Genomic DNA, 71,003 nt, shown 5'->3' with positions numbered 1-71,003 from the left:
CAGACATAGAGCCGCTGAGTGGTGAGAAGTGATTCCTGCAATACCCAGACAGGATAACCCTGCTCTAAAGCCACCACCGTCACACGGCCAGGAGTCCTGGGTAAAGGCATAAGTAAAAACCTCCAAGCACGTCCACTTGCCCACTCATTAATGTGTTTCAGTGAACTGTGAATGTTAGGCCTGTCACAAAGAGGTCACATGTCTCCAAGGTGAATCAGCAAGCATGGGAGAGAACCAGCCCATGCCCTGGTTCATCCCAGCAACCTGCCTTTGCCCATATAGACAAAAATTAAAGTCAGCTGAGCAGAAACAAGAAAGCATGAACTATCTTACAGCCACTGCAGCAGCAGCAGATTTTAGCCAGCCCATGGGAGAGAAAGATCTGGGAATATTAATAGACTTACTGGAGGCAGTAATTTAGTGAGGACATGCCCTAGGAAATTAAATTATTTAAAAAGGGTCATAATCAAAGTGAGACCAGAAGATGGGAACAGCTTGGATTTCCAAAGATAGGACTTCCTCAGCCAGACACTGGAAGGAGGTACATCGTGGTGACAGGGTTATTCTAAAATAACTGAAAAACCAAAATTGTCTTAGTCTGTGGGAAACTTTTATTTTGGTATTGTTTTTCTAAGTTTTTCTTCCTTCTAAATATTTTGCTTAGGCTAATAGTAAACTACATATGTGCAGGATGTCTAAAAGTATTTTGAGAGAAACTAATCCTGGGATCTAATATTTGCCAGTTGTTAGAGCCCTAGGGAAAAAAAAAAATGCATACCTCTCAGATTTCACTAAAAGGAGAGGGGCAGTTTTAGAGGTCACAGATTGGCAGCCACTGGATCAAATAAACTCCACAGGCATGTTAGCTTCCTGTCAACACCTGAAAATCAGGAGGTTCTACAAATATAAAAATCTGATTTTCTAGCATCTCTTTTTTAAAAATCAGAAAATCAAGTAACACTGGGCAAGCAACAAACTGAAGGAGCTAAGTTGTCACTGCCCCCTTTAGGCAGGCCTGTGCTTTCATTTAAATCACCTGACCTGTCCCTGGAGGCCCGTGGGAAAGGGGGCCAAAACTTGGTAATGCTCAGCCCTGCCACAGGGTGGCAGCACCGATCCGCCAATGAGACCAGCCCATCAGCCAGAGCCTGAACCCTGAAGCTGACCCGAGCAGGTCCTTTCAGAACCAGAAAGCTCATCTTTTACTTCAGAAACAGACAATCCTGTCCCACACTCCTCAGATTTCGAGAAGCAATAGCAGCTCATTTCAACATGCCCACCAGGCCTCAGCAACAGTGAGGGGAAGCCACCGACTTGCTTTGCTTCCTCCTCCGGCACTAGCTTCCAAGTCCTCCCAGCTCCTTCCCTTTACAACCAGCATCTCTACCTGTTCCAGGAATCCTACCCTCACCCAACTAATACCATTCTCTCACCTAAAAAATTCCACCCCCTAACACAGACCAGAGGAGGAAGACCCTGAGATAAGAAACACTGCAGTGGCAGATTCACTCTTGATCAAATGCTCATTACTGTCCTTTGATCATTTAGCCTTCACAAGGCTATAGGTTCTTATGCCCCTTCCTGCACTCTGCTCTCACTCTCCTGTAGACTCACCAGCAACAGAAGAAGTTGCATTTAGTTTCGACTCCTATAGCCCTTTAGGAAAGACATTTGGTATTATGCATTGTGACACTTAAACCTGCTCATCCCATTTCATCAAAGATGTCATTCACTGTCATTATCATTTACTCCAAAATGCAGAAAAAAGCCTTCTATAAGTAGTCACTGCAGTATTTAAATTAGTGAACTGACATAAACAACCCAGATGTCCAGCAATAGGGAAACTGTTAAATGTAAACTATCTTCCCACTTGATGGGCAATGATGCAGCCATTAAAAACAAGTATGGGGAGTGGATGTGGCTCAAGCAGTTGAGTGCCCACCTCCCACATGCAAGATCCCGGGTTTGGTTCCGATGCCTCCTAATGAAAAAACAAATAGACAACGAGCAAAAACGAGCACACAAGAGCAAAAACAAAGGAGAAAGTCATGGTGGGGAGGAGTTGAAAAAAAAATCATGGACAAGCAGGTGTAGCTCAGTGATTGAAGGCCTCCTTCCCATGTATGAGGTCCCAGGTTCAATCTCTTGTGCCTCCTAAAAAACAAAAACGAACAAACAAAAAAAACTTTCAAAAAATGCTGGAAAAATTATGATTAAGAAGACCATGAGGTAAGATGGAAAAATGATAAGAAACACTATGTGAAAAATGTAAAATCAAGTACAGAAATGATAACTACCAAAACACTATCCAGAGAATTAGTGAATGATAAAATGTTAAATGTGATTGTATTAGAACCCTGAGAGTATAAATGATCTTTTTTTAATGCTTACCAAATTTTCTTTAATGCACATATATTACTTTTATAGGAAAAAGTGCATGTGTATGTGTGTATAGACATGAAATTGGAAAATCTGATAGAAATTGCCAAGCTACCCTCATCTACTACAATCAAGACTTTGAGAGGTCTTATGCAAAAAGGCTCCTGGGAACCTACACCTCCAGGATTCACCGTCTCCAGGATTCAGCAAACGAGTAAACAAAGCTGCGAAGGCCCCAGAGTCCTTAGTTTAACACCAATGTTATCATACTCTGAAATTTCTGCACTTCCATAACTCTTAAGGAGACCCCAAAGACCATCAGGAAGACAGGATTAGATCAATAAGTTCTCAGATGCCAATTTAATCAAGTTTTGCACTATACAGTGACGGGAGAGGAAGATGGTGATTGTTTTCAAGCAAATTCACCAGGCAGATAGCTGCTCCTCCCTGCCCCAAGGTAAACAGCCTGGGCTTCCAAGAACTGAAATAGGCTTTCCTTCCCCAAGGAAAGGGGTTCCTGAGCTCACAGGACAGGATTTCCAGAAGAATGAGCACAAAGGATAGGGCAAACTAGGGAAAGGAGCAAGATTTTTAAATTCTTCCCAACACAAACTGAATCTGTAGGTATGCCTCCTAAAGGCAACACCCAAATCCTGGCTGCTCCCATTGGAGACCAAACTGCCTCCCACGGAGGCTGACACTGTCCATTCCCTGACAGTCACTGATGGGACAATGGTGGTTCCCCACCTTCTCCCAGTCGCATGCCCATAAACGCAGAAGCCTAAGCAGTTGTGGCCACTATACAACAGCTGCAGCCTTTAGGCCAGAGCCTTCAAGGGCCTCATCCCTGGCCCCTCAGCAGCTGGTCTGCCCAGCCACAGTACGGCAGCCTGTATGTCCATGGTTGTGTGGTGTGAAAGGGGCCAGAAAAAGCAACAACAAAGCAAATCAGATATGGGTTCTGGGCAACATGGTGGCAGGACCAGTCACAGTCCATGGAAGAACCCATGGACACTGTCTTCCATCAATTTTTCTCTGGCCGATTTCTGTTCAGGACAGCTTTAGGGGCAAATTCCAGCTTGTCCTTGAGGCTCACAACCTGGGTGTGGTCCTTGCCTAGCAGCTCATCCAGTTTGCGGTCCTCTCGGCGCTCTGAGATGCTCTTCTCCTCCTCCACTGGCTGGGGATCCTTTCCCCGGATGAACCATTCCAGGTGGTAGCCCACAGCCCCAACCACGAAGGCCACAGGAAAAGTGACATAGGGAGCGTAGGTCCGCACCACAGTCCACAGCACAGGCCACATGGCATCTGAAGAGTACAAGGCAGCATTAGAGAGAAAACAGTACCGCCTTCCCCGCCAAATAGACAGCGTACGAGGTTTCTCCACTTACCAATTTACTGAGCGTCCACCCCACAAAGAGCAATTCAGGAGGGTACCTTGCTTTATGCAACAGTTGGGTCATTGAAACAATCTAGGAAATCTGGAAAGATCCAATTGTTGGGGAGGGGCAAGAGTCTTTATGTTCTACACTCTTTTTGATAACTGCGCCTCTGAGTATGGCAATGTTTCCCATGAGGAGACCTCTGAGCCTGACCTAACAGAGTTCTAAGCCTGTGGATGACCCTTGGCCCTCCCTCCACAGTTTGCCAACATTTCAAGAAGGGGGAAAAAAATCTCACATCCACCCTATGAAGTGAGTCACACAAGCAGAAGGGTAAGTTACTTGCCCAAAAGTCTAAACTAAGAGATCATTTTGTTTGTGCCCCTCTAGGTATTTCTCCAACCTGACTGTATCTGCTCTAAAATGCCCTATCAAAATCTCACCAAGCTTAAGATGACCCTCTTCCCCTCTCTCTGGTTCTAATTCTCTTTGGAGGAATCCCAGCATTTTGTGAACCCAGGATATAATGGATAATCATCAAATAAATAAACAAACCCACAGTGGCTCCAAGATTCCTCTCATGGTCCTTTGTCTTAGGTCTGGGCACTATGCTGGGCAACTTACACCCTCATCATCATCTCATCTTCACACCTCTATGAGGTGGGAATTATTAGCCCAGATTTTTGTTTAAAGACACATGGGTGTAGAGACATTATGTTAACTTGCCAAGACCACTAGAGCAAAGGAGCCAAATGATTTTGAACCCAGACCTCTCCACTTCAAAGTCTGAGCTCTTTCTAATGGAAAGTACACATGGCAGATATTAGAGGTTTGCAATAATTAACAAGCTGTACCTCAGTTTCCCCCGATATGCATTGGGAAAAAGGTACCCCCTGAACCTCCCCACCCCCATCAGAGGGCACCACACTTTCCCACAGGTTAAACAAAGGAACCCCATAGAGACAGGAGTAAAGGGAGATAGAGATCTTCACCATCTGCATATCAGAGGGAGATGGAGATCTTTACTACCTCTACCTGCATATCAGAGGCAAACGGAAATCTTCATATTTTCATATCGAAGGAAATAAAGAAACCCCTTAAAACCCTACAAATCAAAAGAAACCTTTGCTCCTGCAGCATTCCAAGAAACCATCAACTCCCTAATCAATATCAGAAAAATTTTCTCACCTCTAAAGCTTCCTATTGGTCCCTGCACCTCACTCAGACCCTCAACCCCCTCCCACTAAGTATCATTCCCCCGCCTAAGAATGTACTGTATAAATTCAAATTCCCCCTTTCCAGGAGGGCTGAAGTCTCTTCAGACCCCCACCATGCTGGTGGGGGGATTGACGTCTGTTCTTCAGACCCCCTCCATTGGGAGGGCTTCTCAATAAATAAATTCTTTGCTTATGGTCAGTCAGTCTCCGTGTCCCAGTAAGAGCCGTAGTTTCTCCAACAGCAGATATGTGTAAAGTTTCTGCCCAAATCCTACCCTAGAGCTTCCTGCAGTTTTCTCCCATCAGCTTGGCATTTCATTACCTAGAACTTCCCTTTTTGTAAACTCTCACATTGTACTCTGAGATTTGTGAAATTCTAAGATTTAGAAATTCGAAGAGGCACCCCTGAAGAATCCCCAACCTAATACACTTCTCCATTTTCCTTCCCACCTTTTAAGCACATTCTCTTTATAAGTAAAAATTTTCCACAGACAGCAACTCCCTGTTCAGATTTCCACTTTGTCTTCAAACATATCAAGCAAGGGTTCACAGAGATATTATCTCTCACACTCAGCCCAAGGTCTCCCTGTCCTCCTGCTCACATTCTAATCATTCCTAAAGAAGTCCATTCATCCATTTATTCAACACTCAGGACCACTTCCTGCACCAGGCACTAGGCTTCCCCCACTTTACTGCACTTCTCAAAAGTCCTTAAGCTGCAGCAGAAAAAGGACTATGCCTCTCCGTTCCACCTCTAGGCCCTATTCCCCCATCCCACCCTCAACCCTGCCTGGCATAAAGTGCTCAAAAAAAAAGTTTGCTGAGTGAATTAAGTAATGGCAGCTCAAGTAACTCATCAGTGTAAAACTACAGCAGTTTCCCCACCCACCCTCCCTAAAAAGATGGTAGGAACACAGCAGATGTCTTCGCTTACTACAGGAAGCTAGATACTTTTATCAAGTCGTTCCCAAAGTATCAAAAGGAAAGAAGTAAGAACGTCTCGCAAATATCGTGACGCTTATTTCCAGCTCGGCATGAAGAGAGCCTGCCAAAACGTCCGTTAAGGTCACCTGAGCTGCCGGGAAACCCGCCCTTGTGCCGTGCCCCGAGGACCCAAAGAGTCCCGAAGCCGGAATCCCGGACTGAAAAATGCTCTCACGGGCAGAGGAGGCCAGCGCAGGGTGGAGGAGTTAACCGTCCGTCAATCAAGCCCCGATCGTTGGACGCGAACGCAGGGGAGGTCAGAGGGCAAATGTCACCCTTCCCCCTCCCCAGTGCTATGATCCCCAGCCTTTATGCCCCCAGGCTCAAGGCCTCGACAGCCTGCGGCCTCACTCGGGTGCCTAAAGCACCCGGCTGAGGCTCTAGGCCTCAGGGGGCCAGCTGGGCGCTGAAACTCGGCATCTGAGCTCGGGGGAGAGAGGGAGCAGTCAGGCCTGGCCAGGGCCGGAGAGCACAGCACGCTCGCGGTCATCCCTCCCCTAGCTCAGAGGTCACAGCCTGGAGTCGTCACAGCCGCTTAGGGAGCCACCCGCCGGGACCGTGTACTCACCTGCACTCTAGCCCGCACTACTCGGTTGGGGGCCCACTCTCCGCGCGCTCGCCGGCTGTCGCCGCTCCCAGCGGCCCTCCGGGCCTCGCCCCGTGGCCCCGCCCACTGGCCGCAAGCATCTAGCAGCTCGGGAATTGGCTGAGCTCCAACCTAAGGCCTGGAAGAAGCTAGGCATCCTCAATCGAGCCCCGCTCTACAGAGATGGAAACAGCGCCCCTGCGTGGTCAGGAGGTTTCCCCGTGACGTCGCCACGTGCTTTTTGAAAGTTGATCTGTATGTTTATTCAATTGAGGGGTTTTTTTGTTGTTTTTGATTGTTTGGTTGTTGGTTTTTTTTTTTAATTGACATTTATTAGGCGTCTTCTAACAGGTTTGGGGGCGGGGCGGGGCGGAAAGCTCCCTGACCTCAGGAATCTCCCCTTAGCAGAGTATAGTTTGGAGTTTAAGATCTCTTCAGATCCGGGATAACCTTCTTTCTAGTTGTGTAATCTTGGGAACATTTTCAACCTGTCTCAGCCTCCAGTCCCTCGTCTGTATAATGGTAATAACACCATTTCACAGAGTTGTTGTGAGAAGTAGTTGAGATAATGTAAGTAACTTGCTGTTCCAGGTACATAATAGGGAAATAAATGGTACTGTTTGTCTAGAAGTATTGACTTGCCTGATCCCTCAGGTACAAGTATTCACTCTCTCCTCTGTGTCCCCACTGTGCCCTGCACAGACATCTATTTTATCACCTATGAGGGAAAAGTCCCCAAACCCAAGCTCCTTACCGCATCTCACCAGTCACTTAATGTGCTCACCTGTGGGTCTCAGCTGGCATTTTTTTTGTTAAATTAGTGAATATCTTTTTTTTTTTTTTAAGATTTATTGATTTATTTATTTGCCTGCCACCTGTTGTCTGCTCTCTGTGTCCATTTGCTGTGCGTTTTTCTGTGTCCGCTTGTCTTCTCTTTAGGCAGCCCTGGGAACTGATCCTCGGACCTTTCCAAGTGGAAGAGAGGCGCTCAATCTCGTGTGCCACCTCAGCATCCTGGTCTGCTGCGTCTCTTATTAGCTCTCCTCTGTGTCTCTTTTTGTTGCATCATCTTGCTGCCCCAGCTCACGACACAGGCCAGCTTGCCTTCACCAGGAGGCCTGGGAATTGAACCCTGGACCTTCCATATAGTAGACAGGAACCCAATGGCTTGAGCCATATCTGCTTCCCTGGCATATTTATTTACCTTTAGTAATGCAGTACTAAACCCCTTGTCTTCTACCACACAGACCAAACTGTTTCATACCTCTTTGCTTTTACCTATGATTTTTCATCTACCTGGACTGCCTTCCCCACCTGTCTTTATCAAAGTAGCTCTGCCCCGTTTTTCAAGCTTAAGGATCACCTCCATAAGAAGTCTTCTAGACTGCATTATCAAGTTAAATACCCTTCTTCTCTGTTCTCAAGGAGCCCAATGCTAAGTTCTGGCAGTGGAAAGGGAGAGAAAGAAACAGTATCAAGAAGCATTTAGTGGGAAGCAAATTTGGCTCAACAGATAGAGCGGATAGAGCGTCTGCCTACCACATGGGAGGTCCAGGGTTCAAATCCTGGGCCTCCTGACCCATGAGATGAGCCGGCCCACACACAGTGATAATGTGCGTAAGGAGTGCCTTGCCACGCAGGAGTATCCCCCACATAGGGGAGCCCCACATGCAAAGGAGTGTGCCCCGTAAGGAGAGCTGTCCAGTGTGAAAAACGTGCTGCCTGCCCTGTAATGGTGCCGCACACACGGAGAGCTGACACTGCAAGATGATGTAACAAAAAGAGACACAGATTCCCAGTGCCGCTGACAAGAATACAAGCAGACACAGAAGAACACACAGAGAATGGACACAGAAAGCACACAACTAGGGTGGGGGCGGGGAAGGGGAGAGAAATTAATTTTTTTTAAAAAGTAGTATATCTTCAAAAAAATACAATTTACAAAAATAATGGGGTGGAGAGTAGGGTATATGGGAACTTTTATGCTTTTTATGTTTTTTTATGTTTTTAATGTAATGTTCTTTGTGATGTATTAACTTTAATTTAAAACGTGTAAAAAAACAAAAAAAAAATAAAGCTTTTTTGGTTATTTTTTTTAAAAAGGAAGTATTTAGGAGACTATTATTAGAAGAACTTGTTCACTAATTGAGGGAAGAGAAAGGAAGAGAATTGCCTAGAACGACTAGCATTTATTCAGCCAAGCAACATGTGCTAGGCATTGGGATTGCGACATGACTGGGACCATCCCTGCCCTTGCAGAGTTCTCTGACTGATGGGGGTCCACAAAATGTCAATATAGTATGAGAGATGCCAGGACAAAGGCATGTGCAGGTAGCATAGAGGAGGAGCCCCAGCCAAGCCAGGGAGACCTGTTTTTAGTGATGCTAGCAGTTCCCTCAAGCAGAACTGAGTAGGGGTCAAGAGCACAGAACTACAAATCAGATAGTCATGGTCAAATCCTGGCTCTTCTGCCTACTAATTTTAGAAAAACTACCCTCTTAATTTAAAAAAAAACAAACAAAAAAAAAACACCCCACACCCAGGAATGTTGCTGTAGATTATTACCTAATGTGTATGATGTGCTTGGCACAGTACTTGGCACCTCCTAGGGCTCAGTGAATAGTATTGATATGTTTAGTATTCCCCAAATTTGTTCCTACTTCTATAATAGCCTATGTCCATTTATGATATTACCTACTCATTAAGCCAAAAACCTGAGTGACATCATCAAGGCTTCCCTATCTTTGCATTATTCTCCAGACCCAGCTCAGCATCACTTATGACACCTATATCTTCTAAATGCCTCTCAAATTCATCATCCTCTCTTACTGGACCCATGGCAGCAGCAACCTCAATGGTATCTTTTCTTCTCTCTGGCCCCCTCCAATCCATTCCCATTCTGTTAGCAGAGGGTTTTCATAAACTTAAAAAAAATCATGGAATCTCCAGTTTATGTCCCCCATGGGCCCCTTCTAACCAAATCTCCTCTGCACCCTCCATGCCCCTGCCCTGGCCTATCACCCTTCTCCAGCCCCTGCTCTTCCCACCTTTCCCTACGCATGTGCCTTTCCTGGCTGTAGCAGTTTGATATTATTTTATGAATCTAAACTCAGGCTCAGCAACTTACCAGCTTTAGTACCTGGGATAAGTTGTTTAACCTCCCAAAGCTTCATCTGTCTAGTGGGGGTGGTATTAATACTTGCTTCATAGGATTGCTCTGAGTATTCTCTGGTTCAAACCTCACCCATGTCCCAATTTTATAGATAACTGAATCTCAGACAGGTCAATTGGCCCAGTCAAGGCTTCACTTGGCAAGCGTATGAGAAATGGACAAATGGACATTTCTAGTGGAAACCTTTGGACTGTTGTCCAATCTAGGTGTTTCCAAACCTGGCTGTCCATCAGAATCAGCTGGAGCACGTGTTAAAAAATCGCTTGAAGGCTGGGTCTATTCACTATGTCTTAAATGGGAATCTGTATGGGATCAGCTCCAGGCTGATTGGTTTTGGGGCATTTGGATCTTTGCCACTGTAGCAGTCTGATATGGTTATGAATTCCAAAACTAGATATTGAATTATGTTTGTAACTTGGTCTGTACCTGGGTGTGATTAAGTTATGATTAGGGCTTTGATTGGGCCACGTCATTAGGGTGTTGAGTCCCCACCCCTTGGTGGGTGGGGACTTACAGATAAAAGGCATGACAAAGGACAGAGTTAAGGGTTTTTGATGTTGGGGTTTTGATGGAGTTTGATGCTAAAGCCTTAAGCTGGAGCCCTGGGAAGTAAGCTCACAGAGGAAAGAGAAGCCAGCCCCAGGAAGAGAGGAACGCTGAGCCCAGGAAAAAGCAAGCCCTGGAAAGAGAGAAACCCTGAACCCAGAGAGAAGCAAGACCCTGGAAGAGAGGAACCCAGGAAGCCTGAACCCTTGCAGACATAGGCAGTCATCTTGCTCCAACATGTGAAAATAGATTTTGGTAAGGGAAGTAACTTATGCTTTATGGCCTAGTATCTGTAAGCTCCTCCCCCAAATAAATATCCTTTATAAAACCAACCAATTTCTGGTATTTTGCATCAGCACCGATTGACTAATACAGCCACCTTCCATTGATCTCATATGAGTGTGTGTGTACAACCTCTTGCTTTTCAGAAAAGGTCTCCCAAACCAATGTTTAAAATAGCTATTCATACCACTTTCCTGTTCCTAACCCTTCCATGGCTCCCCACAGACCTCAGAACCCAACCACACACTTTTCACCATGACCTCAAATCCTTGCATGATCAAGCCCCTGCACTCCCAATGCCTCTTTCTCCTCCAGGCCTTTGTATAAGCCAGTCCCTGATTTTGGAACATTTTCCCAAGCCCCAGCCCACCTCCAGTGGCTAATTCCTAGTCATCTTTTTAGCAACCCTCTGCCCATCCCCCTATTTTAACTACTTGTTGTCTTGTCTGCTTTTCCCATAAGACCATACGCTCCTTAAGGATGATCTGCGTGAATTCATATAAATCACTCACCCCCTTGCTGACATGCACTAAGCATTCAATAAAGGTTAGCTACCACTACTAGGGTTTAGTTGCCATTCAGCTTCCCAGGAAAGTTCTGTTCTGTCTCCACCCCACTCCCCCCACCATAGGAAGCATCCAGAAATGTGACTGTACTAAATTGAACAGTATTTCTGCTGATATCAAGGAGACTGGAGCAGAGGGAATGACACTATGCCCTTAAGGGAAGGGAAACCAGTATTTGTTGAGCACCTAATAATAATAGTGGCAGCCACTGTGTTTATTGAGCACATATTCTTTCCAGGCATTGAGCTCCATGCCCCGGTCTCTGGCAGAGCAGGGAGAGCAGCCAGGACAGGACCAACCTGGAGGACGGGGAGGGGAGAGGGAAATGACTGAACCCCGGGGGTGTGTGGAGCGGTGTCCCCACGCTGCCCCCACCCATCCAGGAGCGCCCAGGTCTGAATCCTCCCTCCCCCAGCTGGTCAATCCCTGAAGGGGCTCAGACAGCCCTGGCTCTCCCCACACCACGAGCGTGGGCTCCTCCCCCGACCCCCCCCCCCCCCATCCCACCTCCCCAAGCACAGGGCGTGAGGTGGCCTCTGTTGGAGAGAGCAGCTGGCTTGAGTGCAGTTCTGCCGTTTTATTTTTCCTGGGATACTCAAGGGGATGTGGGAACAGCCACAGGTGTGGTGAGGGGAAGCCCCCGTCTCCCCTCCCCAGCATCTGGGAAAGGGGAGCGGCCCAGGTGCCCTGGTCCTGGGTTGGTCCAGCCACTGTGGTCCCTGGGCCCAGCGGGTTGAGGGCTGAGGGCGAAGCCCCTGGGGGATGGGGCTGGCTCCTAGGCAGGGTTCGGGATTCTTCATAAAAAGCCACGAAGCTTGATCCCCACGAAGCCCAGCCCCGCGGGGTGGGGGGGACGCAGAGCCCAGATGGGGGACCCGGCCCGGCCTGGCCCGTGGGGGGAAATAATGGCAGAGATGGTGCCCATGAGGAGGAGGTGGGGACAAAGCGTCGGACCAGGAGGGAGGGGGGTCCAGGTGGGAGGCGCAGGGCCGAGAGGCACGGCCCCCAGCCCAGCCCGGGCGCCTTCGCGTGGGGTCAGGAAGGTAAAAAACCCTCGAGAGTGTGACGGGCTGGTGGGGCCGGGGCGTGCGGAGCCGGCGGCGGGCGCGCTGGGCGGCCCGCGTTCACAGTGACCTCGACGCTGGGTGTACAGTACGGGTAGAAAACCGCGGGCCCGGGCCCTGGGCTGGGCGGGCCGGGCCGGTCACAGCCTGGTCTGGGCCTCGGGGATGTAGATCTCGATGCTGTCGGCGCTCTCGGTGGCCGAGCTGTGGCGGAAGGAGGCGGCGCGCTTGGCCGCCAGGAGCCGCTTGCGCGCTTCCTGCCGCTGCCGGTCCACGGAGTCCAGCGAGCGCTCCTTCACCGGCACGCCCCGTCCCCGCGAGGGCTTCTTTGGTATTGGCGGAGGGACCTTCTTCTCCTCCTGCAGCAAAAGAGGACCTTAGCTTATTTGGGCGTGAGAACTTGGGGGAGGTACCAACCTCAACGTAGGCCCCCCCCCCCCCCCGGTCCCAGTGGGGTTAAACTCTCGTGGTTCTGAAATGTGATAGCATCTAGAATCGGCCACACACGTCATGACCTTCAGTCCCAAGTGCACTTATTCTGACAAGGTCAAAAGCCTACATTCTCCCATCAAAAGTAAGGAAGGATTCGAGCGCCCCCTGGCGGCGTGGTCAACTTGCATCAGATTGTTGGATCCCATTACTTGCTAGGTTTTCACTCCGGGTCTGGGGAGGGCAGCCTAACCCCTGGCCAGGTAATGGGGCTTCACACACCAAGCCTCTGGGCCCCATCAGTCTTGTGCAGCCGCGGAGCTGAGGGCTAAGGGGACCCTCAAGGCCCTACCCCCATGTGTGTGGACCCAAGCAGTGGCAGTCTGCCCCTCTGGAAGTTCCAGCTTTGCTCCATCAAGTCACAGCTCTCCTCCTGCCTCCTTCCCCTCCCTCTAAACCTCTCTGGGAGAGGGCATTTTCCAGATCTGGCCTCTTGGCCTGAAGGGAACTCTCCCCTCTACCTTAGGCTCCAGGAGTTTCCAGCTGTTGGCCTTGAGTTGCTGTAGCTCCAGGAACTTGAGGGTCACATCCTCGATGGAGAGTTGCAGGAGGTCCCAGAAACCCGCCAGGTCCTGGAAGGTGGGCACGGGGAACGCAGTGGGGTCCTACAACAGAGAGAGACAGAGGGGAGGCAGCCAATCAGGGAGGTCTGAGCCCCAGCATGGATTCGAGAAAGCCCCACCCACCCTCACTGTCAGGAAGCTCAACCCAGGAGAGTGGTGTGGGGACTGGGAGATGGGACAAGAAAGAGCCCAGACCTCTCCTTGGACACAAACACCTGATCCCACGTTAAGCACACAGTACTCAGAGTCCCCCCTACAGGCACCTGAACCTGGTCTCACCTCCAGGCATACCCACACTCTGGGTTACCTGCCAGGTACACACACCTGGTAAGTTGTATTCCCATGGGCACTCACCATGCTTTGCTGACACAGCCGGAAGAATTGCTGAACTTTCTGTGACAGGAGAAGTTGTGTGCTGCCCACGGCACTACGGATCTTCTCCAGGACTGGAGAGCAGAAGGAGATTCAGGGAGGGGAATGATGCCCCTCCTTCCCCAGCCTCCAGGAAGTCCACCATGAATCTCAGCTCTCTTGAGCCGAGTCTATCCTCTGGCTCCTCCATCCCCTTTCCATCTGTCCTCAAATTCCCAACAACAGCACCTCCCCCACTTCTCCAAGAAAACTGTATCCTCGGACACTGATGTTCCTTCCTTCACACAACTGACATCCACTGAGTACTCATCTTCTATCCTTCCTCCTTCCCGTGTCAAAGAAGAGACGGAAACGAGCCCCAGCCTTAGCCAGGGCACTACCTCCATAGTCACCCGTTGGCCAAACTGGCTACCATCAGTGCATGGCCCATTAAGGATTACTGCATAATTTCACATACATGACATCACTGTATGCTATGCAACGTTGCCTCCCCCTCTGCCTTGAAGTCCTACAGCTGATCCCACCATCTGGACCCCTACCCCAGCCCAGATCTGAGCAGTCTTATTTGCACTCAAGGACTTGGTGATGTGGACTGAGGGCTGTCTCCCCAAAGACTCACCCCTCTTGCCTGGCTGGTTTCCCCAATCCTAGCCCTGGCCTCTCCCAACATGTCCTGCTACTAATGGTGACCCAATAAGCTCGGGTGCTAAAGAACCCAAGGGCGAGGAGGGCAAGCTCATGCTCAACCAATGGGATCTCCTCTTAGGCTCCTGCCCGCTCCCACCCTGGCTCTCAGTGGACACTGACCCAGCTATGGTCCCTCCCTGCACACAAGAGGCCGAGAGTCCCCTCACTCACTCTCCTCGGGCAGCTCGTAGTCTTCTGCCTCACGCTCCATCTGCTGGCACCAGCGCTCTAGCTTCTCCACCTCTGCCCGCAGCATCTTGATGAACCATTCGCCATCCCGGGGACACGGGGACGTGCGGCCTGAGTCAGGGAGGCTGCGTGAACCGCGCTCCATCCAGGAGTCACGGCGGCCAGACCCAGGGCCGGGGGTGGGGGTGGGAGCAGGGCCGGGTGAACCATCGGTGGCCGGCGGCTCGTACGGCAGTGGGTAGCCCTCGCGGTAGGCCCACTGGCCCTGCGTGTGGACCGTGCGGAAGACTGAGTAGGTGGGGGCCCGGGGCCCGGGCTGGGGCTCAGAGGCGTGCCTCTGGAAGGAGCGTCCGAACTGCAGGGCCTTGTCTTCTGTGGCCACAGTGGCCAGGCCTGCCAGGCCCTCCAGCTCCAGGTCTGCCTGCACACCGGCCGTTACACTGTTGGAGCGCTTGAACCTCGCCCGCCTGGTGAGAGAAGTAAGTGTCATCTCTGCCCATCCCAGACCAGAAAGGAAAGGAAAGAGAAAGGGAACCTACAAAGCAACAGGCATTAATCCACACACTATAAAAATATTAGACGTTGTTAACAGGTAGGTACATAATTGTGGTGGTTTGGAGCTGTATGTACCCCAGAAAAACATGTTCTAAACTTAACCCAGTCCTGTGAGTTGGAGCCCACTATATAAGTAGGACCTTATGATGAGGTGACTTCAGTTGGAGTGTGGCCCAACCCAATCAGAATAGATCTTAATCCTATTACTGGAGTCCTTTATAAGCAGAATGAAATTTAGACAGAGAGAAAGCCACTAAGGGAGCAGCCGAAGTTGAGTATCAATGGAACCTGGAAGAGGAGAGAGAGAACAGGGGATGTGAAAGCTAAGACCAAGGATTGCAGGCAGCCGGCCCCGGAATCCCAGTCTTCAGGGAGAAAGCATCGCCTTGATAATGCCTGGATTTGGACTCCTCTCTTAGCCTCAAAACCGTGAGGTAATCAATTCCCACTGTTTAACCCAACCCATTTCAGAGTACTTCCTTAGCAGCCTAGGAAACTAAAACAATAATATGCTTGCCCACTGCACCATCTCTAGACAGGAGTGATTTTCAAAATATTTAACAACCAGCACTACAGGGGCAGAACAGATGCTGAGCACGCACATCAGAACACACACAGATCACACGGTAGAACAGGACTGTGTTCTCCTGTACAAGCTGGACAGTGGGCCAGGCCAGAGTCCTAAGGGAGGGCTCCAGGGAGGTGACTATTTACCAGTGAATATAGGAGTATTTCAGTATTTTAACAAATGGTATGGCTGTGCTAATTTTTACCAGCTGTAGCAGTATGTCCTCAGTCCTGCTGAGAGTCAACTAAGGCCCAGAAAGGCCCATGGTCTCCCGGCCACAAAGCAGCAGCGCCAAGATTTGAACCCAGGCCTTCTGGGCTCCACAGCCCAAACATTTCCTACTGTACCAGCTGCTAGAAACATCACAGGATGCGTCATCACTGGAGCGGCTGGGGCGGCTGGGGCTGGGCAGACCCGTGGCTGGGTGGGCTTCACTTCTAGGGACCCCCGCAGCTCAGGCCAGAGCCTGGCCAGCCACAGCCTGCCAGTGCCAGTGGAGCTGAATTAAGATGTTGGCAGGAAAGGCGTAGGGCCTGGCAATTCCCGTCTTTGACTTAATATGCAAATCTTATGCAAAACAAAGTCAACTGGCCTTGTTCTTCTCCCCGCCAAGTTCAGATTGGGGGCATTTTTCTATGAAGTCAGTGGTCCCTGAGATTCATGAAGCTGGGACCAGACAATACTTCACAAAGTGGGAGTCAGGAGATGGGGTAGAGGGTGGCAAACAGAAGTTTGAGGTCTAGAAATTTAAGAACCACAAAAGAAAGGTCCACGTTTCCCGAGCGACCTCCACCCTCCTATGGACCAAAGTCAGAAGGAAAGGGACTTAGAGGGTCCACTTCACAGGAGACTCCCCACCCCCACAACTTGAGCTTTCCTTTTTCTGCCCAGGCCTTCTCTCCCTGCCTGCCTGCCTGCTTCCCTCCAGCTGGCGGGCTGCCTGCTGGGAGCCTGTTGCCATAGTAACCAGGCCCAGAAGGATGCTGCAGGACCCAGGAAAGAGAGATGCACTCATGTGCAGTCTCCAACGAGCCCTATGTCCCAACCCCCACCCAGAGGAGGAGAAAGGGAATGTATCTGCATTGCCTCTCACATGGTTTTCACCTTGGTGTCTGCCCTACCCTGCCCTGGTCAAGACCCACATCTGCCTTGACTATTGGCTCAGTCTCCTTTCCCAGACCTCTGTCTCTACCCAGTACAGCACAGAGGAAGAGCACCGGACTAAGAGTCAGACCTGAGTTCTGCTGCTGGCCTGGAAGTCTAATGCTGGCTTTGGGAAGTCATGTGCCCTCTATCTGGGCTATCTATTATAAACATAATTATATAATATATGTGTGTGTGTGTGTGTTATTATTGTTATGTAGAGAGATTATATAAAACTATTATAATGGTGGGAGGAGTGGGGTGAGGAGGGAGGGGGACATATGGGGACCTCATATTTTTTGCATGTAACATAAAAAAAATAAAGACAAAAATATATATATCAAAAAAAAAAAAAAGACTTGGATTCCTTGAAAAAAAAAAAAAAAACTATTATATATATAAAATAGGAAGGGGCCAGTAATTGCCAAGGTACCTCCTTTCTCTATTTTTACCTGACATTTTTAAAGATCCGAGGCCTGTCAATTCCTCATCAACCCCAAAACACCAAGACCAGAGAGGTCTACCTAGAGCTGAGTGCTGCCTAAGCCATGGTTCCTCACTGCCCATAGGTAAAGTTCAAACTTCCCGGCCTCCCCTCCAATCTCATCTCCCCTGCATTCTCCTTGTACCCCAAGTAGCCTACCCTTGGCCCTGACTCTAAGCCTCTGCATAAGCTATTCCACTGCCAGAAATGACCTTCCTCTTCCTCGCTCCCTGTCCACTCCCTGCTCAAGTCCCCTCTTCCTCTATGGACTTTCCTGCCTATTCCCAAGACCACTCCTCAGTGCTGCGCCTCCCTAAGCCTTCGTCTCACACTTGGAGGCAGCACCACCATTTGCTTAAATTATTCTTGGTGTCTGATGACAGTCTTGTGTGCCTTCCTGAACTGTCAGGATGTACCCCAGTTCCCTCTGACTATTTCTGTGCCTCTGAGCTCCAGTTAGCCTTTGGCTCCTTTGGCACAGTTGCAGATCACATCGGTAAGAGTGGGGCCTGCCCCAGTAAATTCACGATTGAAGAGCTGCCATCCCTGCTCCCTCTCCCTTGACCCCCGCTAAGCATGGGCCTGTCCTTTGGCACCGCTGGGTTTGCTGGCTTTCATCCTGCCCTTCGCAAGGTCTTGAAAGACTCACATTCTGACAATGGAAACAGGACACGCAGTCTGGAACAGAAGCACAAGTGCCCAGGGGGTGTGGGCTTCTCAAGTCACTGCCCCACTGAGCTCTCTCACTGCGCCTGCTTCAAGGAGGACCAAAGAACTTGAGGAGCTTATGGGATTACTGGAAGCACAGTCCTCACCCACACTCTCAAGCAGGGAGCAGAATTTGCACAGCGCAAATAGGAGTCAGTCATCCCTGTGCAAGTGGTATTTAAAACCAGCAGCATTGGGCAAGATTCCCCGAGAAAAGTGGAAAAAAGCAATGCTGGGGAGAAAAGCAACAGATCAAAGATCCAAAACCCCTGGGAATGTGGACATTACAAGGGCAGGCAGAGACGGTGTAGCCCTCAGAGGAGTCTCAGCCAGATAGCAAGAGGAAGAAAACCAGGAGACAGTGATGACTAAAGACAACTCCTTCAAGGAGTTTGGTTGAGAAGGGAAGAGAAGAAGGAATGTAGCATTTCAAGAGGGATGTTAGCTTAGGATTGTTCCTGCATGCCATATCCTGAGGAGAGAGAACCTGTGGTGTAGGCAGAATAAGCCTCCCCCCGCCAAAGTTATCTACTTCCTAATTCCTGGAACCTATGAATGTTACCTTACATGGAAAAAGGAACTTTGAAGATGTGATTAAGTTAAGGATCTTGAGATGGGGAGAGTATCCTGGATTTTCCAGGTGGGTTCAATGTAACCACAAGTCCTTCTAAGTGAAAAGAAAGGTAGGAGGGTCAGAGTCAGAGAAGGAGATGTGATGACAAAAGCAAGGCTGGAGTGATGCAACATGAGGACTCAACCCCCCACTGCTGACTGAAGACGGAAGGGGGCCATGAGCCAAGGAATGCGGGGAGCCTCTAGAGCCTGAAAAGCGAGGAAACCGATTCTCCCCTAGAGCTGAGAGCAGGTTAGTGCAGTCTGGATGCAGATGTCAGCTCTTAAATCACTAGACTCCACTGCCGTCCTAGGCCTGAGCAACAGGGGCAGCTTTAATCAGGAAGACAGTTGCCTCCAACCTCGGAGGCACATCTAGTGGAGGAGGCAAGGAAAAACAAGCAGAGTGGTTACAAACACATGTAGTCTGGAGTCGGTATGCCTGGGTCCAAAACCCAATTCCATAGCTTGTGCCTCAGTTTCCTCATCTCTTTGTGCTTCAGTGCCCTCATCTGGAAATGAGAATGAGAATACCTGCTCATAAGATTATTGTGAGACAATCTATATAAAGAACTTAGGTCAGCACCTGGCCTGCCATTATAAGTGTTAGCAGTTACAGACAGGTAGGAAGGTTTGGAGCTCTCAAAAAAAGAAAGGAAGTGAGACCAAGAAAAACGATCAGAATGTAGCACTCAGGACCCAGCTGGGGCATTGTAGCTATTATTATGATTGCTGCTGATCACTTCCATCTGTTCAGCACTCTGAACAAAACCTCTTTTATATTCCATATCGCACTGCATTGTAGTTATTTGCAGATCTGTTCCCTTACTAAACAGGGCAGTTCCTCACACAGAAACATTGGTTGGCTGGATGGAAGGAAGCATAGTAGAGAGGACTAGTTAACCCCCAACATCCATTTTCCCTTTCTTCCTTAGTAAAAGAACCCCACAAGTTTTAGCTAGGTGCACGGCCACATGGAATAAAGATTATTCTACCACTCTCCCTTGCAGATGGGTGTAGCCATGTGGCTAAGTGATAGCCAATAAGATATAAGCAGAAGTGATATGTGAAGCCTTCAGGAAGAGTCCTTAAAAGGAGGGGGCATGCCCTTCTTGGTCCCTTCCTCCTCTCTGCTGACTGGAATATAAGACAGGATGGCTGGACCTCAAGCAACTTGAGATGGATGCCAAGTTCTAAGGGTGGTGGAGCAACAAAATAGAAGGAGCCTCGGTCCTGTCACTGTGAACATCTACCGGACTGCTCCCTCTGGACTTCTTCCGAGTAAGAGAAAAATTTTTGTCATGTTAAATCACTGTTGTTTGGGGTTTTTTGGTAACTCATAGCCAAACCTCATCCTAACAACAACAGACGAATTTTCAGAGAAGTGAAGTTCAGGGTTTATGACCCTATTTAGCTCTAAATGTAGCAGTATTTGTTGTGGTCTTCACCAAAAGCCATAAGCACAGGATGCAAACTGGCTTCAGCTGTGAATTATCGCTAATTCAGAATAATACCAGTCACAATTTCTCTCAAGGCCCTTGAACAGGGCTGAGAAAACCTCCCTGCTTCAAGTTCTTCAGGGTGACAAGGATCACATTCCTGATGATTCTGGGAGTTGTTATTATGGTTATTTCAGGGAGATGTTCTACTGTGATTTCTAGGGGAGAACACTAAAACCTTGGGGAAGAAACTGGATTATCCCAAGAGGCACAAGGTCCAAGGAACACTCAACATCCAGATGTCGTCAAGAGGTTTTACCAGGAGGATGTGGCGGCAGGCGGCAGGGGTGGGAGGAGAAGTGGGCAGTGATGTTTCAGGGAGGCACAGGCACTGTACCAGTTTCTGCAGAAACCCCCTCTCTGAGAACACACCTAAGAGCTTGAACATACAACCAAGCAGAGGTCCACCCCGCCTGGGAGTTGTGACAGTGGTGCTGAGGACAGACTGGGGAGATTTAGGAGAAGGCATGAAGGGCAAGAACTGTCCTTGGCGTTGAGTACTCAGGAATGGAGGCAGTGTCCACACCCAGGGCTTGTGGTCAGCCAGCTCCTCAAGGCTTTTGCAGGACTGTTCTTGACCTTCGTGAGGATGGAAGCTTCCTTTCCAGGACTCGCTCTGTTCTTTGAGCACATGCCTTTCCAAAGGTCCCAAAACTGGAAATGACCAGGCTGCAGGATTGGGGATAGGGCTGAAGGCCAGGCCTTCCTATGCAGAGTTCTTTGGGTTGCACTGAAGGGGAACAAGTGGGTATGGGTAGGTTTGTCAAAGAAAATACAGGACTCCCTGTTAAATTTGAATTTCAGATAACCAGTTTCATGGCATATGTTTCAAATACTGCATGGGACATATACTTAAAAAGTATTTACTGTTTATCTGACAATCAAATTTAGCTGAGCATCCTGGTGTTTTGTTTTGCTTTGCTAAACCTGGCAATAGATCTCTTAGTGGGAGGGATCTAGTGGTGGAAGATACAGGTGAATCCCCATGATTAGAGAACTGGAGACAAAAATAACATGGTTTTTATGACCTGGAAGGGTAGCAGGAGCAGTCTTCTAGTTTTCAACAAGGGCATTTGATGTACTTTTAAAAATCATGGCCCAGAATATACTGGGTCTAAGAAGACAGATGAGGTAGGACACCTTGAGACAAGGCTGTAACTGTTTCTTAAACATGCTCCCTTCTACCACAGGGCCTTAGCACTGCTGTTCCTTCTGCCTGGAGCACTCATCTCTCTTTTTCACCTAGTTAATTTCTGTTCCTCTTTCAGATCTCTGCCCAAGTGTCTCTTCCTCAGGGAAGTCATGCCTGACCCGCTGAGTCAAAGCCCCCTATTACACATTCTTGTGGTGCACATGCATGCCTCTCCTCTATAGCACCTGTTACAGCTGTGATTCTACGTCATTTATGAGACTCTTAGATTAACATGGCAGTGAGCTTCACAAGGTCAGGGACTGTGTCTGGTTCTACTCACCATTGTATCCTCAATGCCTGGTATAGTACTGGACAAATAATAGGGATCCAATAAATACCTGTGGACAAATGAATCTTGGGTGGGGGTTGACTGGAGATGGAGCTGATGGGGCACCACCCCCACCCCTGTATATTCTAGGCCAAGTCACCACTGATGATAAACAACTGGAAGGACCCACAGGCAGCTCCCAGGCCTAAGGGGCAGGAAGTCCAAATCCTCACCTAACAGGTGGCAGGGAATACCTTGAAAGACAGGAAAGGAGAGACTTTTCCTTCCCAGCAGTTTTTTAATAGTTTTTTTTTTTCTTTTTGTATTAAATATACTGTCTACTTTATTTCTTTTTATTTTTTTAAATTTTTTAGGAGGCACTGGGGATTGAACCCAGGACCTCATACATGGGAAGCAGGTACTTAACCAACTGAGCTACATCCGCTCCCCACCAGCAATTTTTAAAACAAAAGAAGAGAGAAAGGCAGACAATGGGACCATCGAGACAAGAGTATAGGCAACAGAGTCCAGGAAAATGGGGCAACAATGCGTGGGGGACTAGTCCTGGACATTTGCCTAGAAAGGCTGCTGGCGATCGTGGCTCACTTTTATGTACCAGTTGGGGCATGGTGTGTGGTGAGTCAGACTTAAAGTGCCAGGGACATAAGGGATAGAAAGGATGGTACAGGTGCATACCTAAGGATGCCTTCAGCAGACAAGCAAGGGAGCCTGGCCAAAGAGATGTGCCAGGTTTCCCTTCTCCCCACCTGTCAGTCCCTCTGAATTCCCGGTGTGATAACTTGTCCCAGGCAATTTGGCTCTTTAGACATATATTGAATAGCATCTCCCCACCACCCCACCCCACCGAGACTTCACCAAGCACTTACGCAAGAGCAAGGAAGGTCATGTCCTCTGCCCATTCCTGCCCTCCCCTGACTTTCACTCCAAAATGCTTTTCACATCGGTCCCCTCCTCTCTGAATCTGTTACTATTAGCCTAGTCCAGACAACTGACCCATCTAATGGACTTAACCAAAAACCCTAAAAACACAGAAATGCTGCATAAAATCAAGGCAAAAGGTGTTTTTACTACAATGCCACGCTTGAAAGCAGGAAAGCGAAGTCTTCGGTACCAAACAAAAAAACGAAATGCAAAGCCCGAGTGGTGAGAAGGACCCCACACCAAATGAGCCACAGGAGTACAGCATCAGATTTATGCTAGACACTAGGTGGGAAGGCTGAAGAAGGATGAGGGGACAGACCCAAGCCTCTGCATTCCAGGAGCTGGGAAGCCACCCCTGCAGAAAGCCAGCAGCTGAGAAAGGCCATTTTGTTTATAAACTTGGACTTGAAAAACTCATACCACTGATTCAGGAATGTGGATGCTGAGGAATTAGAATATCCAGGCTGCTTTGTGTGGGGGTGCAGGGTTCAAATGAGTACTACCAGTGAAATGTAGAAACCTCAAGCTGACATATTAACTTTAAAATTGGCCCCAAGCTCTAGCAGTCCTTCGGCATGAAGGAAATTGAACCCAAGAAGGAGTGGGCAGTAAAAAGCAATAGTAAACACATAAATTGTTAAAACATGTTTGTAAATCTGAAATATGAAGCCATAAATGATACAGCAACACTGATTAAGCAGAGTTCTTTTTTAAAGCGGTTGAACCACAATACTAGTTAAATATAACACGGAAGATGGGAGAAGGGAGTTTAGAAGAAAATTAGAGTGTTCCAAGGTCCTTGTTTTGTTCCTGAGAAGAGCAGAAGTACTGATTAATTCTAGACATTATGAGAAAAATATGAAATTAAGTGTATTTGTTTAAAAATTCCTCCTGTTCTCCTTCCCACTGCTTATAATGGAGACATGAAGACAAGTTTGAAGTGAAGTTCTTAATATAAGCTAATACACAAAGGGTGGAGGGGCAGAAATTTGGAAGGAGTCTGGAGAACAAACTTTTATCTTGTTAAGACACTGTTGGGGGCTTGTTACTCACAGCCAAATCAATCCAAACTGATAATGGGATCAAGCTAGGTATAACCCAGGAATAAAAGAATGGTCAACATGGAAAACCTATTTGTATAATTCTCCACAGGTCAAAGGAGAAAATCTATGATCATCTAAGTAGATTCTGCAAAAGCATTCAATAAAATTTCACTTTCATTTCCTGTTTGGAAAAAAAAAAACCCTCTCAGCCAGTTGTGAACAGAAGGAAATTTCCTTAACCTGATAAATGGTGTCCATCAAAATCTGCTGCAAACATGAAACTTATGAGCAGGACTTGAGAAGCATATCCATTGAAGTCAGGGATGGGATAAACATGCTACTACTCAACAGTGAACTGGAAGTCCCATTAAATGCATTATTACGAGAAAAATTAAAAGGCTATAGATTAAAAAAGAATTATCATCATTTGCAGAAAATATAACTGACTATATAGAAAACCTACCATGAGCATCAGATAAACTCTAAGAATCAGTAAGAGGGAGTGGCAAGGTTGCTGAATACAAAATAAATATACAAAAGTTAATAGTAGCTCCTGATTACAAACAATAATAGGAAAATAAAGATCCCCTTCATAATATCCATTACTAATCCAAAGCACCATCACACTCTTCTGGACAATGAAAAATCCTCCTTATGTGCCTCCTCATTTCAACTCTTCTCTCACATTCATTCTCTACTCAACAGCTAGTGATCTATTGTAAGCATAAGTTAGATCATATCACACTCCTTCTACCACCTTTCAATGGCTACTGTTACTTACTAATGAATCCCAATTCTTTATCATTCCCATGATTTGGATGCCCTGGCCCCTGCCTCATCTCCTGTACACTCCCTCACCACTGGCCACACCAGCCACACAAACCTTCTTTCAGCTCCTGATGTATGTTCAAACTCTTTCCTGCCCCAGGGCCTTCACATATGCTATTAACTCTTCCGGCAACAGCCCGCCCACTCCTGCCCTCCCCAGTCATCACCTGAGTGTTCCCAGTTATCCTCCAAACCTCAGCTTAAATGTCACCTGTTTAATCTCTTAGTTCTTTTTTCTTCTTTCATATTCCCACATTATGTGTAATAAGATTCTATGGCATATTACAACATAACATGCAATTATATTTTACTTATGAATTATTTATTGATTGCCTCAATTTCCCTCTAGACCACAAGCTTTATGAGGGCAAGACTCATGTCAGTGATGAATCCCCAAGCATTTAACACAGTGCACAGGTGCTGACATTTTGTAGATGTCTGGTAAGCATTTGCTGAATAGACGCTTAATAAGTATTTGTCATCAATGAATGAATTACAGAGTTTGCTGATTCAGCAGGAGACTCAGCTAGACTGCCTGCTGTACTTCCCCCAGAATTTGGGCTTCTCAGGAAAAATAGGGGAACTCCCAGTGATCTGTCTGGATAAGGGACCAAGAATCCTTCTGAAGAAGCAAATGGGGACAGCTGGGTTTGATTTATGGTCTGCAAGATAGCACTAGAGTTGGGGGCAGGATTCTAAATGAAGAGCTCCATCCATCCATGGTTCCTACCCTGTCCCTCAAGAATTCAAGTCATGGACTTGTGGAGTGACTTTGTCATAAAGTGCCACTTTGCTGTGCTCTGTGTGGACCATCAGGAGTTTGAAGGGACAGCCACTTCAGGAGTGATAGGGCACAAGGGCAGTTTTTTGGCATCCCTGAGGGAAGCATTTACAGCATCAGGAGCAGATGGAGCCATGGGGAGCCAGAGGAGTGATAAACAATGGTGAATCCCACAGGAATCCCAAGACTTGATCAGGCACGCACACAAGACACCCCCAGGGGTTTCCAGAAATAACTGGGGAAACTTTAGGGGTAGTCTGGAGGTCTCACAATAACAACTGAGAACAGTTGCAAGGCACAGCTTCTGTGGCTTTACTTTTATTCCTCCAGTGGGTATGGCCTGGGAAACACAGATACTTTGAAACCCCTCCAGCCAGTCCCACGCAGGTCCACACCTTGGGCCACTGGCCTGGTGGCATTGCAGCTGGGAGAGCAGAGGGACCACTGTGGCACTGTCGCATGGTCATTAGAAAAACTATCTTCCAACAGGAACCCAACTCTTCCAAGTACTCCCTCTAGAGCTTGCAGCACTAATTTTTTAGTTGGAAATGAAGGAAGCAATGTTTCTGAAGCCACCTAATGCCAGAACAGTGGCTGTTGTAATTCTACTATCTCTGCTATGCCACAGACTTGGGCATATAATAGGTACCCTTTCTGGTTAAATGCTGTGTGAGCCAAGTGAGAAGGCATGTTCTAACTTCCAAGGGGCCCTGAGAGGCAATCTTGGTGTTTGTTTCTTTTTGAGCTCACATACTTGTACGCCCGGGATGTAACAAGGGGCCGGCAGAATCCCGTAAAGGACACTTGTTGGAGGCCTGCTCAGCACCTCCATGTTAGCAACACTCTGTACATCTTCCATCTGCCTCTGGGCACCTCGGGCGGGCATGGGTACAAGGAAGACGCTAGATTTGATGACCTTCCCTGTGACACCTCTGTGGATAACTTCTGTGGCTGCTCTGACTTCCAGGAAGAGTGAGCAGAGAGGGCGGCACACACCCACTCACCCCTTCTTCCCCAAAGAGGCCTGAGAGGCCCCAACGCTGACCTACCTCTTATCGTCTTCCACCTGGACGCCTATGGAGTGGAACTCTCTTCGACTTCGGTTCTCTGTGTCCGAGTCTGAGATGGTCTCCACCTGGTGGCAAGGTGGGGGTATCAGTGGCTGGAGGCGACCAAGGGAAGCTTCTGCCCTGTAAGCCCTTCCCAGGGAAAAGGGCCAGCGATGGCTGAGCCAAAGCCAGCTGGCATATCCTACAAGGACAATCTGCCCGGGTAAGATGAGACACCCAGCAGATCGGAGGCATCAGGGTGGCAGCCACTGGGCACAGCTCTGCACTCGCCAGTAGAAGCAACGGTGCCAGGAAGAGGGACAAGGGAATGGGCTGGGACTGGGTGGAGAGGCCTGGTCAGGACTAGACAAGGGGTCTACCTGCCTTTCAGAGCAAGCCAAGGAGAAACTGTACGTATCCAGAAGGTCCCCTGATCACCCTCAACCCATCCCCAACCGGTCAGGGACGGGGCCTTCGTTGGCGCCCCGCCCCCCGTACCTGCACCCCAATGGACGGCCGCCACTTTCGCTGCCGCGCCAGACTCCGCAGCTCCTCCCTGCCAGGGATGGTCTTGATGATGAGTGTGGGGGGCTTGGGGCTGGCCCGAGGCGGGACCGGCGCCAACTCCAGGGTGCGCGCGCCCATGGCGGGGCCGTCCAGCCCGTCGGCGGAGCTGCAGCGCCGGGCGGGGCCCTCCGCCGCGGTGAAGCTCTCGTGGGCGGAGTCGGTGCTGCTCTGGGCGGTGATGGAGATGCGGGGCGGGGCCTGGCTTCCCGGTGGGATGGGGGGCGGCGCCTTTCTGAAGTTGAAGGCTGTACCCAGGGGAACGCAGAGACGCAGCGGTTGAGAAACACGTTCCCGCAGCGGTCTGCGGCGGACCACCCCACACACCCACCAGGCTCCAAAGGACTCAGCAGCCTCACATACTCCACGTGCTGCCACGTACAGAGCCAAGGATCGTTCTCCCCACCATCAGGCCCAGAGAGGCAAGCGATCTGCCCAGTGTCACACAGCTCAGTTGGGCGGGGTTGGACCAGAACCAGAATCCAGGGTGCTCTCCATCCTAGGGCCACGGCCAGGGGTAGAAAGGGGGGTACTCACAGGAGCCGGGCCTCCCTGAGACAGAGGCAGGGGCAGCAAGGAGGGGCAGGCAGTCGTCGTCTTGAGAGCAGCCGGCCTGGATGGCCCGGAGGTAGCTGTGGCTCCTCATGCGGAAACAGCCGGGCAGGTCCAGGGCGTCCACGGCCTGGGACTCGAGCTCCCCAAACACGGACCCGCACACGGCCTCCAGCTGCTGGTTCAGCTCGTCGCTGAGCTGGGAGAAGGGGGCCGGGAGGACAGTTACTGGGGTGCTGGGGTGGATTCGGGGGTGGAGGGTGGGGCTCTGCGCAGCTTCGCCTTAGAAACATATGTCGATCTGCAGAGGCTGTACCTCTTCTGCATTTGGACTAAAAGAAACCCAGCTCTCTGCAAAGAAAGATGGGGGCATCTCAGCCCTGTGCCGCTTCCCGGGCCTGCCTTGACGTCATCTTTACTCTAAGTAGCCCACCCTACCTGACCATCTCCCAGATGCCTGGCTGTGGCCCAGGCCCCAGACCACCCTATCTTCCTCTCCCCACCTACTCCCAGTCCCTTGGGATGAGGGGCCTGACTTCCATTCTCTGTCAGATATGGGGGTGGGAGACTGCAGGGGAGGCCAGTTTTATTTAATTATTTATAATCCCCTACATTACAAAATTGATTGAAAGCAACCTATAGAGATACATACCATGTGGCAGGACAGAAATGAATGGGTAAGTGCTGGAGCAAAAATCATTAACCTGCGCGTGTTCAAACCTTCCCCTACCCCTGCCCGCTGAGGAGGGTTCTGGCTTGGCCCACGGCTCCCATCCCTGTGCTCGCCCACTGAGGAAAACTCAGCCTTTGTCAGGTGAGGTTTTTGTTTTTGATATTTTGTGGTGCAGAATCCATGGTGTTAAAATTAAAGTAAGAAAGAAGAACAAAAATTTTGTTCATAGAACTGTGTCTTACAACATCACACTAAGACTAAATCTACGACAGAGGCTGCAACTTCATTCGCATTACATGAGAAAAAACAAAGGGAGAAAAAGAAGGTGGTAAACTCTACATCCAGAAACACAGGTGACAAAGTCCTGTACATTGCTCAAAATGCACATCTGACCCTGAGCTCCAAAGCAGCCAAGCAGCGAGGAATATAGCATGATGGTTGCCTCTACAGGTTACTTAAAGTTTTCAGGCCTCCAGTTTACTTGCCAGTCAAACAGGAGTGATCACGGTACCAACACCATAGGGCTCCCAAGAGGTATCCAAGAGTGACATGTGAGGCACTGGGGTGCAATTTACTGGCGCACGGTGAGTCTTGGTCAATAGCATATGAAGATCTCAGGGCCTGCCTTGTAAACACAGGCCAGGTGCTTAGGAGAACCACAGCTATTTCTGTCACTGAGAAACTCCCCCTGTGGATGATTATGTAGAGGCCACTGGATGACATCATGGACCAGGTCCTCAGTACCAGTAGCATCTCCACAATGAATATGATAGCAAGTGTCTCATGGCTGCATCTTGTGACAGCCCCCAGGAAAGTCACAGCATCATATTCACGTGCACACAGAAGCCCACGGGATTGGCCTGATCCATGTGTAAAATACAGCTTAATGTTTCCATAACTCAGCCTTTGAAGTATGATGTGATTTCACTAGCTCCCACCTCTGATAAAGGAGGAATTTACATTCCATTTGACTGGGGGGAAAATTGAGACTCAGGGAAGGTAACTGAATTATCCAAGGATGCTCAGCTGGTAAGCAGTAAAACCGAAATTAAATGCCAGGTCTTCTAGCTCCCAAGCCAGGCTGATTGAGCATCAGAATCTTTGAGGGAGCTTGTTAGACCTACATGAAGTCAAGATCCACCCCTAGGATCTGAACCCACGGCTCTCCAACCATTCTCTTCTCTTTGCTTTGGCTGCTTGGAAGCTCAGAGCCAAATTTATTGGAGATTCAGACTTAGTGGTTCCAAAATATGGGCCCAGTAATTCAAAAGAAGGAATGCCAGGAAGCGGATGTGGCTCAAGTGATTGAGCTCCTGCCTACCACATGGGAGGACCCGGTTCCGTTCCCAATGCCTCCTGGAGAAGATAAGCAAAACAGCAACCTGGCACAATGGGCAGTCACAGTGAGGTGACACAAGGAGACACAAAGAGGAAAGACAATGAGAGACACAACAGAGCAGGGGGCTGAGGTGGCTCAAATGATTGAGCACCTCTCTTCCACATAGGAGGTCCCAGATTCAGTTCCCAGTGCTTCCAAAAGTGATGAGCAGTCACAGAGAGCACAGAGTGAATGGACACAGAGAGCAGACACCCAGCTCAAAACTTGGCTGGGGGAGATAAATCAATAAAATGAAATCTTAAAAAAAAAAAAAAAAGACAAAGAAGGAATGCTGGTACTTCTTTCTGCTGCTTTTTCTAAAGGAATTTCATTATAAGAGTACAGAAAACACAAGCCACAAAAAAATCTATCCATGCTTGGCTGTCATAAGCTACAGTCCTGCAGTTACTATGGTTTCACCATAACTCCTTGTGAGTCTTCCTATGTCTGGACCCCGAGGCACCAGAGGCCAGCAGTTCTCTGGCTGTTTCCTGCAGCTTAGGAGCTGATCCAATTCCTGCTACTTCTGGGCCAGACTCAGGATACTCCCCAACAAGAACAAATCTAGCCTAGAGGGTCCCTCCTGGAGTACAGGGAAGCTGATCTAACCCCGATAGAGAACATTCTGGTCTCGAGTCTGAATACCAGGGATGGAAGAAATCTCACTCTGCAGCATATCCCCATAACCCCCAACCTCTTCTGTGTGTAAAGCACAAGGCATGAAATCTGGCATATAGTAAATGCTCAATAAATGTTAGCTTCTATAATAGTAGTATAATAGTATAAAGAGGTTCTTAAATCACAGTGATAATACTGCCCAAAATGCAAAGGCCTCTCTTCTCTTTCCCAGGGGTTCGGAAGCTCTTGGACTCCCATCCATAAGCTATACGCATAACCTACTCTGTCCAAGGCAGACAGAGGGAGGGTGTGCAACTCCCCAGTGCCACGCAACTCTCCGAGGCCACATACCTCCCATCTTGCCTGGCCAAAGGGAACTTCAACGTTCCAGCAAGGGAATCAGGACCCAAGAGAAATCCAGATTCACAGAGACTCTCAGAGGGCTATTGCACGCAAGTTGATCTTTACTGTATTATGATTATAAAATCATAACATTGAGGGTGAATTCTATTATCACCCATCACCTTCTGCTATACTCCCCCCAAGTCCTTCTAGTGGGAGGGTACAAGTCAAAGAACTCTCTTGGGGAATGAGAATCAGAACTCAGAATCAGAAGCCATTTCCAAGGATATAGGATATTTAGAAGAAAATACTTTGTTTGGGTCTAATCGAAAATTGTCCATGCTAGAGTTGATGGGTACAACTGGGGACCAGGCAAAATCCTGCATACTTTACATACGTTATTTAGTTTAGATAGCCCTTTGAAATACCTCCCATTTCAAAACACTGGATAAAATAAAACAAATGTTGTTTTAAATGCATAGCTGAGCTCACAAGAAAGTGAGATAAGTCCCCAAGAGACAAAAGCAAAGAGGAGACTGAAAATCAGAATATTAACAGTGTGAGCCAATGATGCAAACAGCCCAGTGGAGGTGGGAGGTGGAAGCGGGGGTTGCTGGTCTCAGTAACCAAAAGGCTTGAGTTTTAACACCCACTCAGGTGCAGGAGTAAGGCTTTGGGCCCACATGAAGCAGGGAATTAGAAACGAAAATCTGCATAAAGCTGGTAAAGGGGAAACCTTTGATGAAAAAGTAGAGTGGAAAAAAAAAAAATCAATCACCAGCACAGGCTGATGACAAGGAAGCTAGTTTGTAGCATATGTATAGGTTAGAGGGAAGGCAAATCTCCTAAAAATTTGTAATCACAAGCTGGCCCTCATGTAGGCACACGATTCAATTTATACCACCTGCATGGGCCAGACCCCCATAATTAAAAACTAACATAAAATATTCTCAGACCAGGGATGCCCGAGGTGCCTAACAGAAGCAATTGCAAAATATTTCCTGAGGGACCCACACCTAACCCAGGCTGCTCAGGATTCTCACAGGTAAAACTCCACTAAAGATGAGCTAATATGGTCTATATGATAAATAAATGGCCCCTAATAATTTTCACCTCCTCGCATTCACATCCTGTGTAATCCCCTCTTCTTGAATGTGGGCTGGGCTTATTGGCTCATTTGTAACAAATAGAATATAGCAAATTCAATGGGTTGTCACTTGTGAGATTAGGTTGCAAAAAAAAACCCAAAACTGTGACTTCCATCTTGGACACCCCTCTCTCACTATCTCTCTTAGAGCCCTCACTTGAAAGGAAGCAAACTGCTATATTGTGAGGAGCCCTATGGTGAATCCCAAGTGTCAAGGAACTGATGTTTCTGGCCAGCAGCCAGCAAGGGTCTGAGGTCTGCCAACAGTCATGTGAGAAAGCCTGGAAGCATATCTTCCCCCAGTCAAGGATTAAACTGACTTCAATTGTCACAATAAATACCTTGATTGTAACTTCATGAGACACCTGAGCCAAGTGGCACCCAGCTATGTTGCACTCAGCTTCCTGACCCACAGAAACTGTGAGTTAACAAATGTTTGTTGTTTTAAGATGCTACATTTTGAGGTAATTTATTATGTAGCTATAGACAACTAGTGCAGACTCTGCCATAAGTAAGAACAACTTTTACTGAGTTAAACCATTGCAAATTCAGGGTTTATCTGTTACAGCAGTGGTATTATCTTAGCTAAAACATAAAATAGTTTTTAAACTATGTTTAAAATTTCTAAGACTTAATAGATAAAACTGAAAACATAAGAAGAAATTTAAAACTTTGAAAAAAAAAGATTGGAAATATTTGAAAAGGAACCAACCAAATTTCTAGAAATGGAAATAAAAGTCAATAAAATTAAAAACACAATGAGTTAAGTAGCATGTGAGATGAAGCTTAAGAGAAAATTAATGAACTAGAAAATAGATTTGAGAAAATTACCAGAAGGCAGCATAGAGAGGCAAAGAGATGAAGAATATGGAAGAGCAGTTAAAATGCATGGAGGAAAGAATGTGAAGGTCCCACATACAACTACTAGGAGTTCTAGAAGGAAAGATTAGATGAAATGTGGAAGAGGGAATATCTGAAGAGATAAGCATAGTAGCTGAAAATTTTCCAGACTTATGACTACTGGCATGTCAGAGAGAGGAGGAGACTAAATCTTATCCCTCAAGATAACTAGAAAGCTGGAAAAAAGCTGTCAAAAACAACCATTTCATTGCTCTGAAAGTTGACCAGAAGCATAAAATAAAAAAATTTTAAAAACATTTATTCATGAAAATTACTGAACTTTAGGTAAGAATAGCAGAGTCTATGATGTCCTTACCTGGAACTGCTCCATTCCCAACCATCCCAGCTCTATCAGTGCAAAAGTTCAACCAGGGTGGGACGAACTATGAAACTCAGCTGCTTTGGAATATTGTCAGTTACAGTGTCAAGAACAGGGAGCCATCATTTCTGTTAGCCTGAGGTTGTAGTACTATTTGGGTCAAGGAACAGACAGGCAGATTTAATGGTGATCTCCAGGAGATAAGACAGCCATAGGGGTTTGATAAACTCTCCATATGTTCCATGTTGACTACATGCTGTGTGCATGAACATCAGAGACCAGAGAAACCCTGAGCCACCCACACCCTGGCTAATGAAGCCTGTGTGCACATGCAGAGGAGACAAGAGAGCCTGACAAAAAGTAAAAGCCAGGGCAGGTTTGAAAACACCTGAAATTTGTACTCCCAGTCCACACATAGAACCAAAAGCAAATGCCTCAAGGATTTTAAGCATAGCCTCTAACCAGTCTTCGGCTGAACACTAAATTATGCAGTCACAGGGGTGACCCCTAGGAAGGCAGGTTTTTAAAAAAACACATATACACAAGAAAATAAAACTAAGCAGAAACATTAGAGGCTGCATGTTGTGAGGGAGACAGACTTCACAGATTTAATCCTGGCAAGTTGCTAAACCAACCAACAAACAAAGCAACACCAACAATCTTCAGGAGTGAAGAGTCAGAATTCAAGTTGCTATAATATATTACCCAAAATGTTCAGTACTCAGCAAAAAAGTTACAAGACATGCAAATAAACAAGACAGGATGAATATCTCCAAATGTTAGCTTTATCAGACAAAGACTAAAAAGCATCTATTATAAATATATTCAAACTAAAGGAAACTGTGTTAAAAGATGTAAAGGAAAGCGTAACAGTGACTTTGTGAATAGAAAAGCTCAATAAAGAGATAGAAATTATAAATAAAGAACCAAATGGAAATTCTGGAGTTGGAAAGCACATTAAATAAAATGAAAAATCCACCAGAGAGGCTCAGAAGAATAAATTATCAGTAACACTTGAAGATATCAACAGAAATTATCCAACATGAAGAATGGGGAGAAAAATACGGCACGATGGGAAAGTTTTGGTAATGGATAGTTGTGATAGCACAACATGGTGAATGTAATTAATAGCACTGATTATATATCTAAATGTGTTTAAAAGGGGGAAATTAGTTTGTATATATGTTACTAGAATAAAAATATTTTTAAAAATCCATTGAACTGCATAACACAGTGAACCCTAAATTAAATCATGAAATATAGATAATAGCACAATTGTAAAAATGTGCTTTCAGGGGGGCAGATGTGGCTCCAGCAGTTAGATGCCAGCCTCCCACATGGGTGGTCCCAGATTTGGTTCCTGGTGCCTCCTAAAGAAGACAAACAATGAGCAGACAACAAGCAGACATTAAGCAAAAACAATAGAGCAAAAACAATGAGCAGACAATGAGCAAAAACAAAGAGCAGACAATGAGCAAAAACAAATGAGCAGGGAGGGAGCAGATGTGGCTCAGGCAGTTGAGTGTCCATCCCCCACATGGAAGATCCTGGGTTTGGTTACCAGTGCCTCTTAAAGAAAAAACAAAACAGACAATAAGCAAAAACAACAAACAAATAACAAGTGCAAAGAATGAGCAAAAACAACGAGCAAACAGACAAGGGAGCTATCTCAGGAGGGGAAAAATGTACTTTCATCAATTGTAACCAACTTACCACACCAATGCAAGGCATTAACAACAGGGTAGTATATGGGAACCCTGTATTTTATGCATGATTTTTCTGTAAACCTAAAACTTCTCTTAGAAAAATGAACAGAGTCTCAGAGACCTATAGGACATCAAGCAAACCAACATACATGTAATGGGAGTCCCAGAAGAAGTATGGACAGAAAGTGGCAGAAAAAAAACATTTGAAGAAATAATGGCCAAAAACTTTCCAAATTCGATGAAAAACATTAATCTACAGAATAGAGAAGCTCAATGAACCCAAAATAGGTAACAGAAAGTAATTCTTACCCAGATACTTTATAGTCAAAATGTTCCAAGACAAAGAAAAACTCTCAAAATCAGCAAGGGAAAACTAATTTATCCCATAAAGGAACAACAATATGATTAATGGCTGGCTTCTCATCAGAAATAATGTAGGCCAGAAGGCAGTGAAATGGCATATTCAAAGCGCTAACAGAAGAAACTGTCAATCAAGAATTCTACATCCACAGCATGAACATAGGGAAGCAAAAGAAAACAAGGAAATATGCAACCATGAAGCAAAAGCTTAGTCTAAGAGATCAGAGAATTAAAGAAAAGGATAGATCAAAACCTAAAAAGAAAGAAATGAAAGATTCCACAACACTCAAGGAAAGAAAGGTGCCCTGATACCCTCCTGCTTATTTTTCTGATATAATACACACCTGGGCTCTCCTTACCACATACTGGTTGATAACTTTATCAACTCTTCTACTGAAGTCAAACTAGATTTAGTGTAATGATGTACTGTTTATATGCCGAGTATATCCCTTTTATAACTGACTGTGTCATTGCTGAAATTGAGAAATTGAGACAGAAGTATTGAGTGGCTCTAGGGATCACCAAGGATCCAAGAGTTGAATGATTACCACATTCACACAGAGGAACCTGTGTAGATGAATAAAATATGCATGATGTTAGTGTAAAAGAAAAAAAGAAAAAAAAAGATGAAAAGAAAAAACAGGAATAGGAAGCATTCGGAGAGGGGATTAAACTTTTAGAACATTTGAGAAAGACCTGGAAGAAGTAAGGAAGTAATACATGGATGGGTAAGAGAGATCCACACAGAAATCCAGCAATTGCAAAAGCCCTCAGGTTGGAACAGACCTGGTTTGTCTGAGGAGCAGCAAGAAGGCCAGTGTGGCTGGAGTGGGTGAGGGAGGAAAAAGTGTTAGGAGAGGAACTCAGAGAGGTAGCTGGTGCCAAATCATGCAGGGCCTTGTAGATCATGGTAAAGTCCTTGATTTACTCTGAGTAAGGTGAGGGATCTGAACAGAAGAGTACGGTGACTATAATTATACTTTTAGGTGAGCACTCTGGCTGTGTGGTAGGTGGAATTTTGTACTCCAACAAACACATGTTCTTAATCTTCATTCCTGTGGGTGTAAATCCACAGAAATGTGGACCTCTGGAAGATGTTATTTTTAGTTAAGGTGTGGCCCAAGTGAATGAGGATGGGTCTTAATTTGGATTACTGGAGGCCTTATAAAGAGAATCCAGAGGTCACAGAAACCAGAAAGGAGAGGACATTGCAATGGGAAAGCCAAGGAAAGGAACCCCAAGGATTGCCAGCAGCCAGCACCAGAACATCAGGTTTTGGGAAGAAAACAAGATTTACCAATATCTTCATTTTGGACTTCTAGCCTCAAAACATGATCCAATAAATTCTCATCGTCTAAACCACCCCCTTGTGTGGTATTTGTGATAGTAACTCTGGCAAATTAAGACAGGCTATCTTGGCGGCGGACTTGGCCCAGTGGTTAGAGCGTCCGTCTACCACATGGGATGTCCGCGGTTCAAACCCTGGGCCTCCTTGACCCATGTGGAGCTGGCTCATGCACAGTGCTGATGCGCGCAAGGAGTGCCCTGCCAAGCAGGGGTGTCCCCCACATAGGGGAGCCCCACACACAAGGAGTGCGCCCCGTAAGGAGAGCCACCCAGTGCGAAAGAAAGCACAGCCTGCCTAAGAATGGCACCGCCCACATGGAGAGCTGATACAAGATGACGCAATGAAAAAGAAACACAGATTCCCATGCCACTGATGACAACAGAAGTGGACAAAGACAACGCAGCAAATAGACACAGAAGAACAGACAACCGGTGGGGGGCAGGAAGGGGAGAGAAATAAATAAATAAATCTTTAAAAAAAAAAAAGACAGGCTATCTTGAGACAGAATGAAGTGGAGCAAGGGCAAAAGCTGGAGACCAACTAGAAGGTAGGGCGACCATCCAGACAAAAGACAGTAGTGACTTGGACCTCAGTGGTGGCAGTGGAGGTGGTGAGGAGTGGCTGGATTCGGGACATGTTGTGAAGATAGAACCAACAGGATTTGCTGGAGAACTAGATGTGGGATGTAAGAGGGAAAGAGGAGTCAAGACTGACTTCAAGCTTTTTGACTTGAGTTTCTGGAAAGATAAACTCGCCGTTCTCTGAAATGGAGAAGACAGTGGGTGGAGCAGAGTTTTTAAATTTTTAGGGGGCAGGTATCAGCAGTTTAGTTTTGGACAACTTAAGTTTGAGATATCTATTAGACATCCAAGTGAGCTGGATATACACGCCTGGTGTTTATGGGAAAGTCTGGGCTGAAGATATACATTTGGGAGTCATCAGACTGTAGATAGCATTGGAAGCCATGAAACTGGATGAAATCACCTAAGGAGGCAATATAGAGAGAAGTCCAAGGCCTGAGCCCTGGAGAACGCCAATGTTTAGAGCTAGGGGAGTTAAGGAACCACCAGTGATGGAGACTGAGAATGATCAGCCAGGGAGAGAAGATGACAGAATCTAGAGGATGTGGTGTCCTAGAACCCAAGTGAGTAAAGTGCTTCAGGAAGGAGAGCATCATCAGCTATGTTAGATGTTGCTGCTAGCCAAGTAAAATGAGGACTGAGTATTAACTAGTGGGTTCAGCAGCAAAGGCCGGTCTGATGTGGAAAAAAAAAAGAGCTGAACCAATAAGATTCCCCGATTCAGGAAATATAACAAAAGAATTCCCAGAGACTGCAGCTAGCGAACAATAGGCACCAGTGTGGACAGTCGTTTGCATTGCTTTTTTGCATTGCCTTTTTTCTCCTCAGCAAACAGTAAAAATAGCTAACCTTTACTAAGTGCTGGCTATGTGCCAAGAACACCATTATGATGCCTATTTTTAAATAGGAAAAGTGGGGCTCCAAAAGTGAAGTAACTTGTCCCAGGTCACTCAGCTGGTAAGTAGCTGATGTGGAATTCAAACCCATCTCTCACATTCAATTACTAAATTGCATTTGCCTCAGTTTAATTAAGAGGAAAAGGGTCTTATCTCTATACTTAAATAAGGAGCCCATCTTTATAAAATAACAGGCACCTTGCATTTCCATACATTTTCTCACTGAACCCTCACAAAACTCCTGTGAGATAAATATCACCACCATTGTGCTTTCAGAGATGAGAAAAATAGAAGTGATATCAGGTAAGGTGTCTTGCTGGTGGAGATGGTGGGGCAGAATTCAAGTCTAGATCAGTCAGATTCTGGGACTTCAGCTTTGCTAACCCTTGTCTGTACAGATCAATCCCACCTTTTGCATGGGGGTGGGCTGGGAGCAATAAGGCCAAAACAGGGCTGGGGAACTGGCGTTGCCCTTCTAAGCTCATCCCTTTGAGGATGCTTGTTAGGTTTAAGGATGAGATTCTCTGAGATTTCCAGTCCCAGGAATCCTAAGACAGCTTTCCCAGCTTCCCAGGAACCAGACCTGAGCTTTCTCTAAGGGCAGACCCCTGGAATGTTATGGCCTGGGCCGAGCATGGGACTGCATCCCACTTCCACCCTTTCTTTTGGGTATCCTGGGCCTCTCCCTACCTGTCCAGTGGTGAGGGAACGGGTGTAGCCAGGGATGGAGCTCCGAGGGTGGATCCGGGGTGGGACACAGCAGCTGGGAAAGGTTGAGATTCCAGAGTCAGAACCGAGCTCAGCTTGGAGGTGGGGGAGGGGAAATAATAGCCCTGGGGCCCCTGAACAGATTCTACCGCCCAGAAGTCCCCAGGAATAGATCCCCCCAGGGGCCTCCTGGTAAAGAGACCACCCAAAGAGGAACTCAGAAAGGGACTACTACCTGAGACCCTCCCCGACCTTGACTTGGGGCAGAGTGAGAGGTCCCAGTGGAACCCTAAGCCAGGTGAGGCCCCCACTGATACCCACTCCACACACATCTACTGCAGGAACCCAGGACCAGCTTCCCAGGCCCCACCACACCCCCCACCCTGGCCCCAGCCCTCTCTGTTCTTACTTGATCCGGGCCTGGTCCACGCTGGAGGAGCGGCGGGAGGTGAAGCGCCGGGCAACTGCCTTGGGAGATGTCTTGGGGCTGCCGTCTGAGTCTCCGCTCTCCTCATCCCCCATGGCTTTGATGTAGCTGCCACTCCGCATCCTGCGGCAGGGGATCTCCCCATCCTTGCCTCCAGTCGGGTAACCCCCCCAGTCATCTTGTGGCACCTGCAGGGACAGGGGTCTCTGTCTCTCCAGCTCTCTCCTCCTAAATCCAGAGACCAGGATCCTCTTTCCCTACAGCCAGCAGGGCATTTTATGCCCTGGCTTGAGCAGGTCACACCCCAAAGCAGGCAGAGACAGAGCAGGAGGTGAAGTCTCAGCCACCACCTTCCCTTACCTCCACTTCCTCCATGGACCTTTTGTCACTCAACTGAGGGGGCGAGCATGCCAGGTGCTAAGAGGTCAAAGATCAGAGCCACAGTGGCCTGTGTCGATGCAATCCCCAGCAATGAAGCATCACCTGACCTCATTCACATTTTGCCCCTCCTTCTCCTTCATCCTCTCAACCTGCTTACATTCCAAATCCTCCAACTCTCCCCCTCCCTTCTGCCAGGAGGCACAGAGGGTTTAAGCAGGGGAGTGACATCAGATTTGTGTTCCAGTACTAGCACTCAACAGTCCAAGCAGAGGATGGATTGCAGAGGAGCAAGAGCAGGGCAAGGGCTCAAGTGGTGGCAGGGAGAGCAATTAGGAGGCCAATGCTGTTATCTAGGCAAGAGATGATGAGGCCTAAATTAAGGCAATGACAATGAGGGGGAAGTGGAGGAGATGGAAATGAGAGATGTTCAGGAGCATCAGTGAGCCTGATTAGACATGGGGGCTGCGGGGGTGGGGAGGAATCAAGGGTGATTGGGAAGTTTCTGGCTGAGGACCTGGGGGATGGTGCTGATGCTCTCTGAGCCATAGAATCCCAGAGAAACCAATTTGGAGAGGAGGTGATGGGTTCAGGGTTGAGCGTCTCATGTTTGGCATAGAACTGCTACGCAGATGGCTGGATGTTTGGTTCTGGAGCTCAGTGAGGAGACTGGCACTGGAGGCAGAGAAGGAGGAGTCATGGATGGCCACTGAATCCCTAGGACTGAATGAGATGGCCCAGGGAGAAGTAGAAAAAAGGTGGGGAGGGATCCACTGACATTTCAAGAGGGACTGCCAAAGAAAGGAAGAGGAGTCTGTGAAGTCACCTGAGAAGGAGTGGGCAGAAGGGTAGGAGGGAAGTCAGGAGAATGCCATTCATAGAAACGGGAGACATTTCAAGAATAAAGGAGTCAATAATGTCAAATGCCACAGTGCATTCAGAGGTTAAGAACCTGGGCTTGGGAGTTAGACAAATTCATATTCAAATTCTGGCCCCATCATTTGCTAGCTAGGTAAATTTGAGCAAAACTGATTAGTCTCTAACCCCATTTCCTTGTTAATTAATTGGTAATGATAACTACACGTACATCAAAGGGTTGGTGGGAGAGAGAAATGCACCAATACAGAGTGTCCTTAGAATAGTTAAGTGGTCAACAAATGTTTATTATTATTATTGTTAGCATTGGTAGCTCTCAAGAGGCCCTTGGTGACCACTGCCAGGGCATTTCAGAGAGGGGGTGTGGAAATCAGATGACGGTGAGGGGGAGAAAGAAGGGAAGTAGAGTCTATGCTCTAAGAAGTTGGCATGAAGGGAAGACAGGAGATGGCAGGGGTCATGGGGTTTTAGAATGGGGGAGACTTGGGCATGCTTTCAGGATGAGGAAGAGAGCCACTAAAGATAAAGACAGTCTGTAGACATGGATGGAGGGGGACCTCAGGAGATGGACTCAAGAACTCTGTCTTTTCCTCTGAGCCAGAAGGGAAAGGGATGAGGGTGGCTGGGATCTAGATGAGGCTCCAGGCGTGCTGACAGTAGGCCGAGGGTGTCCACAATGGCTGGGCTACACTGCAAAGAATGAGGTAAAAGCAAAGGTTTGGGGAAGAGGGCTGAGAATGGTGGCAAAGATTCAGTACACCTGTGGATGGCGCTAGGTGGGGTCAGAATTCAGGTGTGAGAACAAAGGACCACTCACTGTCAGGTTCCTTTACAGATGCTCATTCCATCCCTGGATCCCCATTCTCACAATGATCTCTGTTCCGTCACCTAGCCCTGATCTCCTCCGCACTCCCATCCCAACCCCCATGTGACCTTTTCTTTCCAACAAGTATATTCTGTGAAGGAACCTACAGTGAGGGGCAGGACTCAGAAAACAGAAGCACAGAGAAAGAGGAACAGGGCTCCACGAAGGACCATGGGCTCAGGGTGCAAATGGGGATTCTGCAAGAGGGTTGAGGGCTGGGTTGCAGTGAGAGAAACAGGGTCTCATCACAAGGGTTGGGAATCCAACAAGGAGGCCAAGTTTTATGGGACCAGCCCCCTCTCCCTGCTTTAGTGCCAGGGGAGCAGGAGGCTGTCTAGAAGGTTCCTGCAGTCCTGCAGTCCTCCCCGATATGGGCCCAGATCTCCCAATCCTAAAATGTGCTGGATGGATCATTCTTCCTCCCCATACTCTACAGAGAGGAGCCATGGCCAGCAGATGGGACAGCTGGGGCATGCTCTGCCACACTGCAGGGTTCCCACGCCATAGCCACTGCAGAGCTCCCTGCTCCTCCGCAGGACACTGTGAGGTGCATGTTAAAAAGGGAGCCCCCAGGGAGGTCAGGGCTGCCCTGGAGAAGCAGCAGGGAGCAACAGAGTGGCAGCAAGACTCCAGGGATGGAAAGGGCTCAGTTATGGGGATGGAGGATTGGGTGGCCATCCCCTGACCCTTTCAGATGGACCCTTCATCCCAGCCAGAGAATGACAACCCAAGGCCAACCCAGATGGCCTGAATCCCAGAAGTCTCCAACCTGCCTTCGATCTGCCACCCCCTTCCACTTTCACTGTGGCCTTATTTGTTCCCTTAGGCTTTCATGAGTTTCTCCAGGAGAGCCCTAACAGGCCAACAACTTACCAACAAGGCCAGTGATACCCAAAAGATAGCAACAGGAACTTGCAGTCTTAATTCTCCACAGCTTTGAGCATGTGGTCTTCTCTTCCTGGGACACCCTAAATCCACTACTGCATTGAGTGACTCCAACTCCTCCACTGAGATTCAGCTCAGGGGACAGTGCTTCTAGAAACCATTCCTAGCTGCCCCCACCCTTGGCCTCCTTTACCCCAGGTGGGTGATGTGCCTCTCTGTGCTCCCACAGTGCCCAGGGAATCTCTCCTATAGCAGCCTCATGCTGTATTATTTACTTGTCTACCCCCCTCCCCCCAAACACCTCACAAGCAGCATCTTTTTTTTCATCTTTGCATCCATAGCACCCAGGAAAGGCTCACTGAGTGAATGAATGTGGATTAACTTTGTGGAATGTGGGTTTTGGTGATAACTCTAAGTCTGCTGGACCTCCAGAAGTTGTGCTGACTTTTTCTACTAAAACTATGGGAGGACACAAGAAAACGTGTGTGAGCATGAGTGACCTGAGGTAGAGAGGAAAAAGGCTGATGGTGAGAAGCCCTGATGCCCCCCTCAGTAAGAAGATGGAGAGGGAAAAGTGTGGGAAGGTGAGTTGTGATGAAACCTCCACAAGAAGGGTTTAGAGCTCTTATCTCACCTGCAGACATAATTGAGGCAGTGGAACAGGATAGAGACAGCATTCCATCCTCCCCAAGAGCTCTACCCAGGCATTATACCTGGGGATTAGGCTTCAGGGTACCCCCAAACCTAGGAAGACTCCATAGGAAAGAGTCCCCAGATCTCCTCTACAGCTCATGGACTGTCCCAACACAGGTACTCCAGGATGACCAATCCCAGGAGAGTCACCTTCTGGAAATAACTGACCTTCATATTCAAACAACATCTGGACCTCCCAGATTTGAACAGAAAGAGCTCTGGAGAAGACGTTGGGGTTGAAGAATAGCTTTTTAACTGCCAATCTCCAATCTCAAGGGAAGCCACAGCCAGGGATCCCACATTGTCCCTCAACCTCATTCTTGCTCCATCCCCAGAAGAAAGACAAGCACAGACTTGCCAAAATAGCAAGTCAAAGGAAATCTTCCCAGCACTGACATAAACAACAGCAGACTAGAAGGCTCCTTCATTGCACAAATGAGGAAACTGAGGTTCTAAAAGAGGAAGAGTGTTGCTCAGGGTGACACAGTAAAACAGCGCACAGCCTCCCTGCATCCACGGCCTCCCTCACTGAGACAGTGGGGCCTCACCCAGCCCTACCCATTGCTCCCTAGGTGACAATGCCGGTGAGGGCCAAGGACCCTGTTTCCCCATCCCCACCAAAGCCTCACCTGCAGATAGTGATAAGTCCTGGCTTTGGCCTTGGCCTCTGGACCCAGGAGCCCCTTGCCTGGCCCAGCCCCTGGGTATCCATCCCGGCCCTGGCTGACCATCATGGTATGCCAGGCACTTCGCTTGACTGATTGTCCATCCAGTGACATGGACATGCCAGTGCAGGCAAGACAGCGGCCTTCCGACCCGCCTGAGCGCCCCTTGAAGCTCAAGTCCCGGTAGGACCCATCGGGAGCCTCCAGGCAGAAGGGACCACCAGGCTCCCCAGGGGGCCGCCCGCTCGCTAGGAAGCCGCTGTCACTGTCCAGGTTGTCATCGGAGCTCCACCAACCCGCAGACTTGGCCTGGTGCCGCCCATCCCCCTTGCGGTCCTTGCTCTTGCTCCTCTTGCCGTGCCGGGACTGGTGGTGGTGGTGGTGGTGGTGGTGGTGATGGTGGTGGTGGGAGGTGTGGGGGCCTCCGGAGCCCGGGCCAGGGTAGCTGTCTCCCCCAGAGCCACCTCTTCCCTCCGCCTTGGGCCCATTATAGTCCCGCTTCCCTGGGGCCTCCAAAGAGTGGGACTTGGCGAAAAGCTTTTGCACTGAGTGAACCAGGTGCCGGATGCGGCTGGGGCTCTCGCTCCGGGGCTCTGGGGCAGTACCAGACACTGGCCCTGGCCCAGGCCCAGCCCCTGCCGGGCCTCGCTGGTACGGGAGGGTGTGGAAGCCATCTTGTTGAACTGGCAACTGCTTTTCAAACTGGTCCAGGAGGGTGGGAGGCAGGCGCGGGGCACCCTTGCCCTGTGGGTGGCCCACGCAGTCTTCACAGGTGTCAAAGGGGCCCTGGCCAGGGTACATCCTGGGGAAGGTGCTGCTACCGCCCCCAACCCCGGGCCCCCCTGGGCCTCCCTCAGGGCCTCCTGATGGCCCCTCACTAAGGCTCAGGGGCCCTTCAGGAGAAAGGTGACCCAGGCCGGCTCTCGGGGCACAGAAGCGGGGCTCAGTGGAGAAGGCCTCCCCGGAGCCCAGCAGGTACGGGGCCCTGGCAGCGGGGCCCACATCCATATGCTGCTGGTCAGCAAAGCGGGCTGGGCGGGGATGGCTGCCTCGGTCGCCATGGTAACCCCTCATGGCCTCAGCAAAGGCTCTTCATACTGTTGGGGGCCAGGCCCCAGGAACCTCCTGGGAAAATGGAGAGAAAAGAGATTTGGATTGAGCAACTGGTCACTTCACCTAGAACCGTCTTCTATTAGGTAAGCTTGTATTCCTTTAGGTAATGCATGTCGATTTATTGCAATGAGTTGTACCACCTTTCCAAAATGGGCCCAAAAGTCCTTAAAATAGTCATAATAGAAAAAAAGACTCTCACAAAAGCACAGACTAATCCCATCATTCATTAGATGCTGCGAATTTGGTGAATACTCATTCACAAGAAGAAATGCCCTCAGCCAAATAGGTTTATAACAATTCTTAGATTACCAAAATTGAAAGGATACCCAAAGAGATATAAAAATATTCAAAGAAACTAGTCATTAGGTGAATTAGCTCTCTGCCCCTTCCCTACCCTCACTTCCCACTGCTGCGAAGAGCCAGGACTCAGGGTCACAGCTCCCAGCAGCCATGATCAAAAGAAGGCTGGACCCAAAGCCACATATCCAGGACCATTCAGCAGGACAATCCTTCCCCATCCTTCCACACCCTGTTCCTTACATCTGGCTGCAGGCTCACTCCTCCTCCCCCCAGTACTGAGCTAGGAAGGAAAACCTGAGATGACTCCTCCTCTGGGCTCCAAATGTCCCCTCAATGAAACTTGCCCTTTCACCTTTTACCTCTACCTCCCCACACCCCAACACTGCCTTGGAAGAAATCACTTCCTCCTGGAGGGGAGTCATGGAGGGAGAAAAAAAACATAAAGCAGGAGAAAGTTGGCTCTATGAGGCAGCATTTGAATCCTAAATTGGGACTGGAACCCAGGAATCCCTGCCTCCCAGGGACAATGAGTTGGGAGGACAAGGAGGTGATGGCAAGAAAGCTTTGAAACGAGTACCCTTGGTCCCCATCCCAGGCTTGCCAAGGCTACAGGACAGAGAGGTCAGCTCTCAGCAAGAGCTGCCACCAATCAGAGCTCCATGAGCTGCCAGGACAGGAGCTACAGCAGGAAGGGGTGTCAGCAGGAAGGACAGGGACAGAGGAGCTGGCAGACGGCTCCCTCCCTCATCTCAGACCAGGCTCCTGGGCCATCTGCTGACAAGGAGGGGATGGCAGCCTCAAAGCCTCCAGACAGCAGCGCCCCTGAGACTCATCCTCCTATCTTCCCTTCCTCCCTTCCTCCCCACTTTACCTCCCCACACCCACCCCGTTTCAGGCATCTTCCAGATCCTGTTCATAATTCCTCTCCTAATAATTCCTGAGTATTTGCTATGTACCAGGTACTGTGCATACCTAATATTCTCCAACCCCTCTGAATATAGGTATTAGCCACTTTACCCATGAGAAAATTAAGGCTTAAAATGGTGAGGTCACAAAGCCACTAAGTGGGTGAGTCACTGTGAATCAAGATTCAAATACTGAGTTGTTCTGACTTGAGAACCTGAATCTAATCCCTATCTCCCAGGCTTTCCTACCACTCACCATCCGGGGTGTCCCATCCTTAGTGTCAGGGTACCCACCACCAGGCAGAATCCTAACTTCAGAGGGCTCAGGACCAGTGGCTCCTGACAGAAAAGAAAAGGATGGTAAGCAAAGGTTCTTCCACAGTCCTCAGAGGGCCAATCTTGGGCCCTGAGATTCTCCCTTCCCAGCCCCCCAAACCAGGACTGATTGGATCCCTCTTGATGCAGAGCCCTTGGACCCCCAGGGAAATGAAGTTGACTTCATTATGCAAATACATGCAAATGTGCTTACAGGTTGGACTACCTCCAAATGCAGGTGTCTGTGTGATCTGTCCATGGTGCTGAGCCATTGCATTTTCACCGCCCTCAAATATGACTCCATTCCAGAAGCATTATTTGAGCAGCTACCATAAGCAAGATTTTGAGTGAGAAGTGTATAGAGGTGATTTAAGTGTGGTCCCTGTTGTCAGGGAGTTATAGTCTAACAGGGGAACAATCTGTCACATGACAGAGTTGTTTTCGGCCCCTGTATTTTTGCACAGCTGTTCCTTTCTCCTAGAATCTCCTTTCTCCCACCCCCATATCTTTCCCTTGGTTAACACTTACTCATATTAAGCTTCACCTTCCCTCAAATACTTTCTGGATTCTTATTCTGGATTATGCCTCTCTGTTGGGTGTCCATAACACCCTGAGTTCTCCTCCTCACCCTACCACCACCCTCAGGAAAGCAGCTAGCACACTGCATTTAAATAGTCTGTCTCAGTTTCCATCTCTCCAATCTAGAATGTGGTCTTCCACAGGGTAGGGACCAAGTCCTATTCATCTCTGGATCTCCAGCACCTGGCTCAGGCCTCTGTCTAGAGAAGAGCCTTAATAATGGTTCGCTAAATAGATGAATGAATGACCATGCTTGAAAGAGGTGCCAAAGTATTAGGCTAGTTCAAATGAGTGCACGACTATATTCAATAGGGGGAAATCAAGGAAGGCTTCCCAGAGGAAAGGATGTTCAAGGTGAAGTAATAAATGGGTGTGTTCTGCAGCTAAAGGTTGGAGCAGGGGAGGGGGCAGGGGCTAATTCCCAGCAGAAGAAACAGCATGCACAAAGAGGTGCTCAGATAAGAAATTCTGAGGGGTGGGCTGGGAGAGTTCCGTCAGGGTTTGGCAAAACTGGGAAAAGGAGGCAGGGAGAGAGTCAGAAAAAGAAGATGACTCTGAAGTTTGCAACAGCCGTGACTGGAAGACTAATGATGCCATTATTAGACACAGGATGTCAGGAAGAAGAGCTAGCTTTGTAGGCATGATAAATAGTAGTGGAAGAGACACAGTCAGACAGCAGGAAGAACTTCCTGACCCTGAGAGATGTGAGACAGTGGAGAAGATTGTGGAGTCTCTGGGAATCTACACAGAGGTGAGGGTGAGACTTGCCCAGGCCCTGGCCCACCTCATGTCAATCTTGCATGGAGGAAGACTGAGGTGACCTCACAGATGCCAACTGCCTGGCTTCAGAGGACAATTCTTCTCCTCCAATGCCCTTCTCTGAGGAAGCAGAGGTGACTTCAGACCAAGATGGCCTCTCAAGCAGTCACAGTAAAAGCACCTGGCAGCATGCCCTTGCCTTGGAAAGAAGTTTTGATAGCCTGGTCCTTCTTCTTGGCATGCTTTTTCTCTTCCTGTCCCAGGCAGAACCTGGGGTCTGAGAATCACAACAAATAAGGGCCATTTTGGCAGAAGCCCAGACCATCCCGTTTGCATGGTTTGTGGTCACATCAGGCTGGAACCTCACAGTGAACTTTCCAGTGATGGACATTCTAGTCCCCGCCCCCCCAACTTCTGCACAGGTGCTGCTGCCAAGCTGCTGAGCTTTCAAAATCTTGTCTCCTTGGCATCAATCCAGGTTTTCTGGCTCCAGTTTCAGAGAAGCTGGTCCCCTGTAATTGCACCTTTCCAGAAAAAACTATCCCTGACTTCCTTACTTTGGGCTTCCATGTCCTATAAGGCAATATTATCTAGTGGAGGAAGCACAAGCCTGTGATCAGAAGGATGTAACATTGGACAAGTGAGCTAACCTCTCTAATGGTACTTGCTCACCTATCTCCCAGGAATTCTAATGAAAATCAAATGATACAATGCATATGAAATCACTTAATAAACTCAAAAAGATTACATAACGTAACCCTTCATGTGAAGCCTTTATTTTGGATTTCCAAAATTCACAATGTCCGAGTAGTAGACAATACTATCCAATCCAAATTACTGGGGGAAGAGGATATTCAATTTATGGATTTCCTACAGAAAAGATTTAATCAGTGCCTGGGTTTCTCCTATATATTATGCTCTAGGATCACATTCCTTCATACACACTCTGCCCCACCACATTACTAAAAATAATCAATGAGAGGGAAAAACAAGTAAGGAAGAGACTAATAATTCAATCCATCACCCAGTCCTATGGAACTTATCTCCTAAATATATCTCAGACTGCCCACTTATTTCCATATCCACCAAATCATTTTTGGATGACTAGCCAAAACTCATTCCCAACCTCTTTTCCCTTTCCCAGCCTCATCTGTAACTAGAGGCCACATGATTCCATTTTGGCTAATAAGATATATGTAAAAGTCTGATGAGGGTGTCTGGGAAATATTTTGCCTTCATGATGAAAGGGGTGGAGACTGCAAATACCATCCCTCTTCTTCTTTTTCTTGGTTTGAATACAATCATGATACCTGAAGCTATGGCAGCTCTCTTGCCATCATGGGGGAAAGGCCTAGAGAATTGCAGAGATGCTAGTCCTGGCATTGTTGAGTCATGGAACCAACACAAGCAGTTGTCCTCCTCCAGGTCTATATGTGATAAGGAATAAAATCCTCTTTATTGGAACCACTGTTGGCCAGATTTTCTGTATTTGCAGCAAAAATTCTTGCTAACCCAACCACCTCAGAATACCGTCTGTGGCCTTGACTTCTGCAAGAGCCTCCTAACTGATTTTTTTGCTTCTATCCTTACCCTGCTCCAATCCAAATGATCATTTGGAAACCCAGATATGATCATGTCACTTCTCTGCTTAAAACTCTTAATTCATTTATTGATGTTCTCCAGATAAAACACCTTAACCTGTTCAACAAGGCCTGAAAGGTCTGGCTTTTCCTACTTTTCCAACATCCTCTCACAACAGGCTCCCCTTGCTCTCTCTGCTCCAGCCAGACTTGTCTTTCAGTCCCAGGCTCCCTCACATCACGGGGCCTATTTTCCCTGTCCAGAAAGCATTTCCCGCCCACCTCTGCCTAGCTAACTCCTACACGCCCTTCAGATCTCAGCTGAGTTGTCGCTTTCTCAGAGAAACTTTCTCTGGCCTCCCTGACTAGGTCAGATCCCCCTGCTATTTGCTCTCAAGGCACCATGTACCTGTACAGCTCTTATCATTGTTACCCATTTTAAATTTGTGTGATTCTGAGACTGTCTGTCTCTCTCACTAGAATGTAAGCTCCACGTCAGAGCAGGGATTTTATTCATCTTATTCATTATATTTATCCCTAACCCCGGGAGCAAAGCTTTGCATATGGCAGGTGTTTGGTGAGTGAACCTACAAAGAACATTCACACAACAGTTTCAAAGGATGGATATCATCCTCCCCACCCAATTTACAGATGAAGAAACTGAGGGCTGGAGAGGTAATTGACTTGCTCAAGAACCGGTGGCAAAGGCAGGATTCAAAATCAAACTCAGTGCTGCTTGACCAAAACCTTAGCTTTTCTCCTATCTGTGCTCTTAGCTCAGAGAAGTCAGACTTATTAAACACTATTCCTTGGTCAAAACGACAGTGAAAATGGATCTGCTAAAAAACAAATTTTTTTAAAAAGCAAACAAACAAACAAAAGGTTTCACAAATACCACATGTTCTAGAGCTAGCCAGAATGTTGTTTAGCCTTTTCCAGTATGGGGTGGGCACTGAGTTTGTTTCAAGGTCAAGGTCATATAAGTACAAAACAAAGGATGCTTCTTGAAGTCCTATGACAACACAATTCTGGGTGCTGGGTGTTATTTTCCCCGATTTTACTGCATCAGCTCATACATTTATTGTCCCAGGACCTAGAGAGGGACCCACATGGTGAACCTCTGGGCTCAGGGAAGAAGTGGGTAGCTTTTCAATTGCCGGTGGCTGGCTGGAAAGTGGGAGGCAAAGGAGTCGGGGTAGGTGCTGTGTGTGACAAATTCCGCTCTGATGTAGCTTGAATCTATCTGGGAATGGAAGAAGTGGCACACATGCCGTCACCAAGAAATTGCCCAATTTAGCACCAACTACACAATCCAGCAATTAGTTTTTTAAACCGGAACTTGCTAGGGGCTGCCAGGCTGGCGGGGTTGTTGTTACAAATCTCACTGGGAAACCAGCTGTGTAATTCGCCAGGAGGTTGTCACTGCCCCAAGCAATTACCTTCCAGAAAAAGAATGGAAAATGGGGGGAGGAAGAGGACTGCAGAAGAAGGAGTGTTTTTGCTTCCTCTCCCCTGGCACCCAGCCAAATCAGTTGATTTTCCTTTCCTAAGACCTAGGCAACTTGCAAATTCTCTGGATCAAAGCATTTATTGGTATGGACTCTGTCATGAGACTATCTGGGTTCAAATTCCTCTTCTCTCACTTATTATCTGTGTGTCCTCGGGCAGGTGATTCGCCTCTGTTAGCCTATCTTCTCATCTGTAAAATGGGAATAATATTACAGCCATATAAGGCATTAATGATATGATAGTTAATGAGGCAAAGCATATAAATCCCTTAACACCATACCTGGCACATGCTGAATACTCAATAAAAGTAGCTATTTTTATTTGTACTTTATTTTTATTACTTCTTCCATCAGTTTACAGCATGACCTAGGGTAGGTCACGTAATCTTTCTGGGGCTGCCATGGAAGACCAAGGTACTAAGCCAGAGAGAAGAGAAGCAGCTCTTACTCAAGATTGTCCACATCTGGGTACCCAAGGATGCAGACGTGTTTGACAAAGGCCAATATCTCAGAGGTTGACACAAAGTGATACTTTGGGGAAAGATACAGATTTCCAAAATCAAATATGATCTGGTTCGCTCTTCCCTCAGGAAGTTACCTGGGAAGGCTACAAGCTGGACGGGATGTTCCAGATAGCAGCGAGGGGGTACCGCTGCTTTCTTGCTGAGTGCAGCCCTATCCAGTCATCTCACATTGAGCCCATGAAGTCATCCCCACACTAGTTCTGACAATGCAGAACACACAGCAAGTGAGGTCTAGAATTGATTTTGCTGCTGGAGGCCTGGGCTCCATCCTGTCTATGGATGAGCCACATGTGCCCCTGGGCTCCCAAAGTTTAAGGCTTCACCTACCCACTCCCTTGCACAGTGCTGAACTATCCAGTAGGGCCAGGATTCTGCTGTTTGCCTGTCTAGCCCTCCACCATCCCCTCTCCTGACAGCAGCTGTATTCCACTGTGAAAGGACTGACCACTGGGCACCTTAACACAGAGCCTCTGGCCTACAGCCCACTCTCACACTCCAGATTATTCACCTGTGCCCACAGGTAGGCACTCCTGCTACCTCCCCCCTTCCCCCACCTTCTGCTGGTGTCCTGCATCCAGGTCATCCTGAGTCTCCCTGACCATTCTGACGCTGGCTTTGTCCAGCCGTCTTGGCCAGACCTCTGCAGCTGGGCTGATGCTCTAGTCCCTGGCCTCCCTCAACCCCACTATCCGGCCCTATTGTTGAAGATTCATCATGCCTTGTACCCATATGCAGCCCTTAGCACCTCAGGCGGGAAAAACCTCCTTCTCCTCCTCCCTCGGCCCCACAGAGAAGGAAGGAGGACCAGAATGGAAGGATGGAGGTTTGGGGTCTTATTCATTCACCATCACTACTTGATCTAATTAACTCTCCCTGGAGGCTTAGGGCAAAAACTTTACTGAAAAATGGGTTTACTGGTCCCAAACACTCAGTACATTTAAGCAGTTCCAAGTCTAAATCCATCTCCTAACCCATAGGATGGTGTTCAGTCTGTGAATAACACATACTACCTATAATCTCTTTGAAAATCCCACCTCAGGGGGCTTTGTACTTGATGTTCTCTCTGCTGGAATGCACTGCCCCAGATATTCCCATGCCTTCCTCCTTCTCATCTTTTGAGTCTCAGCTTAGAGAGGCCTTCTCTGACCAGTCACTCTAACCAAAAGCAAGCCCATCCCCCAGGTATGCTATACATCAGCCTGTTTCATTGTTCTCATAACACTCATTGCTCTTTGAAATGGTTTTGTCTATTACATGTTTATAGTAAGTCTCTCAGAGTAGAACATAAGCTCCAAGAGGGGAGGGACTAGGTCTGTCTCGTTTGCTGCAGTATTCTGAATGTCTAGAACAATGCCTAGCATGTAACAGGTGCTCAAAAAATGCCACCCACGTTACTTTACTGCGCACGACAGCCCACAGAAAGGATCTCCCCTCGTTTCCCTCTAAAGGCCTTGGAGAGCATCTGGAGGATTTGGTATCAGAAATCTAGTCTCTACCCCCAACCCTGTTCATCTTGTTTATCTAGCCCCTCTCGATTGGCAGATGAGCTCCTCTGCATAATTCAAGGAAGCTAGTGGCGGAGGGTGGGGGGGGGGGGTGTTGATAAGAGGAAATAAAGTGAGGCTGAGAGGAGGGGCTCCAGGCTGAGCTTCAGGAGCAGGGCACAGGGTCGACCAGCCAGTCCCCAGCAGGTTTCTTCAGACTTGCTGGGCCCCAGCTCCTCTCCCAGCAAAGGCCATGTGGCCAAGATGTATCAGAAGCTAAGTCGGGCTTCCTCCTCCTTCTCCAGGGCTGCCAAGGGCCCCTCAAGGTACAATTCAGGTGGCATCCCATGCTGATCAGGCCTCACTCCATCATGCTTCCTAGTCACAGCTCTAGCAAACCTTTTGCCCAGTCTCAGCTACCTCATCCTTTCTGTCAGATGAACCCATTCTCAGGCCATATTTACATTCCCCTAAATGATAGTCTCCAGGGTCCTTCTTTGGGGTGGTCATACCTGCCCACTGCAAAGAGGGAGGAGTCCCAGGACCAGAATTTCTGTAGGACCCTGGTCATGGGCAGCTGGTGAGAGAGGCTATGGAACTGTCCAGGTTCAAATCCCAGGTCCACCAGTTACTAGACATGTGACCCTAGGTAAGTCCCTTCAGCTTTCTCAAGTTCCATTTCCTCATCTTTTGAAAGGGGATAAGAAGAGCCCCTCTGTCATTGTGATGTCATGAGGGTTAATAAGATAATGCAAGTAAAATGTCCAGCATAGGGCTGAGGGTTAGCTATTGATAACCAGAGAGAAACCACTAAAATACTTGAGATCTGGAAACAGGATCTCTGAGAGGCTTCTCAGACAGCCTTGGGCAGAGTCAGGTTTGGATCAGAAATGGATACTCTGAAACTCATTTTTCTCATATGTCTAGAAATTTGTTTGCCTGGGCTCCTTCTGAAGATCTCCCATACACTGAGCATGTGAAAGACAGAAGAGGAGTCCTGGCAACCAAAGATGGTGGCGTCTGAGAGAACTAGAGACCCACGCACAGCCAAGGCTGGTGTTCTCTTCCAACTCTGGGTACCTGGAAGGGAAAGTCCAGGGAAACCACTGCTGGGTATTGGAGAGACAGTCATCTGCCACCAACCATTACAACACAGCCTACTTGCATAAACATGAATAACTCGTTTTATCTGTTTGAGCCTCAATCTTCTCATCTGCAAAATAGGGGTAATAATATCTTACCTTCTAAAGTTGAGGCAATGAGCAAATAAACTCTATCAAGACAACCTGCACATATATTCTCCATAGGTTGGTTTCTCCCAACTTTAACAATCTAGAACCTTCTTTCATTTATATGTGTTTGATGAGGCTTGAGTTGGTGCTTCCCTGACCTCAAGGATGCTGCCCGGGTCACCACAGGACAACAGGAAGGGGCCTAAACCGATGTGGCTGGAGTCACTCAGCAGGCCAGGCCCATGACCTTACCTAGTCTCTGGTTCAACCAGGGCCAGAGCTCAGGACTACCTCCTGGGCTAGCATACTGTCCCATAAGCCCTATGTAGAGATGGAATAGGGGCTGCCAACCCCAGGACCCGTCTTCTCCTTTTGGGCCATTCCCACAGGGGAGTCAAGCACAGGGCAGAGCACACCCGCAACCCCACAGAGCCTTGTCAGTTGGTTGACTCCCTGTTCATGTGGTGACACCTCCCACCCTTCAGCTCTGGCTGAAACTCTGCCTAACTCTGCTCAAGTCTCAGGAGTGTCTGAGCCCTGCTCTCCTCCTGGGTTTCTGCACTTAGCAGGAACTAGGACCACAGTGGGAAAAGTGTGGGGAAAGGAAGCAGCATAGACTGCATGAGCCCTCTGTGTGGAGAGCCTATCCTGACTGCCATCTCACGAAGCTCAGTGTCCTCTTTACCAAGAAGCCTTTCCTAAGAGTGTGTCGCACCATCAATCCCAGGGCACAGCAGTTGTTCCCTCCTCTTGGGTCCCCCACCTCTTCCCAACGAGTTGGGGAAATATTTGTTTGTAGGCTGTGAGCTCTGTAAAGTCCAGGATTCTTCTGATCTATGGATAAGTCTGTATGGATAAGACCTGGCATACAGAAGGTGCTTAATAAATTCAGAGTCAGTGATTGAGTCATTTAGAAAGGCTAAAGCATATGGAGAAAAGGAGAAATAGAAGACAAGGAGGGAAGTTAACTTCCTGCAGCTAAACCAGACACCCGCAGTAGACAGAGATTGTCCAGTGTGGTGTGGGTTTCCTGAAGAGCGCTGAGGGTTCCATCCAGCAAGGCATACAAGGAGAGGATGGTATAGACGGGATTCAAGCACAGAACATATTTCAGACCAGACGACCTCTGTTGCCCTTCACCTCTGAAGTCTAAGGTTTAGCTCTTTGAATGCTTCTGATAAGTTCTTTAAATGCATTTTCTCAGGTAGTCCTCACAACTATCCTATGGGATAGGTATCATTTTATGTGCTCATTTTACAGATGAGGAAATTGAGTCTTAGAAATATAAAGAAAATAGCCCAAGGTCACATGGATGGTAGAAGAGGGACTTGAACCCAGGTCTGCACCCAGGCCCAACACTCTCGACCTCTAGAGACCCAAGCACAGACTGAAGAGAGCACCTCAAAAGGAGCATGTCTCTCTGACCACAATGGTAGGATGAGGCTACCAAGAGGACCCCAGCGTGCCCTGACCCACTGCCAATCTTAGGATATCGCCATTTTCACTCAATGGACATTGATGCTTATGTGCACAGACCTGTTCATTCACATAGCGCTTGCACAGATATAAAATCTTACATACATGTTCACATGATTATCCCCATATGACATACATGCTCATTTCCCATCACTCATGTACCCACATTTGCTCAATGCCACACACCAAATCCTCCCTGAGTGAGAACTTCATGCATTGTTCCCAGATCCAATACTAGACCCAGCTGAGCGCTGAAGCTCCTCCCTCTGGGGTTGGCCAGGCAGCCCTGAGAGGGGAAGAAGGCTCGGCCTGCCTATGATGGATGGAATTAATCTACTGAGCTGGAGAAACTAAATAATTAAATCCCTAATCACCCCCCAAGCCAGCCCAGGCCAATATAGCTGAGGGAGGGAGGGGGCACTGAGGCCCAGACTAATATCCTAGAGAGGAGGAGGGGCTTGGGAAGAAAGGTACAGACAGAACCCTCTAGCCCTGGGAGGATCGCTGGCTGGCTGGCAGGCAGACAGAAGACAGACAGTCATGGTCCTCCAGTGGTTTCCATGTGGAAATGGAGCCACTTGGGAAGACAGCCCACCACCACCCACTAAAACAGGGTGAGAGGGAGGGCAAGGGGCACAGCTCCCCTCTCCCACCCCAGAGCCCTTCCTGTCCCTCTGCAGAATGCATCCTGGGAGTGTAAGCGGATGGCAGACAGGTCACTTAGGGTGCCCAGGACGGTAGCAACCAGGGAAACAGTGTTTGCCCAAAGGGAGGCTGAGGTAGGGTCGGTTGGGTCTTGGCATATGCCTGCCCCAACCAGCCTGGCATGGAATGGAAGGGAAGGACCCCTCTGCACGTGCACCTGCTTCCCTTAGGAAGCGGGTCCTGCACATGGCTAAGGCTGAAACCTGGGTAGGGGGGCTCAGGAAATCAGCTTGGGAGCAGGCTCTAGTCCGATTGGTTGAAAAGTGGGTCATTTTCCTTTTGAAAAATAGTGAGAAAATGGAGAAGTAGGTCGGGCTCTCATCCCCTCAGCCCCAGGCACCATCCCGATTCGCAGGCTGGGGAGAGGGGGAGAGGCCTGCACCTGCTGAAGTCACCTTTCCCCTGGGACCCCCGCCAGGGCAGTCATCCCACAGCGCAGAAGGCGGAGGTCATCACTGCTCAGGACACCCAAGGACAGGCACCCTCCTGAGGCCAGAGCTGGGCCGCCAGCCCCTCCAGCCCTGGGGGCCCTGGGGCAGAGGAGCCAGGGTGGGGCCCAGCTGGAGGGGCAGAAGGTCCAGCACACAGGGCCCAGAGGAGCCCCCTCCCATCCTCACATCGGTCGTGATGCCTCCTCTCCTCTCTTCTCCCTTTCCTCATCGTCCACGTGGGCAGAGTCGTTGCCATGACACCGCGGGCAGGTGGGCGGCTCTGGCGGCTGTCTCGGCCCAACCCCCATGCCCAGAGCCCAGGTGGGAGGGGAGCGGCTGCAGGGCCCCCGCCCCTAGCCTGTGAGAAGAGAGAGAGGCAGCAGGCTCCATATACCCGGAACCTGGAAGGGGTCCTAGCCCTGGCTTCTTGGTGATGAGGCATGGAGGTCTGAGAGCTGAACTCTCAGAGAAGATCCTTAGGCTCAACATCCCTCCCCACTAGAGGTCAGGAAGTGACCCACAACTCCCACTTCTTCCTCCTTTTCTCATCAGACCTCCTCACAGCGTTCCCCCCATATCTGTCTTAGTCCCTTCACACTAGCAGCTGATTGGTCCTCCCAGAGATCTAACCTCAGTTTCTCTTTCTGCAACAGAAGCTCAATTCTCTGCTCCCTTGGGAGAGAGGGAACCAACCAAAGTTGAGGCTCTCAGAGAAATCCCTCCCCTATAGCTAAACCTCAGTCTGTCCTCTTAAGACCGGGACCCCTTTCCTTGGTTCTCCCCACATATCTCATGGGGGACCACTTACTCCTGAGCCCATATTTGGCCAACACATCCCCTGGGGGTGCAAGGTCCCACCTCCTCAGAAGAGAGGACCCAACCCGGAGTGGAGTGGAGGGGGGTTGGGGGGCTGGACACGGATGCTCCTGACTCCCACCACATCTGGCCCCTGCTCAAAACTCTCCACAGTTAGACCCCTTCTGTCGGGGCCCACACACCTCCCTCTGTGTGTCTCTCAATCTCTGTTTGTGGTTCTGACTTCCAGTGGTCCTTCCCATTATGTCCTACATTACTGAGGGAATGGAACCCCAGGGTCCCTTCATGGCAGCCCTGGCTGGCAGGTGGTAGTGGCAAGACAAAAAAGGAAGGAAGAATGGCAGCCAGGGTTACTCAACAAATATGTACAAAGTGCCCATTCCAAGCAGGGCACTCTTCTGGATACTGTGGATATAGCAGTGAACAAAACAGATGACACTCCCATGGCTCAAGAAATTTCTATTCTAGTGTAGAAAGAAGAGGATAAACAAATATATGAAATAGTGGTGGTGGTAAGTGCTGTGATTACAAATGATAATAAAATGGAGTGAGGGGATAGAATGATAAACTGTTAGGGAAGGTCTCTCCAAAAAGGCAATTTTTGAGCAAAAGCAAGGAGGCAGGTCATGTAGATACCTGGGGGAAGAGTATTACAGGTTGAGGGAACAGCAAATGTAGTGGGCCTAGAGGTGGGGTTGTGCTCAGCATCTTCATGGAGCAGTGGGGGAAGCAGAGTGCGGGAGAAGAGAGGCCCCTCAGATCAGGAAGGTAATTGGGGGCTATGCTATAAGTAGCATTAATGTTGCTCAGGCCTCACTAAGCACTTTGGATTTCACTGCAAGTGAGATGGAAAGCCATCGGAAAGGTGTAACCTCATATTATTCTGATTGCTTTTGGGGAAGAGTCTATTGAGATGGGGCTGGCAAGGGTGGCTGTAGGGAGATCAACTGGGACACTTCCTCTCCCTGAAACACCCTTTCCCATAGTTAGCCACCTGGGCAACATCTGTTTCATCTGTGAAGCCTTGGTCCCAGGCCTTCCATTCCATAGAAGTATCTATGGATACTTGACCAAATCTCTCCCCTCCCCAAGCCAGAATTTACCAATCCCTCTTTATATCCCTACTACCCCCCATGAACACTTATGTCTTCCTATCTTAACATTCTCCTTACTTGCTTCCAGGTTTTTTACCCTCTTTAAACCTTAAGCCACCTGAGGTCAAGGACCATCCCCACAGTCTAGTACAGTATGTGGCACATTACAGGCAAACAACATTGGATGAATGAATGGATGTTCTGGGTGAGGCGCATGTAATGGAGAAGGGAGTGTTTTTCAGGCCCTTGTGAACCTGGGTTAGTGAGGTGCACATGTATATATGTGGTCACGGGTTGTAATCAGGGCAATGTTAGCATATGCCCACATATTTCTGTACAAGTATTCACATGCATATGTATATTAGTATGCATGTGCATGTTGCAAGTAATATACATATTTACATGTATTCACATATTGCCATGCACCTGTATGCGTGAGGCTTCTACACACACTTGGCTTCCCTAGTGTCCCCTGCCCCTTTCATCCATTAAGGTCAACCTGTTCTCTCTGATTCTTTAAACCTCTGTAGTAGTATTAAAATTTCATCTCCCAAACTCTTTCCACACATACAACCCTGAGCACTACAGGGTGTGAACAGCCTTCAGCTCAGCTCCTTTCTCATCTGTCCCCAAGGCATTTCTAGGTTTTTTCTTTGCAAACTCCCCTCATATGGACAGCAGTGGGGAAGAGTTGGTCCCCAGGACATAAGAATTTATGCCTCAAGGAGCTTGCTTTCTGGAAAAGAGCTACAGGCACCAGGTGTAGATCAAGTTCAAGCTACTGGGAAAATAACTTTTAGGGAGACCCAATGTTCAGTCTCTTTCTGTCTCTCTGTTTCTCTCACACATACACATAAATTCATTCACACGTATGCCTCCATTGAGGTACAAATATTCATGTGCTATTAATTCATGCATGCATATATACACATGCTTAAAAACTCACATATATGCATCACTGGATGAGCACACCACATACACACCTAAGTTGAGTAATTGCCTTCACAGGCACATATATACATGGAGACATATATAGATTCACACATAAACTGTATTTACACATGTATGCATATGTCTACACTTAAATACCTAAATAAATAAATGTGTTTGTACACATAAATACAGCATATGCACACATACTTGTGTACAGTCATATATCCATTCACAGGTAGAAATACACATGTATGTGCATTGGAATCATAGGTCCTGCAGAAATATCCAGGCTTTCTCCTGACCTCTACCCTATTCACAAAGCCAAGAGGCCATATTTTCTCCCAGTGATGTCACAAGTTTGCATTTGCTCTCTTCTCTTTCTAGAGTCTCCCACTTCTGCAGCCAGAAAGTTGTCCCTATTATCAACAGGATAGACCCCACTCCCCCAGTCACACCTACTCTCAGAAAGAAAGAAAAAAGTCATTTTAAAGGAGGGCTCTGTTGTCCCCCTTGTTTCATTCCTAGAGAAGCCAATATTTCTTAATACAACCCAGGTGGGGTTACTATGGGACTAGGTGCACCTTAGAGTCCACCCAAGAGGCAGCTCCTACCCCATATACACAACTTTTTAATTCCAAAGAGGAAAATGAAAGGAAAATGTCAAGGTTAGAGTTCTTCCTCTCTGGGTAGGGTCCACTGCTCCCAGATTCCAAAATAATTATTGGGACAAGAGGAAGGAATTCCGACAAAATTGTCTGTGGGTCCTAAAACCTCCTGCCTCTCTTCTTCCCTAGATGGCAGCTTCATGATGTGCAGGGAAACCCTCCCAGCCCAGCTGAGGGCCCTGCCCAAGGAGAGGCTAAACCTGGAGGCTTAAAAATGTAGATAGGTGGCCAGGCTCAAGATAACACAAGAACCAAGTATTTAAAAGCAGGGGCTGGGTAGGGATCAAGGAAGCAAGCCACAGACACCTCTTGGCAGGGAAACGGCTGCTGGAACACTATATCATGAATAGCAGAATTCTCCAAGGGGCCAGGGAGAAGGGGGTGGACATCCAGCATTCTATGTGGGGGTGGAAGGGTGACTGCTTCAGGCAGTAGCAGCAGCTCCAAAGTAAAGTCTTATCAAAGCTGTTATGTAACCAAGGGAGCTGAGTGAAGCACAAACACCTCCCCTCCCCAAACAGGCACCCACACCCACACCCACCACCTCCCAGCACCCACTGCATAAGAAAACTCAGCTCCTCCCAAGCAGCTAGAGAAGGGGGAAATCATTTTGATGGGTTACATTAAAAACACGATGGGTGAAGGGCTCTTTATTAACCAGAAGTCACATATGGGAAGGTATGAACTGGTTCAGTTTGGGGTCCCTAGATACTTTCCCCTTTTCTTGAACTCCCTGCCACACCCAATTTTTGCCCAGCATCATCTGGAAATCCTCTCCTTCCTATCCCCCCAGGAAGAATCCCATTGAATATTTGATTGTGCCCTTGGGCATGGGAGGTGAAGCTGCCATCAACCCCTCCAGCCTGTTCCCCCACAATCTCATCTACATGTCCTGACATTTGGCTACTGTCCCCTGGGGATGACAAAGGGAGGGACCTGGAGAAATAATGCCTTGCTTTGCTCCCTTCAGATTACAAAGAAGCAGGATCCCGAGCCAGATAATTTAAGTGATCCGGACCCTAGGTCATGGGAAAAAGATTTCCAGAGGAACTGAGGACTAAAACCCAGATTCTATTCCCCAATTTGAACATTTTTTTACTCCTCCATATCTTCCTCTTTTCCCACTGCCCTGTCTACAGTAGCCTCCTACTTCCATGCTTTATGGTACTGAACAACCCCACCCACTCCCTGAGTCCTTTGCTTGGAAATCTTCCTCCCCAACAGAAGTCTTTCCCAACCCTTGTTCTGAGCTATGGCTGAAATGACCAGAGCACGAGTCAGGCTAGCAGAATATCTTAGTGGCCCCTGTCCTGAATTCCAAAATATGGTGGATAGAGGAATATCAAATGGTCAATCAAATGATCCTGAGCTCCTGATCTCTATCCACCCCAACCTAACCAGGAAGTCCCAAACTCTCCTAATCCAGAATTGCCCTGAGCCTGAACTCCTGGGACCCACTAGAAGAAAAGCTAGTGCCAGTACCCTTAAGATTGTTTCACTAAAACGATACCAGGAGAAAAGATCTCACAATCACGATATTATCCTCCATCCCTACCCTCACACCAACAGCAAGGTTGTTTTGGAAAAGGAGGCGGGGGGCTGAACAGGGAAAAGTGAGTTCCTTTCCTATATACCACTAACTGTGAGGCCCAGAGCCAAAGGGAGAACCAGAGTCTAGATTTCCATCCAGGGGTTCTGTCCATGAAAAGTGGGTCATCTGGAGAATTCTTCAAGTGAGCCCTCAGTACTGCCCAGTAGCCTTCCCATCATCAGGCCAGCGCACTAATACAGCTCCGTTCAGCACTCGGGACAGCTCCAAGGGAGCGAGTCCCTGCCGAGTACTGTTCAGCACCCGGGACAGCTCCCAAGGACTCGCGACCCGGTTGCCAGAACCCAAGATGCCAGCAAGCAAGCTTACCCCACCATACAACCTCTTCAGAACAGAAGCCCCTCTCCCTCTGCACCGCCCCCCCACCAACACACACACACGCTCCCATCCACCGGGGGCACCTGATACCTCGCCCTTCCTTCTATATCCAGAGAAAAAAAAGAAACCCAGACAAGGGGCTTCCCTGATTGGAGTCTAAAGAGAGGACCCCACCCACATTCTTTCAGCCCTGAGCCTCTCAACACCACTCAGATGGTTCTAAAAACCACTTTTCTTCTTAACCACCACCCCCAAAATAAAAGAAATACTCACGTGGGAGCCCCCAGCCCAGTAGGCAGATGTAGTGGGGGGAGGCAGAGAGAGGTAGCTCACCACACCCTGTTCTGAGGCCCCTATCTGAAGGAGCCAGCTCCCATCTGGACTGGGGGGAGGAGAGACATGTGGAAGCACTGAGTGAGGGGAGGGGAGAAGGAAGGAGGCAGGAGCGGGGGACTGAGGGGCGGGGGTGTCAGGATGGGGGCGAGGGAATCCTTTTTAATTTCATTCTCTCCCCATGTCTACATCAGCCCTGCAGGCTCAGCTTTTTAATATTTACACACAGAAGGAGGAGGAGAGGAGAAAGAACAGAGGGTGAGGGGGATAAAGACGACCTGAGCCCAAAGGGCACAGAGGCAGGGGCCTGTGGGAGCTGGGAGCTTGGGCTGTCCACACCATCCCCAACCCACTCCCACTCTAAGCTCTTGACTGGAAAGAAATAGAAGGAACCCTGGGACCATTCTGTCCCTTTTTAACAAGATACTTTGAAGCTGCATCAGAAAAAGATCAGCTCCCCACCCACATACCTGGACACCCCCACAATCTCAGATTTCTTGGGTGCCTTATGTTTAGATGGCAGAGGCAGTATTCATGCACAAGTATGTTCTGATGCTTGGAAGCGTGTTTGTATGTGGGTTGGTGTATAAAAGCACACAAGCATGTCAACTAGCACATGCAGGTTTACACAAGCATGTCCTGAGTGTTTTCACAAGCAGTCATGTGCAAACCTATGTAATTACATGTGTAAAGCAGCCCCCAAGCAACCTTCTCCCAGCTCTCCTACTACAGCCTCAAGGACAAAGCCACCCACCTCCCAAGGATCCCTTATTCACCGGCTATCCCACACAGCCTCACTTTTTCTGTCTGTGACATGGGAAGAAGGGCTGTTGGGAAGGGATGCTGCATTGAGCCCAGGGGCCTGACAAATTATTAGCAACGATGAGCTGGCAGCTCGTTACCATAACGATGGTGTCACTGCCTCACCCCAGCTCAAACCCAGACTCCCAGACGGCAGGAGGCCCGCTGAGCCAGCAGCCTTCAGACTGGGAAGGGGGGATAAAGAGGGAAGCCAGATACAATGCTTGCAATAGTTAAGGGTATGCAGCTGTACTTCCAACCTCCACTGGAAGACAAAGCTTTAACTCCACCAAGTGGGAAAGAAATCAGACTCTGGAAGGTTTCCTAACCATGGGGATGGTAAGACATTGGATGAGCAGTTTGGAAGCCCCTATAGACAAAAACGTCTAATGTCAGTGGCTCCCTTCATCCCCTCATGCCAAGAATCTCTTCTACTGATCTTAGTGGAGCAGGTAAAGAGAAAAACCAACCAAACAAGAGGCCCTCCTCTGAATCTCAGGCTCCCCACCTGTAAAATGAGAACAATCATCTTTTCTTCTGCCTGGAAGGTTTAGTTAGAAAAGGTGTGGGGTAACTATAGGCCCTACCGAAATCAGACAAACCCCAGAAGTTTTTCACCCATCAGGAACCCAGGAATTGTCAGTCCAGCTAGAGGCAAAATGCATCAGAAATTGGATGGGATGAAAAATGGAGTTCAGCCAGCTCAAGCTTCAACATCAGCTGGAGAGAGATAATGTGAGGTGCCAAGCAGCAGCTGAAAGCAGTCACTGCCACAGAAGAAATTCTGGGCAGAAATCAAGACAAACCCACGGCCTACCTAGGTGGTGCATATAGCTGGAAATCCCCACTCCCAGGAGTACCTGGGAAAGGAGCCCTAGGTTGAAGAATCTACAGCCTTAGGCTTATCAAGTCTTCATTTCTTCTCCCCAAATCCTCTCTTCTCAGCTCTAGTGGGGGGCGGGGGGTGGATGGTTTCAGGAATAGAAGGCAACAGGGAGGGGTAGAAAGTTCCTGGGCCGAGACTAGCCTGGGAACCCACAAGTTTGCTGTTTGACCTTGGGCAACCACCTTTCTCTGAGCTTCAGCATGCCCACTTTGTAATTAAGAGGTTGGACCAAGTCAATACTAAGGTTCCTCTCCTGGCCATCATTCTGTAACTACACAGAAGCTCACTCCTTGGACATGAGCCCCCTGGCACAAAATGCAATGGGCCATGCCTGCCAGATCAGTGGGGCAGTGCTGGGTGGGAGATGTGGGGGTTGTATTTGAGGCTGTTCATCCCATGTTCATGATCCTTTTAGAAACACCTGCCACCCTAGCCCTCTCAGCTCCCTTTTTAGACCCTGATTCACTGCCAACTCACGAAGCCTCCACCTTCCCTCCCTCCTCTCCTCTCCCTCTCTCTCTCTCTCCCTCTTTGGCTTTGACAGCTGAGTGCAGAAGTAGCCCCAACATTGAAGGAATGCTGGGAGTAGGTGAAGGGTAGCACCCCCAGAGTCAGAGAGAGTACACTTAGGAGTAGCACTTTCTAGTCTTTGCCCAGCCCAGGATGGGTTGGAGTCTTCTTATACCACTGAGTAGCAGTGTGTGAGAGTGGGAAATAAAATTCACCTCTTGAGTCTCAATATCCTCATCTGTAAGATGGCCTTTTTTTAAACTCACAGAAATTGCTGTTCTGTGAGTTTTTTTTTTTTTTTTTAAAGAATATTGGCAATTTCACATTGCTTAACCTGATACTCGCCCTGCTTACCTCCCAAGGCTGTTGGAGAGAGAAAAATTGTGAGGGAAGCATTTTAAAAAGGCATGGACTGATATGAGGGCATTATTTTACTATTATTATTATTACTTCAAAGAGCTTTAGGACAGATCCATCAGGAGACAGTGGACTGAACCAATGACCCAGAAATTGGGAGACTTGGGGCTTGGAAACCAGGGACTGAGCCACCTGCTCCAACAACTAATAGGGCAAAAGCTTCCACCTGACCTCCTAAGCTCCTGGCCCTAAAGGGCCCTCAGTGAAACATTCCTGGGATGACACAAGTTACCAGGCCCCAAGAAGAAGAAGCACACACTTACCCACCCCAGGCCCACCTCCCTGAGGGGATCCAACATGCAGGAAGAACAAAACCAGTAGCATCAGACAGGTACTACCCCAGGGACAAGAAAGTATGGGAGTGCTATGCGGCTCTAAATGAGTCAGTGGTGAGGAGCACCTGGGACTGGGCGATGAACTGACCTCTACAAAGTCTGGTTTCCCTGTCAGATGCCCCCCCACCCCCAATCACCAGGAATCCCCTGGGAGAGGGGAGACATAGCCCAGGCTTTGGTGATTCAGAGTGAACCCTGGTCAGATACATTCACACACAGCCAACACACACGTTCACTGACACAGGCCACAGACAGCCGGACCCACTCATAGGCACAGTCACACCCGCACACATCCATTCACATACAAACTCACGGAGACATACAGAGGCTATCCAGTGACAAGACACACACACACTCCTTCACACACATGTCCACAGACACACAGTAACACACACTGCATATGCTCACGGACACACGATCCCCACAGTGGCACACGCTCACACAGCATACACTCACTGGTACACACAATCACCCACGGACCCACACAGTGACACACACACACTCACACACACACCTGCAGAGGAAACTTCTCTCCGGATCTCCCAACACCACCACTCCCTCACACCCGCCCCCCCAACCCAGGTGACTACCCGTCTCACCCCCAAGCCCCCAGCCCGAGGGCTTGGCCGGGGCTCGCCTGTCCGCGGCCCTACCCCGGAAAGCCGGTCCTCCGCGTGGTCCCCGCTCCCGCCCCACGGGTCAGGCCGGCGGACCGCCAGGCCGGGGCGGGGGCGGGGGCGACCGAGGAAGCCCAGGCCCTCCCCGCTCCCGGGGCCGGGAGCCGAGGCCGCGGGAGCCCCGGGCGTGGGCGGCGCCGGGGCCTCAGCCGGGCCGAGCCTGGGGGGCGCTGCAGAGGGCGCGGCGAGCGCGGGCCCGTCCCCACCCCTCCCCGCGGCTTACCTGGCCGGGCTTGGGCTCCCGCCGGGTTACATGGTGCCGGCGGCCGGGGCTGGGGGCGCTGCTGCGGCGGGCAGGCGAGCAGGGCCCGGGGCCCGGCACTGCGGAGCCCCCAGCGGAGGGGCCGCGCCGGCTGCGGAGCCCCGAGCGAGCGCCGAGCGGCAGCGGGCGCGGGCGCGGGAGGCGGCCAAGCCACGGAGGCTGGATTTCCCGGGGACCAGGAAGGGGAGGCGGGGGGATCCCGCCCGCGCGCTCCGCCTCCGCCCCCGCCCCCGCGCAAGGCTGCCGAGCTGGGAGCCAAGGAGAGGAAGGGGGACCGAGCTCCGCCCCCGCACCGGACCCAGGAGGGCCGAGGTCGCCGCCGGCGGGCGGCCGCTGGGGCCCCAGAGGAGCACAGCTTGAGCCTGCGAATGAGATCCCCCTCCCCAGGGACCAGCGGGTCAGTGTCCGCCTGGGACCCGGGAACTGGCACACAGGGTCGTGGCCACGCGCAGCTGCCCAAAGCACCGAGACCCAAGCCCAAAAGAGAGACAGTCACACAGGCTCAGACAGGTCGCACTGCCCACCGACACACAGTCGTACCCTCAATGTCACACACAGCCCCCCAGATGCATCCCCTTAGAAGACTCTCCTTCGGTTTTCCTAGTCTGTTCTCCGACTTCAGCTCCTGGCCTCGATTCCAGGACCTGCCCTCCTCTGCCCCAGCCCCTGCCAGGGTGGGGCGCTGTGCCGGGTCTCAAAGCCACTGGCAGGCGTTCCCCTAACCCCAGACAGCACAGCCAAGGCATCCCCAGCGTGGACGGAGAACCCCGCTATACCTGCCGTCTTTGCTCGGGCCCCTACACGTGCCACTATGCTAGCTCATCTCTAGGCCCTGGGCCAGGGGCTGTGCCATGGCGGGGGCATGTGGGAGGACAGGAGGGAGGCGGGCTGTCCGAAGCACAGCCAGAGGCTGCAGAGCCAGGGCCCAGGCTGCAGGAGCCAGAGGCGGAGGCGCTGACTGCAGCAGTCCTTGGCTTGAATCCGTCTTGGCACTCAGAGCTGTGCTGTATTGGGGGGGCGGGGGGTGCGCATTGGGGAAGCCGCAAGGAAAGGGGTTGAATACGGGCGTGCAGAGTGCTGGTTCTGGATTCTGACTTCTCTGGGTGGCTGTGAGGAAACATTGCCTCAGACGCTGAAAGTTGGGGTGTAGGGTAAGGATCAACCTTAAAATCCTTCCCTCCTCCACCTTTTCTGGTCTCAAAAGTTTTGGGGTCAAGTGGTGTGGGAAACCCACCCCCAGGCTTGGGGATTGACCGTCCACATCTCTAGGAATTGAAGTTGCAGTTCTGACTCAGTGGCCCCCACAGCAATTCCCATCTTCCTGTACCTCCTTGGGGCTTCCCTGTATAAAGGAGGAAACTGAGGCACAGAGAGTAGCCTCCTAGAACTGGGAGCCAAGTCCTCTTCTCTTGCCCCAGGAGATGTTTAAAGATGCCACATTACATAATGACATAAAAGGACTTGGAATGTCCTTCCCCAGGGGGTGTCAAATAGTATGGTGGGAGGTAGGCAGGCTTATCACTCATCCTGCGCTTCAAGACCAGTTCCGTGTCCTTTCAATCATGAGCTAAGGTTGTAGACAATTCACAACCCAGGTTTCAGCCAAGAACAGATGTCAGAGAACCTAAGATAGAAAGTTGGTCCCAGGAACCCACTTTAAAATGTGAGAAGTGTCTCACTTTCCATGGTGCTTGAGAACAGCCATCATGTAGGATGCTAAAAGGTACCACCATGTTTTCTCAGTTCTAAGATTATTAACTGTTCTGAAACTGAAAATCATCTTACAATGGAAGGGAGCATTTAATATGATTTTTCTACTTTTCTCCTCAGAGTTCTCAAAGAGTTGGTTTGTTTTAGAACTGAGAATATACTGTAGCTTTCATGTGTTCATTTAACAATCATTTATTGATTGTACCTGGCATCTTGCTAACCTCTTGAGGCATAAAGATTAATCAGACAGGCTTACCATAGACAGTGTTCTCTTACACCCACCCAGTGGTGTATAAGGAAGATAAACCACATAAACCAGTAATTACTCTCAGATCCAGCTTCATGGGATTGTGAACTGTGCAGTCACACAGGGCCCCACACTTAAAAGTCTTCTGCTCTAATTCAGTTTGCTCTGTTGTCACTGTCTTGAAATTCTTGAGAATTTTTGAACAAAAAGCCCTGAATTTTCATTTTTCACTGGACTTCACAAATTTTACAGCTAGTCTTGATTATTTTTTTTTAAGATTTGCTTATTTATTTATATCTCTCCCCTTCTCCACCCCCCCCCCCGGTTGTCTCTTCTCTGTGTCTATTTGCTGCGTCTTCTTTGTCCGTTTCTGTTGTTGTCAGCAGCACGGGAATCTGTGTTTCTTTTTGTTGCATCATCTTGTGTCAGCTCTCCGTGTCTGTGGCACCATTCCTGGGCAGGCTGCACTTTCTTTCGCGCTGGGTGGCTCTCCTTACGGAGCACACTCCTTGTGCACACTCCTTGTGCGTGGGGCTCCCCTACGCGGACACCCCTGCGTGTCATGGCACTCCCTGTGCGCATCAGCAGTGCGCATGGGCCAGCTTCACACAGGTCAAGGAGGCCCGGGGTTTGAACCGCAGACCTCCCATGTGGTAGACAGATGCCCTAACCACTGGGCCAAGTCCACTGTCAGTCTTGATTATTACATAAGGGCTTCTTTCCCTTACTAGAATGCTTTTGGTGTCTAGAGGAAAGAGTCAACTCTGCCTGAGTGGAAAGAGGCATTTGAGCAGAGTATCAACAGTTGGGAGAGAAAAATGCAGGTAGAGAGCCACACAAGTGCATAGTCACCAAAGTGTCAATCAAATAGTATGAGAGACCAGGTGGCTTCGTTAATCCTCCCACTGAAATAACTAAAATTGATGGAGAAAGTTTTTTTAAAAAATCTTCTTAAATGCATCAATGAACTGGCAAGAAGAATCACTCTGGTCCAAAACTAAGTGAAGGCAGAATTACAGAAGTAAGCAGAGCACTGAAGTCAGCTTCAGCCTAGAGCCTATGATGGATTGATTGCAAAAATGGCACCCATTCTCTAGCTCTCCCTGAATCCATGTCCTTTGTCATGTAATCTTGCAGTTCCCTGCATCAAGAGGTAGACTCTATTTTCTACTCCATGAATCTGGGCTGAACTTGTGACTCACTTTGGCCATTAGAATGTAGGAGACGTTACAATATATTAGTTCCAAGCCTAGGTCTTAAAAGGCTTCCATTTTTCTATTCCCTTTTTTGGTCTCCTGCCTCCACTATGAAAACAAGACAGGGATAACCTGCTGGAGGATGAAAGACAAGGTAGAAAAGAACCATGCCTTCCCTGCCAGCCTAGCCAAGACCATCCTAAATCAGCCCATGGTGAGCTGGTTTCCAAACATGGAAAAAGGTCCAGCCAAAAGCAGCAGAGATGCCTACCTGACCACAGCTAAGTGCAGAAACATAAGGGAACCCAGCCAAGTGAGAAGAACCATCAAAACCATCAAGCCAAGTTGAGGACTCAAAAAATAATAGGTGCTTCTTAATTTAAGTCAGCAAGTTTTTGGATGTGTGTTATACCACAAATACTGTGGCTATAAGTAACTAATTCAAGGGCCATTTGCTGACAGATGAACTTGAACTTCAGTTTTCATGATCTATCAGGGCTTGAGGGAAAGAAGATAAAGTCCAGGGTGTGCTCAAAGTGGACAAATACCTATCCATCTTCGTCTCCCCACCCCCGCATAAACCTAGGACTCCCAAAAGAGTGTCCTTTCAGGAAAACTCACCCCATCCTACACCTAGGAAACTGTAAGGAAAATGGCCAGTTTTAAACCATGGCAATGAAAATGAATGGGGGTGGGGCAGGAAAGTCCCTAAGAATCCATAACTACAAGCTAGACCTCACATCAGTTTGCAGTCAAACTCCCTTTGTCTAGCTCATCTGAAAAAAACTCAAGCCAAGAATTTAGAATAAACTAGTCCAGACTGGTAGTGCCCCCAGATGCCTGGGACAAGCAAATGTGAACCTTTGTTAGAGGAACTCACCTTCATCTCAGGCCTCAAATGATTTTCACAGATAAAGGTCCAAAGAAAATCAACAGCTTACTGTCAAATATGACTAAACACACAAAGAAACGTGACACCATGAATAAGAACCAGCAAAAACAACTAGTAGAAACACACTTGCAAAGAACTCAATTATTAGAATTATCAAACACAATAAAATAACTATGTTTAATATTCTTAGAGAAATAAAAATAATCTTGTGCCTTTGGTTTCTTTTTCTTGCTTTATCGTGCTGGCACTATTGTTGGATAGACTTGGTGATGGTGGGTATAGATTCCTTACTTATAATTTTAATGCTTCTGATATTCTCTAGGGTTATGTTTATTGTGGGATTTTTGGAGACTCTTCTTGATCAGGTAAGTAAGTTCCATTTCATTTCTAATTTATTAAGAATTTTTATCATAAATGTATGTTGAATTTTATCAAAGTCTTTCTGCATCTTTTGACATGATCATAAGGTTTTTTTCCTTTAATTTGTTGATGTGTTAAATTACATTTAGAGATTTTCCTAATGTTAAATTTTACTTTACTGTAATAAACCTAACTTACTCATGGAGTATTATGGTTTCTTTTATATACATCACTGGACTTAGCCTGCTAATATTTTGCCTCTATATTAATGAATTTATGATTTGGGATCTAGGTTATTCTAGACTCAGAATGAGATGGGTCATATTATCTCTTTTCCTTTTCTCAGAAAAAGTTTGTATAAGATTAGAATGATCTGGTATTTGTAAATTTGAGAAACATATTTGTAAAATCATCAGGCACTGGTATAAGGGCTATTTAAAGGACTAGTTCAGATTTTCTGTTTCTTTTTTTAAAATCAATTTTACTAAGTTATATTTTTCTAGTTATATGCCTATTTTGTCTAAGTTTTCAACTGTGTTGCCATAAAGTTGTAAATAAAATTTTCTTATTTTAATTTCTGTCTCATCTGTAGTTGTGTCCCTCTTTTCAAACATATTTATCTGCACCCTTCTCTCTTTCTTCTTAATTCACATTGTCAAACGTTTGTCTACTGCCTCCCCCCACCACCCCCCAGATGGCTCCCTCATCTGTTTGCTTGCTGTCTGCTCATTGTTTGCCTTCTTTAGCAGGCACTGGGAACCAAACCCAAGACCTTCCACTTTGGAAGTGGGTGCTCAACTGCTTGAACCACATCTGCTCCCTTGTCCATTTTTTTTTAAAGTTTCATTAGTTTCTAGTATTTTTTTTTTCAAAGATTTATTTATTTATTTCTCTCCCCTTCTCCCCCACCCTCCTCCCCACCCCGGTTGTCTGTTCTCTGTGTCTATTTGCTCTTCTTCTTTGTCCGCTTCTGTTGTTGTCAGTGGCATGGGAATCTGTG

The 71,003-nt window shown here is 48.4% G+C and overlaps 2 protein-coding genes across 4 annotated transcripts; both read right to left on the bottom strand.

The window, feature by feature from the left end:
- Window positions 1-2,711: 2,711 nt before the first annotated feature.
- On the bottom strand, window positions 2,712-6,655 carry SMIM12 (small integral membrane protein 12). Its single transcript, XM_071217560.1, has 2 exons — window positions 6,531-6,655; window positions 2,712-3,687 (listed from the first exon to the last, which is right to left on the bottom strand). The coding sequence occupies exon 2, from the start codon at window positions 3,680-3,682 to the stop codon at window positions 3,404-3,406; it is 279 nt and encodes a 92-aa protein (XP_071073661.1). The 5' UTR covers window positions 3,683-3,687; window positions 6,531-6,655; the 3' UTR covers window positions 2,712-3,403.
- Window positions 6,656-11,288: 4,633 nt separating this feature from the next.
- Window positions 11,289-66,367, bottom strand: DLGAP3 (DLG associated protein 3). 3 transcript variants are annotated; one of them, XM_058303933.1, is made up of 12 exons: window positions 66,139-66,367; window positions 45,606-45,688; window positions 42,996-44,156; window positions 38,652-38,857; window positions 38,225-38,297; window positions 27,252-27,465; window positions 26,649-26,962; window positions 26,151-26,236; window positions 14,461-14,945; window positions 13,585-13,676; window positions 13,129-13,272; window positions 11,289-12,537 (listed from the first exon to the last, which is right to left on the bottom strand). In XM_058303933.1, the coding sequence occupies exons 3-12, from the start codon at window positions 44,103-44,105 to the stop codon at window positions 12,319-12,321; spliced, it is 2,943 nt and encodes a 980-aa protein (XP_058159916.1). In that variant the 5' UTR covers window positions 44,106-44,156; window positions 45,606-45,688; window positions 66,139-66,367; the 3' UTR covers window positions 11,289-12,318. The 3 variants fall into 3 exon arrangements, with proteins under 3 accessions (XP_058159916.1, XP_058159914.1, XP_058159915.1); XM_058303931.2 differs by lacking the exon at window positions 66,139-66,367 and adding an exon at window positions 65,560-66,106; XM_058303932.1 differs by lacking the exon at window positions 66,139-66,367 and adding an exon at window positions 61,651-62,146.
- Window positions 66,368-71,003: the final 4,636 nt, after the last annotated feature.

Source organism: Dasypus novemcinctus, chromosome 9, assembly GCF_030445035.2.
Source record: "Dasypus novemcinctus isolate mDasNov1 chromosome 9, mDasNov1.1.hap2, whole genome shotgun sequence".
NCBI classification, from domain to species: domain Eukaryota; kingdom Metazoa; phylum Chordata; class Mammalia; order Cingulata; family Dasypodidae; genus Dasypus; species Dasypus novemcinctus.
The sequence above is the reverse complement of the archived record's forward strand: the minus strand, read 5'-3'. Positions and strand labels throughout refer to the sequence as shown.

What these genes read in the sequence shown, in the direction of transcription:
- SMIM12 (XM_071217560.1), bottom strand. Translation starts at nt 3,682, where the DNA reads ATGTGGCCTGTGCTGTGGACTGTGGTGCGGACCTACGCTCCCTATGTC.
- DLGAP3 (XM_058303933.1), bottom strand. Translation starts at nt 44,105, where the DNA reads ATGAGGGGTTACCATGGCGACCGAGGCAGCCATCCCCGCCCAGCCCGC. An exon ending in CTCAGGGAGGCCCGGCTCCT is followed by an intron (nt 26,963 to 27,251) that starts GTGAGTACCCCC and finishes CCCTGGGTACAG; the next exon opens with CCTTCAACTTCAGAAAGGCG. An exon ending in GGCTGTGTCAGCAAAGCATG is followed by an intron (nt 13,273 to 13,584) that starts GTGAGTGCCCAT and finishes TCTCTGTTGTAG; the next exon opens with GACCCCACTGCGTTCCCCGT.